The sequence below is a fragment of the Malus domestica genome, chromosome 17 (assembly GCF_042453785.1).
Source record: "Malus domestica chromosome 17, GDT2T_hap1".
Classification (NCBI taxonomy): Eukaryota; Viridiplantae; Streptophyta; class Magnoliopsida; order Rosales; family Rosaceae; genus Malus; species Malus domestica.
In genome coordinates this window covers 31,820,306-31,880,484 of record NC_091677.1, presented here as the reverse complement: position 1 = coordinate 31,880,484, position 60,179 = coordinate 31,820,306, and the positions used below count along the sequence as shown (strand labels likewise).

The 60,179-nt window shown below is 36.7% G+C and overlaps 3 protein-coding genes and 1 long non-coding RNA gene across 5 annotated transcripts; 3 read left to right on the top strand and 1 right to left on the bottom strand.

Moving 5' to 3' along the window:
• Positions 1 to 12,893: 12,893 nt before the first annotated feature.
• LOC114822771 (uncharacterized) lies at positions 12,894 to 14,602 on the bottom strand. Of its 2 annotated transcripts, none has more exons than XR_003770970.2 (2): positions 14,218 to 14,602; positions 12,894 to 13,709 (listed from the first exon to the last, which is right to left on the bottom strand). It is a non-coding gene; the product is annotated as an uncharacterized lncRNA (long non-coding RNA). The 2 variants fall into 2 exon arrangements; XR_003770971.2 differs by having other exon boundaries at positions 12,894 to 13,698.
• Positions 14,603 to 15,881: 1,279 nt separating this feature from the next.
• Positions 15,882 to 17,426, top strand: LOC103410754 (F-box/kelch-repeat protein At3g06240). The gene has a single exon (XM_029097976.2). It carries the CDS (start codon positions 16,038 to 16,040, stop codon positions 17,226 to 17,228), a length of 1,191 nt encoding a protein of 396 aa, XP_028953809.1. The 5' UTR covers positions 15,882 to 16,037; the 3' UTR covers positions 17,229 to 17,426.
• Positions 17,427 to 20,854: 3,428 nt separating this feature from the next.
• LOC139193483 (uncharacterized) lies at positions 20,855 to 28,416 on the top strand. Its single transcript, XM_070816508.1, has 8 exons — positions 20,855 to 20,985; positions 21,323 to 21,613; positions 21,764 to 22,131; positions 23,974 to 24,132; positions 24,277 to 24,638; positions 25,431 to 25,857; positions 25,978 to 27,149; positions 28,081 to 28,416. The coding sequence occupies exons 1-8, from the start codon at positions 20,855 to 20,857 to the stop codon at positions 28,414 to 28,416; spliced, it is 3,246 nt and encodes a 1,081-aa protein (XP_070672609.1).
• Positions 28,417 to 47,850: 19,434 nt separating this feature from the next.
• On the top strand, positions 47,851 to 48,291 carry LOC114822497 (uncharacterized). Its single transcript, XM_029096875.1, has one exon. The coding sequence runs from the start codon at positions 47,851 to 47,853 to the stop codon at positions 48,289 to 48,291; it is 441 nt and encodes a 146-aa protein (XP_028952708.1).
• The last annotated feature ends 11,888 nt before the right edge of the window (positions 48,292 to 60,179 follow it).

The window sequence follows — 60,179 nt, the reverse complement described above, 5'->3', positions numbered from 1 at the left end:
GATTATCACATGATTTTATTATTGTGGCAGTTTTATATCATGACTTGGCATATTTCTGGTTATAATGATGCTGTATTATTGTTTACATACTTACGTAGTATGTTTCATGGAAACTATACTTATTTTACGGTGAGGGGTTGGTATATTCGAAAATAAAGGTTTTTACAAAACGTTGTTTTGCTGACTCACTCAACTTTGTTTTTCGCCCCTCCAGGTTTAGTAGATGTGCTTACGTATAAACGAAGATTCTGAAAAATCTCAGGAGATGGTTATCATTAGTGGTATAACCCTCATCTTATTCATTATACTGTCTTATGCTCTAACATCACGTGTGAAAATGGCTCAATCCCGCTCACTCGCGCACTCCTTTGTTTAGGCACTTTTAGGTTTAAATTTATTCACATTCTTTTTCCACTACACTATACTTTATGGCTTCATCACCCTCCAGATGTCGGCCAGCACAACTTGATTCGGAGTCCAAGTGAGACTTTCTGGGTCGGGGTGTGTCAAAAAATGCTTGTAACGGTTTCTTATCTTCTAACTTATTTGGAAATTCTACGACCTTTTTAGCTATATGATCTTGTAATTGTATTGTACTTGACTTGATATACATTCCTAAAAATTCTATATCTTGCTTTTCTAATGCTATTTTATTTTTGCTAATCACAATTCCATTATTGATAAATTCTAGTAGAACTATATCTAAGTGCTTTATATGTTCATTTCTATTTTTACTATGTACTAAAATATCATCTACATAAACATTACAAAATTTATCATATTTCTTGAAAATTTGATCCATCTTTCTTTGAAAGATCGACGGAGCATTTTTAAGTCCAAATGACATAACAAGCCACTCAAAATGTCCTTCTGGACAAGTAAAAGTCGTCCACTCAATTGATTCCTCTGCTAATCGTATTTGCCAAAATCCTGATTTACAATTAAATTTACTAAAATATTTACTCTCTTGAATTTTATTTATAAGCTCATCCTTATTTGGTAATTTATAACTATCTTCATATGTGTTATCATTTAATCTTTTGTAATTATAAACTATTCTAGCCTTACCTCTCTTTAGTTTTGAATGTTTTCTTACTATAAATGTTGTTGATCTATGTCTAGACTTAGAGGGTCTAATTACTTTTAAATTTAACAACTCTTTTATTTGTTGCTCAAACTCTTGTTTATCTAATAAACTACAAGGCATATTAGCTGTCTTAATGGTTAAATCTGGATTAATTATATCTAATTTTGGTAGTATTTTATTTTTATTCCAATGTAACTGTGGGTCTTCTCCTATAATTCTAATTTGTTCTGCTAATTGTATAATTCTTCTAAACTCTTTGGTTTATTTAATTGTAATATTTCTATACGGGTTCCTTATTCTAAAATCAGATATTCATGTTCAAATATTTCTTCATCAAACTCTTCTATGTTATTATGTTCATAATTTTCTTTTGAGTTTTCTAAATGATAACTATCTTGACCATTGGATTCTTCTATACTTATGCTTTTGTATGCTTCTATAGTATTACTTTGGTTAGTTATTGTAATGTCTTTTTTGAAAAACGTTATGTTAGGATTCATAAATAAAAAATCTTGTAAACTTTTCAAAAAATTTAAACCTAAAATGAATGGGTATAATCCTACTGGTGAAACAAATGTTAATGGTAAATTAAATTGTTGTTTTTCTACTTTAATAGACTCATTATTAATACAATGTGTTAAATAAACTGGTCTCTCATCAAACTGTGTTATTCTTACTGGTTTTGCCAATTTTTGTCTATATTTTTCTCGTACCAACTCTTCTCTTATTACACTCTTTGTGCTTCATGTATCTATCATGGCTGTTGTTTTTATCGCATGTTCTTTTGCTAATTCTATTTCACAATTTATGGTAATTAAAGAACTATTTTTTGGCTTTTCTATACTATAAACAATATTTCCTAATATTTCAGTATTTTCTTGTGATTTTGCTGAATTAATTTCTAATAACTTATTTTTATAACACTTTTTGCACAATATTAGTATGTATTATAATATTTATTTGCAACTAATTTACTACACTTATGACATTTTTCTGGCCAACCTAAATTAATGTATTTATATTCTTCTTTATGTTGCTCTTCTATGAACACACATATACTCTTCTAAATCACTATTTGTGTTACTTGAATCTTCAGAATCTGAATCTATCATGTTAATACTCTCTATACTATAAATACTCTCATTATCATTTGAATCATCTAAACTGTATATTGATTGAATGTCTTCATCTTCTTTTAACTTAAACAACTCCATCAAATGTACCTTTTTTCTCGACTGTTTTCTTAATTTTAGACATTTAGGTCTAATGTGTCCAGTCTTTCTACATGAATAATATTTACAACTACTCTTATCTTTTAGTGCTTTAAATTTTCTAATCCAAGGTCTACCACTTCTTTTCTTAAATTGTTTTGGAATATATTTTCTCTTCCTATATATTCTTGAAGGTCTTATGCTGAAATTCCTATGTTGTTTGTAGGGTTTATATGACCTATATTTCTTTCTGTATATTTTCTTATGCTTATTTTTCTTATGACAACCATACTGTTGTGGTAAATCTATATTTTTACAACTCATATAAAATTGCTTCCTAATTTGTTTCTTAGCTTTTATTTAACTACACTCTTGTCTAAGTATATCATATACATGTTGAATTCTAGGTCCTATTGCAATATCTTTTTTCTTTGGATGCTTTTGCCATTCATTCCAAATCTTTTCACCTATTGATCCTTTTATTTTTGTCATATAAGTATCTAATAAATTAATATCACTAATTCTACCTGTTCTTCCTAAATATTTAAAGAAATTTGTGGTATACTCAGCTATATACTGTAAATAACAAATTTGTAATTGTTCTAAATTTCTAATTGCTCTTATTTGTTCTTGTTCACTTCTGCCATCTAACCTATTATGATCTAAAAATTCTTGTTTAATCAAAGTAACAAAACCGTCAATATTAAAATGTGTTTTAGTTGCCTGATGCTGTTATGGATTTTGAACTTTCCATGATTGGAAATAATAAAAAACTAAACCATCTAAAGTATGTTCAAAATAATCTAACATATTTTGTGAATTACTAAAATCTAACACTAATGTTGCATGTATGCAACCTTTTTCCCATCTTTCAATTGTTCTCTTCCAATCTTGTGGATCTACATTATATAAGTTTAATATATTTCCTGCTATATTAATTTGTTGTAACCCTCTCAAATATGGAATCCTATTTTTTCTAGGTGGTTTTGTCATATTTTCTTCAATGTAGTCTACTCTTGCTTTTTCATTATATTGTTCATTTGTTGGTCTAAAAAATTGTTGGTCAGTTCTACCTGTGTATCCTGGATTTGGATTTTCTACTTTTGATATGCTACTTTCTTCTGTTGGATTACATTATGCTTTCAATTATAATAAATTATTATATTATTTTGATCCTAAAATATGTTCTACTCCTATTTCTAAAATTAAAATTTTCATCTCTTTATCCGAAATTTTGTGTAGTCCTAAATCATATGTCTTATATTTTTCTAAGTATTGTTATTCATGTAAATGATCAATATCTTCTATAAGCTTATTTACAATATGATCAAAGATTTGCTCAACTAAATTAATATCTAAATTATCAAAAGTCATATGAATACTCTCATTTTCGATCTCACTTTCATCCTCTTCTATTTTTTCTAGTTGCTTGTAATTACTAAACCTAATTGTTGCTTGACCTGTACTAGTTTCATATATTTGTACTTTATCTGGTTGTCTTTTTCTTGCTACTTGTAAATTAGATAATGTCCACTGAATTCCTTCTAAAAAGCTATTATCTACGGGTTTTGCTTATATCATATTTACATGTTTACTACCAAATGTTTGAACTAAAATTTGAAATTCTAAATTAAACTTATGATTATATCTACCAGATACTTTGCCAATATACATTAAGCTTGTTTGTACCATACTTAGGGCTTCCGTATTTAGATCTCGTATAAATACTCGGGCGACTTAAATGTAATTATGTAATAAAGGAAGGGGCAAATATGTAATAAGTGAGGAGCCCTTATTCTATAAAAGGACTCCTTACTCTCTTCATTAGGGGAGGCCAATTCTTAGGCCCGACTCTCACCCTTTCAAAGCCTCACTCTCACATTACAGAGACTCTCACCCTCTCATCCTCTCACAAATAGAGAAATACAATATCAGTGTGGACATAAACATTGGGGTGAACCACGATACATCTTGTGTTATTTACTTTCTTGCAGATTCACGGTCGGATTTACGTTGTTCCAAGACCCCTCCGATTTTGTGCATCAACATTTGGCGCTGTCTGTGGGAAACGACACAAAAAATCATGTCGGTTCTTTTTCATTTTTTCATCTCACCACCATGAGTCTGCAGAAACCAAGAAACAAACACCTGCACTGCAAAACAAAAAAAAAACTCGATCTCTCTCTCTCGGTCTTCGCCCATAAAAGAGCCCCAAAGATTCTTTTTTTGTTTTCTTCTGCTTTTTAAAGTCTTCATTCTGCCCAGAAAACCCCAAACAAACGTACTAAAACGACCTCATTCTTAGATGCCCCCAGTCTTCACCATCCTTGGTCCTCACTCTACCTCACAGAGCTTACCTAACCAGATCAAAGATGCCATCGTAGCCGTCCATTTCAGAATTTCCTGGCGAAGAAAGTGGAAGAAGAGCCCAGTAAACAATCTTCTTCTATCTGCAGCGTAATGGCGTTTGATTTGTATTCTGCTTCGAAACGATGGCGTTTTTGGTGGGCTCTTTTCGTCCTCGGATTCACTTACGCCGTTTGTAGGTTCCTCTTGATGCTTATTCCCCCCAATGTGCCTTCTATTGAAGTCGATGCTTCTGATGTGTTGGATGATGGGAATCAGACGCAGGAGAACAATTTCATATACGTACCTACGAGGGGAAGGACACCACAAGCAGAGACCAAGGTTCAGTGCTATGAGCTTGCAACCATGAAATACTTGGGATATTTCCCTGCACTGACACCAGTTGAGGTCAGGGAGCGTGTAGCTCAAGCAAGAAAGGCACAAAAAGTATGGGCAACATAGAAGAGCAATCATTGAAGCTATGCGGTTATCAGAAGATGAAAAGAGTTAAACGAATATTAATGTTGCTATAGATGGGGAAGAGTCCAACGGCGTAACATCTCCACATCATTTTAAGGATGCATCAAAGAAATGGCTGAAGTTTGTGACATAGGTTAGTCTGATCATCTTCATCTGCTATCTTTGTTCCATCTTCTAGCACAACCGCTTCCTCTCTGTCATCGTCCTCGGTTGCAACAAACAGATCAGAAATGGCTTCCTTTAATCGTCCAGCTGCTTTTGAAAACTGTGTAAAGAAAAAGTGGTGCAGTCATGGAGGGGTCATGTGCACACAGGAAAAACAAAAGCAGAAAGGGAAAAGAGACACTCCACATGATTTCCTTGTCTACCATCTGCAAAAGGAAAAAGAAAAAGAAAAAGGGGCCTCGGGAGCACATGAGAAACAAAAGCAGAAAAGAGAAAGTAAAAGTAAAAGAAAGCAGAAAAGGAAAAGCCGAAAAGAAGATGCTTCACTATTCCACTATTCCACTATCCCACGGGATAACATGATTAAAGATAAGAAGATGCCCACCAAGGTTCCCCGTCTCCACTTTCTGTTGGACCAGAAGATGCCCATCAACATGCTGAAAACATGTAATTTATTTTTCTTATCTTTTAGAGACATCTGCATAAACCCTATCAGAGGGTAATAATAATAATAATTAAAAAAAAAACGACAAACCCAAAATAATGGGCTGGAATGTTATGTGGAGGGCGAAGACCCATATGCCCAAAAGAGCCAGGCCCTCTAATATCACCAACCAGGTGATCAAAAGTATGCCCAGTACTCTAAAAAATTATTCGGCAGCATGCCGCTATTATCACCAACCAGGTGATCAAAAGTATGTCCAGTACTCCAAAATTATACATGAGCATCACTCATGTCAATCATACATAAACATTTCATGAGCATCACTTATGTCAATCATACATAAACATTCATGATCATCATTCATGTCAATATTCATGAGCATCACTTATGTCAACATCCATGAGCATCACTCATGTCAACATCCATGAGCATCACTCATGTCAATTAACATAAACATTCATGAGCATCACTAATCAGCTTCAAAAGCTTCATTTACAGAGCTCTAGCTTCAAAAGCTTCACTTACAAAAGCTTTAAGCTTCGAAAGCTTCATTTATAGAGCTCTAGCTTCAAAAGCTTCATTTACAGAGCTCTAGCTTCAAAAGCTTCATTTACAAAAGCTTCATTTTCAAAGCTCTAGCTTCAAAAGCTTCATTTACAAAAGCTTCATTTTCAAAGCTCTAGCTTCAAAAGCTTCATTTACAAAAGCTCCAGCTTCGAAAGCTTCATTCACAAAACTCTAGCTTCAAAGCTTCACTTGCAAAGCTTCACCTACAAAGCTTTAGTGCTGGGTATACAAATACCGCCTCCGAACAACCGCCACTTCGGCCCATACATGGATTCAATTTGACGTTTCTAGCTAACAGACCCTATTGACTGAAGACTTGGGGGACTACATTATATACCATATATTGGGCCTCAACTGGGCCTCATGAAAAATACTTGGGGGACTTAGCCCATTATTTATGTATTGAGGAGCGATCCCTTATTCTATAAAAGAGACTCCCTTACTTTCATTAGAGAACACCCATTATTCATGTACTGAGGAGCGAACCCTTATTTTATAAAAGGGACTCCCTCACCATCATTAGAGAGCATCGCTGCCAGCTGAGCAACCGCCTCGCCACGAGCATAACTCTTAGCCCATCACTTATGTATTGAGGAGCGAGCCCTTATTCTACAAAAGAGACTCCCTCACCTTCAACGCCACAAGCCGAGCCAACCAAGGCAACATAAGCCACAAGCAGAGCAGTCTCGCAACATGTGCTACTTCTAGTTGAGCATCATTTCAGATTGGGCACCGCCTCATATCGAGTATCAGTTCTAGACGACATCTAGTTACTTCGACCCACACATGGACTGAATTTCAAGTCTCCAGCCAAAAGACTCTCTTGACTGAAGACTTGGGGGACTACTATTTGTACCATACTTAGGGCCTCCGTATTTAGACCTCGTATAAATACTCGGGGGACTCAAATGTAATTATGTGATAAATGGAGGGGCACATATGTAAAAAGGGGAGGAGCCCTTATTCTATAAAAGGGCCTCCTCACCCTTACAAGCCTCAAGCCTTCTCACCCTCACAAAGTTCATCTCTCTCAAGCTCTCATGCTCACAAACAGAGAGTCCTTTCAAACTCTCTCTTTCTCTGGAGGACTCCCCCTCACCCTTGTAATCCATACATACAGTCAGAGAAATACAATCAGTGTGGACGTAGCCCAAACATTGAGGTAAAACATGATACATCTTGATTTATTTACTTTCTTGTAGATTCACAGTCGGATTTACGTTGTTCCAAGACCCCTCCAGTTTTGTGCATCAACAAAGCTAATACACAAATTTTTATACTCTCCTTTCATATTATAATTTTTTGCTCTTATGCTTACTTTAATATATTTACTAAATTCATTAATTATCATAACATAATTTGGAATACATCATATGACTGCTAAGTTTGAACTTAAGTCTACTTTAGCTATTGCTATTGCTGCTTGTTGGTGATTATCCCATCTATCATCATATATGTATACTAAAGCTTTTGTGCCTACTTGTGCTTTGGTTAATCCTGCTATTCCAATTAATATTGTTCCTATGTGAATTTGACTGAAATGTGATTTTCTCAAATGAGCAATTGCTTCTTTACTAATTAAATTAAGTGTAACTTCTTCATCAATACAACTAACTTCATGTTGACGCTACTTACAATTTTGCTTCTGTTTTCAAATAAACCTAATTGATACAAATTATATTTATTTTTCTGTGTTCTCTCAAAACGTCTTCTAATAAATTCTTGTGCTTCTTCTTCATTTGGATAAATATCTTCAGCTCTAACTACTTATTTTCCTTTTCTCCTAAGAAGTTCCATTTTTTGTTATCAAAAGGATTTATCTTTGGTCTTCTAATATGATTATTTGTACTTAAAGTTAAATTTTCTAATTTTCTAACAAAGATGGTGGAAGTGATGAAGATGTTTTATGTAAAATTTGGTTTATTTATGCTATTTGTTCTTCAACTTGATCTAATTTTTTAGCCAAATTTAAAACTAATTGAATAATTAAATTATTTTGCCTAATGAGAATATTACCACTGGCTACTTGTGTTGAAAAATCTGTTAAACCTACTGGTTCTTTATCTAGCTTACTAATTTCTTTCAAAGCTTGGATATATTTTCTGCTAGTTCTAGAATTGGTCATTAAACTAATAATTTATTTATTTTATTATGTAGCTTATCTACTTGTTCACTTAACTCCTTTTGCACTAATTGAATTTTTAAACTTCTAATTTTAACTGCTCAACTATTTCTAGTGATCTAAGTTCTACTTGCTAAGGCTTATTATCTATGAGGTCAATAAGCTCTTTTATCTATCTTTTGCTAGGAAACCTTTGAATATTTTTATTATTATCTTCTAACTAAGATGTAATATGATCTAAATTTTGTCTAATTGTTTTTATGAAATTTTTCTGAAAATGCTCTAACAACTGGTTTAATAAATGATTATGCTTATTATTTTCTAATTTTATATTTTCTGCTTGACTAATAATAAGATTTACAATATTATTGGCTTGTGAATTTTCTTCACTATGCAAAATATGATTATGCTTTCTCAATGGAAAATAACAAATTAAACTATTTTGGTCTAAGGTTATTTTTCTTTTTTGAGGTTCACTAATTTCTAAATTAAGATAATCTATCATAAACTACAGTCTACCTTTCTCTAGAGTTACGGATAACTGGTTTCTTAGAAACTCTCTTTCTTCTCTCAAGGTCTCTAAAACTTGATCTGTTGCTCTTTTTGCTTCTAAAACTTTATGTTGCACTTATGTGTTATTATATTTACAAATAAATGAAGGATGTTCAAGATAACCAAGATAAAACTTTTGCTTCTTCATGGTCATGCTAATTCTTTTGGATATATATGCTAATCTTCTCTTTATGCTAATTATAGTTGGGTGTCTGAGACAATAAATACCTGGTGGTTGTGATTGACAAGGTTTACAAGGACAATAATATCTGTTGTTCATACAAAATAAACAAGTGTGATATCATTTGTGTTAATGACTTTCGTCCTCAAGGTACTTTTATACTATTAAAATGCTAAACTTGGCTCTGATACCAGATTCGTGAAGCAGACCTGGTTAAATAGTCGGATGACAATTATAACAACTAGATATAAAACCTTGCATAAGGAACTTGACATGTTTCAGCATGATGGCCACTCACAGTACAAGTATAAGGCCTTAACGGCTGAACTCAGAGGTATGAAGAACTCAGAGGTACCCTGGTTAATGTCCAGTTATTTATATGGCAAGCATTCAACTATAACAGAGTGCTCAAACAAAGTATGATCGTCAGTTTAGCAGGTTAATAATATAACTATAATAATGTTTCCCTATTTTGAACTGGAAGTCTAATTAAACAAACACAATAAAGAAAGAAAAGAGAGCTTACTTAAGACTTGGAGATTGCTTAAATATGTACACTTGGACTTTTATTGATATATAGAATGTTTACAAGAAAGTGTTTACAAGGAAGTGTTCACAAGGATGCTATGGATGAAGATGGTGTGAGTATATGGTGAGAGTGGGTGTTCAGGTGTTGAGATGCTTTGGTGTGTTTGTACAATGAAGGGAACTTCTCTTATATAGACTGAGTGAGAATACTCTGATCGAAAAATTAAAATCTTTACAAATGTATGATATAGACAACTCCTTGGTACTTGTCATCTTCTATTGTTGTTGAAAGTGTCAGCACTGTTTCTGAAATGTGGTCTGACTTGTTTTGTCTTCTTTTTGCTTTGCATGTGAACTTGCTTGTCTTGATAAATGCATGTGAGCTTACTGCATGGCTGTCTCATGGAGCCCAATTTTAGTTTTTGCATGTGATATCCCTGAAATGCTTTTTCCCTTGTCTTCATTCCCATGCCCAATTTGGGTATTATAGAATTGTTTTGTTCTGATGATTAAAAGGAAAGTTTTTTGTGTGTTTTGGTTAGTTTTCCAAAAAATATATGGATATACATAAACTTCATAACCCTTGCTACATTATTTCATTAATTTTAATTTTTCTCCGGATAGTTAAAACCAATTCCCTGTAGCTGGAAATCCTACTACAATTCAAGAGGTGGCTTAATTACTAAGGCCATGCAATAGCATGAAGTGTTTGATAATGAAAATGATGGAATAGTTAAGAGTCTTAGGACTTCCAAGGTTTTAAGACTCCGAGAAGAATGACAACCCCTGGGAACTGGTTTATGTTGCAAGTCTGGATATGTTGAGTGAATTTTTTTTCCTTCCTCGTTACATATTAAAGATATGGACAAATTAACGATAGAATAGCTTATAGGGTTTCGACAGCTTTTGGGGCGCGGACGGCGCATGAACTCTGAACCAGCTCAGTTGCTGCGAGATAATCTTCATATTATGGATTTGGTTAATACTTGCAGAAGTTAATTTCACAGGGGAGTTAACATCGGGAAAGGAAGATAATTTCGAAAAGGATGTTGAGGTCAGGAGGAAACTAATGTTCGTAGGACGGAAATGACAATCGTTAGGTTGGGTTTTTCAATTGCAGAGGGGGCAAAAGCAACAGAAATTGGGGCTGCTGCTCTCCCCTTGTGATGGGTTGTGGGTCGTAGGGTTACAGTTAAGATTGAATGGGGAAAGGAAAGAAATTAACGTTAAGTCTTCAGAGAAAATTAAAACTTTGTTCGATAATATGATTTAATGGTCTCCGACATTAGGTTCGAAGAGGGTTTCATGAACCTACCATTGAGCTTTGGAAAATCGTCAGCAATGAGCCCATTCATGGAAAAGAGGAGGTTGTCAAAATACAACGATTTACATTAACAATTTAATTAACTTCTTGAATAAGGGAAATCTAATATCTTTGAATGCGATGGGAGTACCCTATACTTGGTGCAACTGTCACTCTGATGGTACTAGAATTTATGAAAGACTTGATCAAGGTATTGCCAACTCTTACTGATGAACTGAGTGCTCTGATTACAATCCTCATAACTATCCAATTTATGAATCTGATCATGGCCCCATTATGTTAACCAGCAGCGTGTTTAATGAAATTAAAATAGTTTCCCTTTTAAATTCGAAGCTTTCTGGCTACTTTCAAGGATTTTGTTAAAAATGCATGGAGTTATAATGGGGAGTTTTCTCCAATTGATAAATTTAGGGCGTGTTCTGGCACTTTTAGGTATCTTGTGAAAAAATGGAACAAAACAACTTTTGGTAATTTAAAGAACGCAAGAAAAGATCCTAAGTTATCTTAGTAAGGTACAATAAACGATTATGAAGAATCAAATCATTGATAGAGTTGGAGTTGGAGACGAAGCTTAATAGTGATGAGCTAAATACAATACTAAATTAGGAAGAAACTATTTGGGCACAAAAAGCCAAAGCAAATTGGCTACAGCTTGGGGATAAAAATACAAGATATTTCCAAACTGTGGCCCCAATTCCCAAAAAAAAAAAAAAAAACAAAACAAAAACAAAAAAAATCACAAAGATTAAGGATAGTATTGGTTTTTGGTGGAACTATGGGGATGGGATAGAACAGTTTTTGAGCAGGATTTCAAACTGCGGTTTTCTTGTGATAGATCCCCATCTATAGCAGATATTGCTTCCATGGCTAACGTTATCATCCCTTGTATTTACAATCATCAAAATGATCAATTACTAAAGCCTTTTGAGGAAAATGAAATATGGGAGGCGGTTAAAAGCATTGGTGCTTTGAAAGCTCCTGGTCCGGATAGAATTAGTGCAAGTTTTTACCATGAGTATAGGGATACGATCAAAGATTTGGTTGTCCCAATGGTTAAGGATTTATTTGAGAAGAATTCAAGCTTAAGGCTTATTAATCACACTAACATTGCTCTTATCCAAAAAATTGAAAACCCTGAATTGGTAAATAATTACAAACCTACAAGTCTTTGTAATGTTAGTTATAAAATAAAGGAACTGTTATTGACACTCCAAAAATCTCATTGTACACTCCTCATAAGTGTATTTTTATTTCTAATTATAGAAAGTTTGGAGTACAAAATGAAAATTTTAGAGTGCTAATAACAATGCCCTAAAATAATTACCAAGGTTATTATTAAGAGATTGAAACCTCTTCTTGATCTTTGTATTTTAGGTAATCAAGGGGCTTTTAATCCTGGACGTTCTATTCATGATACTATTCTTATTGCTCATGAGATGTCTTCCAGTTTTAAGGGGAAGAAAGGCAGGGCGAGAGTGATGAGGATTTAATTAGATTTGGAGAAAGCCTATGGTTATCTAAACTGGGAGTTCATTACGTATGTCCTTCTTAGATTTGGTTTTGCGGAAAGGTTGGTGAACCTGATTATGGAATGTAATACATTTACATCTTTCTCGATTGTGATAACTGTGTCTACTCACGGTTACATTTATCCCAAGAAAGGAATTCGACATGGTAACCCCCTCTTGCCTTATATTTTCGTTCTTTGTATAGAACCATTAATTAGACATTTTAATATTTTGGCAAGCAATTCTAAATCACATGTAGGAATACTGTCATCCTCTGGTGGATTTAGAATTTCATATCTAGTGGGAAAATCCGGGGCAACAACTCAGGAATCTCAATCCACACCCTCGAGTTGTTTTTGTCTTTACGTACGACAAGGTTTCGAACAACGTAATTTGCAAAATTGAAATTGATACTATCAAAAAGTTACAACGGAAACAAATGTATAAGTACGTTAAACTTATAAGAAAAAAGAAAAATAAAATTACCTGGAAGACATAGGGAAGCTCCCTCAGGTTATAAGAATCCTTGTAGGTAGTCACCCCTTTTTCTTTTATAAAGGTGTACCGGATCAAAGCAGTGATCCTGATGGTTGGCATCAACAAATGGAATGACGCCGAACCCCAAGGATAGGTCTCCCACTTTTCTTCGTTGTCTACCAAGTCAAGCAGATAGTACTAGAAATTGAGTCCTTCTGTTTCCCCAAAAGAACGAAGTGGACGAAGTACAATAGCCCCAACTTGTACAAATTATCTTGGTTTTGGCAGACATTGAGTTGGTCCTCCAATTGTTTTAGGTAAATCTTCTTCTTTCTCTCGTATACGACATTCCTCTTGCTTCTAGCGGGAATTCTCCAAACTTTAGGTCACTAATCAAACAGAATTCCCGACTCCTGAATGTTGCAACTTCTTCCCCAAAAAGAAAGGATATGGAATCGTTGGTCACTTTATCCTTTATAGCCTTAAATATAGCGTAGTGGTTCAGCTGTCCAAACCAGTCAATGCCGTCCACGTCAATGAGATGACCGAAACAAGGATCCTCAAATTTGTGTAGGTGCTCTCTTGAAAATCGCCCTCTTATGTTAGAAAGAAACCTCGTCGTGTACGACAGACCGAAATGATGGCAAGAAACATCGTCAGGCGGACACACAAGTTCTGTCAGAGGAGAACCATTTCACTTTCGACCTGCAAGATTTCTAATACAGCCTTTCAATCCAACAATGACAACCATAAGGTTTTATACGCACATCAAGTTAATAACATAAACATGCACACAGGAAATGCATAGTATATGCACTCTTTCATATATATCAAATTCAACCAATTCATCAATCAAATTCAAAGAAAGTATGCCCAACATCTGCACCATATGATATGCACAAAATATGTACCAAATTCAAGCAAGTATGCCCAACATCTACACCAATTCATCAACCAAAGTACTACTTAATCAATTAATAATTTCCAGCAATATCATATACACATGCCCATAATATGTACACAATATGCAAAAATGAGAAATTCAATATAGATGGAACAAACAATGACCAAAATTAACTTCAAAATACATGCAATTACACGACCCTCTAGTCCGTTAATGTTCCCCAAATTAATTGCACAAAACAGTCAATCACACCCAAAACCCTAAATTCCCAAATTTAAAAAAATCCTAAGATCAAATAATGAATTCAATTAAAAACGTACTTCTTTTTTTATTTTGCCATTAAATCTGTCTGAATCGTTGGCCGCAAAACTTGCGCAAAATCCGAGTTAAAACGGCGCCGATTGTCGGAAAATTCGAAACTTGTCATCGGTCCGAAAAGTGTAGAAGAATTTGGAAACTTCCCGTGGGTTTGAAAAGTGGACAAGGATTTGGAAACTTAAGGTTTGTCGAGTAGGGGGTTGCGCTGTTCGAGGTTAAGGTTCGTCGAGTTAGGGGGTGGCGCCGGTTGGGGGTTTTGGACAAGGAGCTGGGGGCCACGCCATTCGAGGTTCTCGGAGAGGGAAGAAGAAAATGCTGAATGAGTTTGACGAAATAACTCATGGGGTGTGCTCATTTTTACTTCTCACACACCCCTTGTTAATTTATATTCGTTGATCTTCTTTAATTCATTCAATCCGACGGCCGAAAGTAAAAAAAGTGTGAGATAAGTAAAAAGGAGTGTGTGGATATCACATCCCTAACTCATTTATATAAGAGAGCAATTTGTCATTTTAAGTTTTAGGGAAATCCTATTTTTGTCATATTGTGATGCATGTCATGTGCAAGTTCTTGCATATCACAAAAATCCTATTTTAGTTCAAAGATTAAAGAAATGGCCCATTTCTGTCAATTTCCTAATAATCTTTGCCTAGCAGCTCGGGCAAGACTTGCCTTGGAAGTGAGTTGGATATACTAGGGCCTACTGATTGCCCTTCAATTTTTGGGGTGGTGGAGCAATGTTTATGAGTCTTGGGCAACATTTATTCCCTTGCTTTCCACTGCTGGAAATGCTCTACTATGTTCAGAAACTAGGGGTGCATGGGAGGCTGCGTTAGGGTGCTTGCGGATATGGTGTTGGTGTTTGATGGTATTTTTGGAAGAATGTGGTGAATTTAGAAAAATGTTTAAATTTTAAAATTTAAATGGGGCCTTGACACTGTTCTACGCCTCACTTAGGCACTAGGCGGCTAGTCCTGATTAGTTTTTAGGCTTTTGAAAATTAAGAAAGTGCACCTAGACACGCTACTGTCTAGATCGTGATTTTCACTTAGACAAAAAATCGATAGTTTTCATTTTGTATTTTGTAAGAGGTTTGTTAAATACTTAAATGAACACTCATTGTATATGCTTGGGCCCATATTTTCAATATGTTCTAATACTTTACAATATATATGTTATTTATTTCACAATTTCTGTTTCTCTATTTATTCATATATATTTTTAAGTATAAATAGACACTTATTTATTCAATATATAATAAATTTGGTTAAATCTACCTAGAAGTCTAGGCACGAGGTCCCAGCATGCCGTCCGATTAGCGTCTAGCGTCTATTAGAACCTTGGACGTACATAGAAATTTGGGTAAACTTAAATGAGAAGTGGTGTTTAAATAGAAAAACTCTTAGCTGTAATAAGGATATCACACTCACCTTATCATCAATTTAGTCTAGACTTAAAAACTAAAATTTGAATTGTTATTTTGTATCAATAAAAAAATTGAAACATAGTAAAATTTGAACGTAAGATTCTCCATAAAACTCGAAACTGACTGGCTTATCCCTGTTTTCTTCGAAAAACTCGCCTACTCTGGATCGCCCCTGTTTTCTTTGATAGCTAAATATGTTGTGGTTGTGGACCTCTAAGTTTATTTAGTACTGTTGAATTATGGCATCTTATGGGGTAATATGTTTAATAATTGAACCTCGACCTACCAGGCCCTAGGGACTTGGAGTTTGATTTAGTTTGGCTCTCAAATTGGTGGTGTATTTCCTGTGTATATATACATGTGAATAATTCATGTGCATGGAGCAAAATTGCCGAAATGTCCCAGGTGCGTGAAAGTGAAACTCCTGAAGATAGGATGGTCGAAATCTTGTCCAGGTTGCCACCCAAGTCTCTGATGCGTTTCAAATGCATACGCAAATCTTGGTGCACTCTTATCAATAGTCCATGTTTTGTGGCTAAACACCTCAGCGATTCTGTGGACAACAAACTCTCATCCTCCACTTGTATCCTTCTCAACTGTTCTCAGGCTCACATTTTCCCAGACCAGAGTTGGAAACAAGGAGTTTTATGGTCCGTGATTTATCTTTCCATTGATGGTGATGAGCTTCATTATGATATTGAGGACCTAACTAATGTACCGTTTCTAAAGGATGACCATCATGAAGTAGAGATTCACGGTTATTGCGATGGGATTGTTTGTGTAACAGTAGACGAAAATTTCTTTTTGTGCAATCCTGCAACGGGGGAATTCAGGCAACTTCCTGATTCATGCCTTCTTCTACCCCTTCCCGGGGTAAAAGTAAAATTCGGATTGGAAACGACACTTAAAGGACTGGGATTTGGTTATGATTGCAAAGCTAAAGAATATAAGGTTGTGAGAATTATAGATAATTATGATTGTGAGTATTCAGATGATGGAGAAACATATATCGAGCATATTGCCCTTCCTCATACTGCTGAAGTATACACCATGGCTGCTAACTCTTGGAAAGAGATCACGATTGATATATTAAGTAAAATATTATCATCATATAGCGAACCATATTCTTATTCAGTGTATTTGAAAGGGTTTTGTTATTGGTTGTCATGCGATTTAGAGGAATACATATTTTCATTTGATTTAGCTAATGAAATATCTGATATGATAGAATTGCCTTTTAGGGGAGAATTCGGTTTTAAGCGTGATGGTATTTTTCTGTATAATGAATCCCTCACTTATTATTGCACTAGTTACGAAGAGCCTTCCACATTATTTGAAATATGGGTAATGGACTACGATGACGGATTTAAGAGTTCATGGACAAAACACCTAACTGTTGGACCTTTTAAAGACATGGAGTTTCCATTGACACCTTGGAAACGTGATGAGCTTCTTATGATTGCCTCCGATGGAAGAGCTGCCTCTTATAATTCTTGTACCGGAAACTTCAAGTATCTTCATATTCCTGTTATTATTAATGAGAATAGGGTTGTAGATTACGTGAAAAGTATTGTTCTAGTAAATTGAATTGAGGGAAAAGTTCAATTTTCTCCTATTTAACTTGTATGCATGATATAAGGCTTGAGTTGGCATCTTCTAATTTTGCTTTGTGGCCTTTGTACTATGTTTGTTTGGGCTTTCCACATTTTGTAATGTTATTCAATTTGAAAGTGTATGATAATTTTTTTTTTTTTGAAGTTGATTAATATTAACAATATTCCCTTACGTTTTCCTTTTTCTTTTCTTCAGAATTCCCTTCTTAAAAACGTAATAACTTTTTATCCCTTTGTAGAATTTTCAGGTCGACGAGCCAAGGGTCCATCCTAACAACACCGATATTATTCCTACTTTACCACCTACTCAATCCGTCAGGTGTGGAGTTTTTATCATAAAAGTCATCGGTGTTAGTTAAAGAGGGGTATTTCTATCTAAACTGTTTTCTCTTTGGCCGTCTGGCCGATGTTGGACAATTGGTTCCAACACCCTTTAACATAATCAAATAAAATCTTAGGTAATTTAGTTAAAAGTCAATAAAAACGTTACTATTTAGCCACATATTAATGGCATATTTTTGTTCTAGGCTTAATCTATGGTATATTTTTACTAATTAGGCATAGGTCAATGATGAATGCCACATGAGCTTTAAGTCATTATAAATAGTTATAACTTGACTCTTCTATCATTCTCTGTCTTTCTCTCTCTATGAATGTCATATGAGCTTTAAGCTATTATGAATAGTAAGAACATGAATATCCTCTCACTCTCTCTCTCTCTCGCCATTCGTTTACATGGAGGAGTCTACTCAACTTAAGGAAACGGAACCAGGAAATAGACACTACATTGAATTGTCTAAATTCAAATGTGAGAAACATAATATAAATGTTTGAATATAAGGAAGCACAACGGGGAAGCACAACAACCACAAATGCAATGGAAGAACCAATGAACTGGATTTTGCAGGAAGAATGGTGAGATGGAAAAGACCAGAGTTTGGGACACTTAAGGTGAATTGTGATGCAGCCTGGAATCCACAATCACATAAAGGTGGAGTGGGATGGGTTATAAGCAACTTTGCTGGCCTGTTGCACTCTGCAGTTGGATAGGGAGACCTGTATTTCCATTCTGATGAAATAACTGAATCGACTGCGTTGAGGGCAGCGCTGCAGGAGTGTGCAAAGGAAGGCATCTAGTATATTGAGATTGAAACTGATGCAAAGATAATCGTGCAGATGATTAAAAAGGAAACTGGAACCGATGCATCTTTGGAGAATATCATTGATGACATCTAGAATCTCGCTCAAACATTCCAAAATGCAACGTTCATGTATGCCTATCAGAGGTGCAACCACACTGCTCATGCTGTTACCTCTTATGTCTATAAGTATGGAGGTTTTTATTTATGGGGTTTTATTGGCCCAGATTTTATTTTCAATATCCTGGGGGAAGATGTAAATTAGAATCTAATAAATTCTATCTTTGAGAAAAAAAAAAAAAAAACCAGGAAATGGACATTGCAGTGTAGTGTCTAAATCCAAATGTAAAAAACAGAGGTAGGAAACGACACTACATTACAATGTTTGAACCAAATGTAAAAATCAGAAGTCGCGCGAGGTGAAGCATATATGCTTCACCTCGCGCGACTTCTGATTTTTACATTTGGATTCAAAAGTAAAAAAAAAACAGAACCAGAAAACGGACAATGCAACACAACGTACGAATCCAAAAGTAAAAAAAAGAACCGGGAAATGAACACTCTATTGCAGTGTCTGAATCCAAATGTAAAAGACATGTAGGAGGCATGTGAGTGATGAAAAAAATAAAATCAGGAAATGGACACTGCAATGCAGTGTTTGAATCTAAATGTAGAAAACATAATACAGAAACAGACACTATGTTGCAATGTCTGATTCGTATTGACTTATTCCAAAATATAAAAACTAGGAAAAAATGGTGTCAGTTGAAGTGGGTATCCGCTATAGTGGCATATACAATAAATGATTAACCTATTTATAATTATCATAAACATTGTTGATATATTGTTAATAATGTAACTTTTAATTTTATACAAGGAATGCAAACATTGATAAGTAAAATCTGGGGTGAAAAAAAAAAAAATTTAGGCAACAAAGATTATTTATAGCCTTTTAGCCCTAACCATAGTTAGTAAAATACGGAACGCGTATGTCAACAATATGTAAGTGCATTGCTAAAACTTTACTTTAAAAAATTCGACAACTTTATTTTTTTTTAAATTTAAAAATATTTATTTATTTAAAATAATTATTTTAATTCTTCAAATATATGTTAATATAAATAATTACAAATTTCAAATTTTAATTGAAAAAATATAATAACCTACATAGAAATACATTATTACTTCAATATCAGAGACTGATAAAAAACTGAAAACCAACAAGATTTCAGTCAAAGAACATTATAGTCAAAAGAATAGCATCGTGCATCTACATGTGGATTGAAGTTTGTTATGGCCCTCTCAGCTTCCATGTTAATTGGCTAACAACAAATTGAACTGAATGGAATTATACTAGTGTTAACAAATTTGTTATTGCCCCCCTCCTTCAATGATTGTTACGCCAGATCCGTCACTGACTGTAGAAGGGGGAGTAGGGTTTCGAAATTGGTAACCTATTTCATCATTGGAATTTGAGATACCACTAAACTATTTATTTAGCTATGTCACTTATTACTAGGATCTCTCTCCGTTTATAGGTGACAGATTTTAGGTTTGACTCTCATATACATAGAGTTCAATATCAAATTTTGATGTTTGTCTCATTGTAGCCAATCTCTCCGTCCCTTTCATAATAACATTGTATTAAAGAAAAATATAGTTGCTTCAAATTAGCGTAGTTAAGGAGTAAGAAATTCTTCAAACATAGTGTAAGATCACAAGGCATTTAAAATTTGTGGGGTTGCAATAAGAAGAAGAAAATTCGAGCTTGACAGTTAAGACTTATTGTATGTCTCCAGGAGGAATGCTTCCATTCCATGACCTTAGAATAAAGTCTATGGCTGGCATTGTTCTTCCACCTTGACCACTATCAATAATTGAACCTATTATTGTAACTTTCACAGTTTTATATATGGCGTCTACCTATTATAATAACGGTTTTATTATTCTTTACTATTATTAACCTACAGAATATTTTTGCTCACTACCCCAAGTAACGATGATCTTTACCATCCTATTTATTACCGTTAGATGAGTTTAAATTTCAAGATTTGTGTAGTTGATAGACACAAATATCAAATTTAACTCATTCAATGATAATAAGTAGGATGGTAATCATTACCAACACTTGACCGTGGTAAGCAAAAATGCACACTATTAACTGCCTATGTATGTTCCGCTTGCTCAAAGTTGGTAGCTTTGTAAAGGATTTCCTGATCAAAAGCATTTCATAAGAAATGGATTCCCAAAAAGCAGCACTTAGTCTCTGGTTGCATTTCATCAGCAAAAAGGGAATCGTATGCCCTGGCTATAGATTAAGAAAAGGGATCATTTAGCTATAACGTTTCATTTTCCTTGCCAACATTTACATGAGAGGGTTTGTAATTTTACGTTATTTCGGGGACATATATAAGTGGAGGAGCGAGAGGGACTTGAAATTGTGAGCCTCTTAAGGTTTGAAATGCTCGAAAGGAAACTGCATGTGGATGTTGTAAATGCAAGAGAGAGTCCTTACCTCAACTACTTTGTCGAATTTCCTGTTAGGAGTAATGAAGGTTCACAATCTTATCAAAGATGTGAAGCATCAGATTAGTACTTTAGTCTATATGTTAGTTAAGGTAGTGATGAGTCAGCATAAGGTGTTGATCTCAGTATTTATGCATAAATATTCAATGTACACAGATACGAGATTAATGGAAAATATATTTCACACAATTCTTTCTCTCTTTACATTTCCCTCTCTCTCTCTCTCTTAAATCCTAATTCCTTACATGCTAAGATTCTATTTTCTACATGGTATCCTCGCCGGAGTCCACCGACGTTGATCTCCCGCTTCTGCGTTCTTGATTTTCTTGCATTTTCTCACCTGCCAAACAGATCTTGTCTCAATTTTTTCTTTAATTTTTTGTGTGATTCGCTATGGCTACAGCGGCGAACTCCTCCCACTCTTCTCTCCTGCAAATTCTTTAGCTTCTGCTCTTCACGCTGAGGTTTCCAATCCTCTCCTTGCTCCGATTGCCTCGATCACTGTTCAGAACATCGCCGGTATGGTTCCGACGAAGTTGACTCGTCACAATTACATTACCTGGCGCAATATATTTCTTCGAGTTCTGAAGCAATTTAAGCTTTTAGGGCTTATCGACGGCACCGATGTATGCCCCTCTCAATTTGTTTGTGATTCCGCTGGACTTCGTGTTCTTAATTCAGCGCATGACATTTGGTGTATATGAGATCAAATCTTGATGATTTGGATCAATTCGACTCTCTCGGAAGATCTTTTCCCTCTGACTGTTGGTATGCATGATTCTCGATCTCTCTGGCTTTCTCTAGAAAAACGTTTTGCTGGAGCTTCTCTTACACACATTTATAGTCTTCGTGCTAAGATTCAGACGATTCAAAAAGGTGATTCTTTGATGATTGATTATCTCAATTCGATTAAAGAAATTTCTGATAAATTAGTTGCTGCGGGTGAGCCGATTTTTAAGTCTGATTTGGTAGCCTATATTCTGTCTGGTCTTCCTGATGATTATGAGTCATTTGTTGACTCGATCGAAACTAGAAATGAGTCTATAACCTCTGATGAACTTCATGGTTTACTCTTGAGTAAGGAAATTTCTTTTCAAAAACGTAAGACTCGATTGACTGCATCTAATACATTTACTCCATTTCATGCTCTTACTGCTCAATCCTCTACTACCTCTGGTCATCACTCTGGATTCCGAGGGAATTATCGAGGTCGTAATCAAAATCACAATAGATTCCATCAAAATCGAAATTTTGGGGGCAATCGCTTCACCAATCAAAATGGTGGAATTCTTGGTGCTGGTCCATCTCGATCTAGTGGTTTTCCGTCTAATGATCGGATCATATTTATATATATTTTTACTTCGAATTCACTCGTCTTTTCTTAGTTAGTTCCTTATATTTTTGAGCTATTTACGTTATTTTTGTGTTTATAGGATTTGTTATGCAAAGAAAATAAAAATAGAACAAGTGAAATTTTATGTAATAAATTCGTCAAAACTGTCTGTGTAGATCAGCTTTTAAATTAAATAAAAAAAAAAGAGATAATGATGAGTCATGATGATGTTTGAAACATCATCATGATTCATGTTGTGAAGGGAGAAGAAAATGCACGGCAAGACTAATGGAAAGAAAAGAAAGAATTTGATGGGAAGACATGGACCAGTGGAAGAATAAAAGAAATAAAAGAAATGGCAGAAGGGAATGATGGAGGAATAAAAAAATGAAAAAGAGACGAGAGGTCGGAGGAAAAGGGAAAGGGGGGAGACTGACAGAGGTCAGAAGCAGAAAATAAAGAAAAGAAACAGGAGGAGAAGAGCAGAGGTCAGAGGCACGGAAAAATAAGAAGCAGAGAGAGACACGGGCAGAAACAGACGGCAGGAAGGGAAGAAGAAGCTTCACTTTATTTTTCTTGGTTTTATCTTCTCAAACTCATGTTTTACTTTTGGTTTAATTTGAGAATTATGTGTAACTAAATTTATTTTGGCTAGAGGTTAATTCAAAGCCATGAATATATTTGTAATATGAATTGATTACCTTCAGTTGTGATTTCTGAGTTGTGATTTAATTTGCTTAACTGCTTGATTGATAACTTATTTTTGTATGTCGATTAAGAATGCATACTTAATTTACATGCATGAATTTGACGCTAGAATATAAGGGAGTTTCACCTAATCGTTATGAACTTATATTCACAAGTAGTGAAGGTTGCTAGTCACAATCACGTTAAGTAAATTCTTGGCATAAGTTTCATGCAAATCATAGTAACGAATGCCTCGTCAATGCTCATGTTTTTCATAGAACTTAATGATTCTTGCTTGTATCTCTATTATGCAATTCATGTAGGGAACTTGTAGGGAATGTTTTGGGTTGTCGTATGCAATCATCCAACCCAATAACTTGTGGAAAAACTGAGGGTTAATTAGTGCAATTCACGGTTAATTTGGGGCGTTGAGATTTACAATTTATTGAAAGAACAACTGAAAATCAATTTAGGTTGCATATGTGTCATGTGTGGAGAAGAACCCTCTAGCTAGTCCGTCACCAATCCTTTCACCTTAATTTCATGCTTTTGTCAATTCTGTAATTTATTTAAGTTTAATTTACTTCTCGTAAAAACCAAACCCTCCCCATTATTAAATTATATTATTTAGTTAGTTTTCATTGTTGTTAGTCTTTTAATTCAATTTCCGTCCATTTCAGTTCCTAGTGTCTAATTTGATTGTTTTCATTATTTTGAGTCATTCTAAGTGTGTTTCGAGTTATTAGAGCTTTTAGCCTAGTTTTGTGTCCTTGAGTCTTGTTTAATATTTTTAAATTAATTTAGAATAGATTAGCAATCCCTCCTAATCCCCGGCCTAGAACGATACCCTACTTACATCTATACTACAATTGTCAAAAAGAGGGTTAATTTGTGTGTTTAGTTATTTTACGCATCATCTAATCAATCGAATTTCTCCTCTGGGAAATCAAATCCATGTCAGTTGTGTAATCAACATGGCCATCAGGCTCTTCAGTGTGGCTGACTCTCTCAATTTGCTTCTTCAATGCCTCCAGCCTACTCTCCTATGGCTATGACTGCAGTACATCAGGCTACACCAAATTACTGGATCATAGACAGTGGTGCTTCTCACCATGTTACTCCAAATCCTTCTTCTCTCAATTCTGCCATTCCTTACACTAGCAATGAGCAGCTATTTGTTGGTGATGGTAAAGGTCTGTGCATATCTCATATTGGTCATGCTTTTATACGCACATCTAATGTTGCTTTTGGACTTAACAATGTCCTACTTGTCCCCTAAGCTTCGCATAATTTGTTGTCTGTGTACAAATTTGTTCATGATAACTGGTGCTCTCTAGCATTTGACCCTTTTGGATTCTACATCAAGGATCTAAGAACTGGGAAGATGCTCTTCCAGGGCCCCAGTGAAGGTGGTCTTTATCCATTCTATTGGAATGCTTCTGATGGTTCTTCTAGGATAACTGTCTCTCCTCGTGCGCTGATGGTTGCAAAGGCTGATATTTCTCTTTGGCATAGAAGGCTTGGACATCCTTCTAATGCAGTTTTACATTCTGTTTTACGCACTCATCATTTACCTGTAACTGGTTCCGTCAATAAATTGTCCATTTGTGCAGCTTGTCAAATGGGTAAAGCTTCTAAGCTCCCATTCTTTGTTTTGCCTTGTATCTCAGTCAAGCTTTTTCATTTGGTTCATGCTGATGTATGGGGACCTTCTCCTACTTCCTCTTGTACTGGTTACAGATACTAATTAATACTACTGGATGATTTCACAAAATACAGTTGGTTATATCCTTTATTTCTCAAATCGGATGTTCCTTCAGTCCTCAAAACTTTTATTTTGAAAGTTCAAACACTTTTTGCATCCAAAGTTTAATGTTTGAGATCAGATTTAGGGGGTGAGTTTTTAAGCAACGAACTTCAGGGTTTCTTTAATGCTCAAGGTATTACTCATCAACTGAGTTGTCCTCACACACCTGAACAAAATGGGTGTGCTGAGAGGAAACATCGTCATGTTGTTGAAATGGGCAAGACTTTAGTCTCTCAAAGTGGTTTACCTCCTAAATTTTGGGTTGAAGCTTTTCAAACAGCAGTTTATCTCATCAACAGGTTGCCACCACAAACTTCTCTCTTGAGTCCATAGGAGATATTGTTTCAAGCCTTACCCAAATATCATACATTGAAATCTTTTGGTTGTGCATGTTATCTATTGCTTAAACCTTACTCCAGTCACAAGTTAGAACCTATAAGCGAACTGTGCATTTTTCTGGGATACAATTTAAATCACACTGGCTACAGGTGTTATGATCCTCTCATTGAGAAACTTTACATCTCTCAGCATGTTGTATTTGATGAGAGTTATTTTCCTTACCTTCATCACAATTTCTTAGTTCCTCAGTCCTCTGCAATCTCCAATTCCAATCCTGCATCTTCTCCGATTTCAGTGACCATACCTATACCCATCTCTTCTTTCAGTGCTGTCTCTTAACCTCAGGAATCTGCAAGTCTTGATATCTCCCATGCACCATCCATGTATGCATCATCTCTCTCAGTCACTGATTCCAGTATTGAGGAACATGTTTCACCAACGGCACCTCACAACACTCATCCTATGATTACTCAAGCAAAGGCTGGCATCTGCAAACCCAAAATTTTCACAGCTACTAAGCATCATTTTCCTTCATCAGTGGATCCTCTCACCAAGATTCTATCCACACCAACTACTTATCTCCAGGCTTCTAAACATGCTTCTTGGAGGGCAGCAATGAAAGCTGAGTTTCAGGCCCTTCAATCCATAGGTACATGGGATTTGGTACCTCATCATCCATCTTACAATCTTGTCAGTTGTAAATGGGTTTTCAAAGTGAAACATAAAGCTGATGGGTCTATAGAACGGTATAAAGCACGTTTAGTGGCTAAAGGTTTTCATTAACAAGAAGGTTTAGATTTTTCAGAGACTTTTAGTCCTGTGGCTAAACCACCAACCATCAGGATCTTTCTTTCCATTGCAGTTCACTATGATTGGTTTGTACATCAATTAGATGTTAGCAATGCATTTCTACATGGATATTTGAAAGAGGATGTCTATATGCTGCATCCTCCTGGTTTTGTTGATGTCTCCAAACCTACACATGTTTGCAAGCTTAAGCGATCTTTATATGGTCTTAAACAGGCTCCTCGTGCCTGGTATGAAGCCTTCTATAGTGCCATTCTTTCCTTGGGGTTTTCCTCTTCTACATCTGATACTAGTCTCTTCATCAAGAAAGATACAACTATTACATTCATCTTAGTTTATGTGGATGATATAATCATCACCGGCAGCTCTTCTTCAGTCTGTCAAACCATCATCTCTCAGCTTCAAACTCTGTTTCCTGTTAAAAACCTTGGTGATATTCACTATTTTCTAGGGATTGAAGTGCAAAGGTCTTCCAAAGGCTTATTTCTTCATCAATCAAAGTATGCTTTGGATTTACTTAAGAAAACAGATATGTTGGGTGCTAAACCTTCTAGCATTCCAGTTAGTTCTTCCAAACTGGATCACTTTGGTGCCCTTCTTCCTGATCCTACTTCCTACAGATCCATTGTTGGTGCTTTGCAATACCTTACCTGGACTCGACTGGATCTAGCCTTTGCTGTTAACCAAGTTTGTCAACACATGCAGGCCCCAAGAACTATTCATTTGCAGGCTGTCAAACGTATCTTACGGTATCTCAAAGGTACCATTGACTTAGGTCTATGGTTTACAAAAGGTCATCAACATCTAACAGCTTGGTCTGATGCTGATTGGGTTGGCTGCCCGGTTGACAGACGCTCTACCAGTGGATATTGTGTATTTTTGGGCTCAAATCTGGTGGCTTGGAGTGCTAAGAAACAAAACACAGTGGCTCGGTCCTCCATTGAAGCTGAATACCGATCACTTGCAAATAGTGCTGCAGAGGTCACGTGGATTTGCAAGATTCTTTCTGATATTTCCTTTCCTCTTCTCCGACCACCTGTTATTTTCTATGATAACAAGAGTGCTATAACATTAGCTTTCAATCCGGTTTTTCATGCTCGCACCAAGCATGTTGAAATTGATTACCATTTCATCCGTGAGAAGATTCTTTTGTGTCAGATTGGTGTCCAACATGTTGGCACATTGTCACAGATTGCTGACATTTTCACCAAGTCCCTTCATGCTGCACGGTTTGCTTCCTTGGCTGACAAGCTTTCAGTTCGTTCTTCTACCTTCAACTTTAGGGGGTGTGTTAGGAGTAATGAAGGTTCACAATCTTATCAAAGATGTGAAGCACCAAATTAGTACTTTAGTCTATATGTTAGTTAAGGTAGTGATGAGTTAACATAAGGTGTTGATCTCAATATTTATGTATAAATACTCAATGTACATAGATATGTGATTAATGGAAAGTATATTTCACACAATTCTTTCTCTCTCTACATTTCCCTCTCTCTCTCTTAAATCCTAATTCCTTACCTGCTAAGGTTCTATTTTCTACATTTCCATGCCCAAAAAATATATGGATGTATATAAACTTCATAACCCTTATTCCATTATTTTAATTAATTTAAATATTTCTCCGGATAGTTAAAACCAATTCACTGTAGCTGGAAATCCTACTACAAATTAAGAGATGGCTTACTAATTCCATGCAATAGCATAAAGTGTTAGAGAAAAGAAAATGATAGAGTTGTTAAGAGTCTTGACTTCCAAGATTTAAGACTTTGAGAAGAATGACAACCCTGGTAACTTGTTTATGTTGCAAGTCTGGATAAATTGAGTTTTTTTTCCCTTCCTCATTACATATTAAAGCTATGGACAAAAGATAGAATAGCTTATATTAATGAGTATAGTACGTAAAAAAAGAGATTTTAAAATATCGATCGATTGTGGAGTTTTGTAACTTCATTGATTAGGGTTATTCGGGGAACAAGTTTACATGGTTTACAACTAGGGGTGGTGGAATCAGGATAAGATTGGATTGAGCCCTGTGTACTCAAAATGGGTGGACATGTTTCCACGTTTCACTGTTAAGCATTTGAACAAGACGAAGTCTAATCATGTTCCGGTGTTGCTTAATTGGTCAGGCCGTACTCCACTTCGTGGTAAAAAATAGTTTCGGTATGAGGAGCGTTGGCACATGCAGGAGGGGGTGGCGGATGTGGTACGGGATGGGTGGGAGTATACCGTTGAGGGTTCACCGATGTTCCAAGTTACAGAGAAAATAAAGATGACTCGAATGATGCTAAATAGGTGGGCGAGGAGCAATGTTGGAACCAGACCTGTTGAGATTCGGGAAGTGGAGGATAAGCTCACGAGTCTATTGGGGCACTCGTTTTTGAAGGAGTCTATTGCGCAGAAAAAGGAATTGATTGGCAAATTGAATAGACTTCTTGGGCAAAAGGAGCAGTTTTTGAGGCAACGATCTAAAGAAAATTGGCTCAAGCTAGGTGATCGTAACCATGGTCTAAAATATCCATAATATCCCGATATTTCTATCGAAATTTCCGTGTTTTTGGACTACCGATATTTTTTTGGACTAACGATATTTCCGATATCATCGATATTTTAGACCTTACTAAGTCACTCATGTGTCTTACCATGCAATGTATAAAGTGTAAAATATTGTACTAATTCATTATATATAAATGATTATGGTGTGTTTAAACTTCTTTCATTAATTACTACATATTTTCTACACTCATAATGTTGCCAGCTCACTATATAATCAACTTAAATCAGTTAGTTCTATCATGCAACGCATTTCCTTCCAATTTTTTTTTGTGATAAACTAATAGATAATTGACTAAATAAACATCCTGCAAAGTTTCAATAAAAATTTCCAAGTTTTTCTTACAATTTCCGTGGTTTTTATTCAATTTTTATCAATATCAATAATATCCCGATATTTCCATCGAAATTTCTATGTTTTTGGACTACCGATATTTCCGATATCATCGATATTTTATACCTTGCTTGTAACACAAAATACTTCCATCAGAAAGTGAATAGGAGACAGAAACGTAACTGTTTATTTGGCCTTATGGATGATGAAGGTGTTTGGCATGACGACCGAGCAAGGATGGAGGAGGTTATGGTGTCGTATTTCTCAAAGTTGTTCACTTCCAATGGGGGCCTAAACTGTGAGGAGATTCTTGGTCATATTGCTCATTCGGTTACAGAGGAAATGAATATCGATCTTGAGCGCCCATTCACGGATGAGAAAATTAAAAGTGCCGTCTTCCAAATGCATCCTACAAAAGCCCCTGGCCTTGATGGTATGTCTCCTGATTTCTACCAAAAACATTGGGGAGTGGTGGGTGCGGATATATGTAATGGTGTTCGATCCATGCTCCTTGGGTTAAATATTACGGAAGATAAACTATACCCATGTCACACTAATCCTTAAGGTGAAGGATGCAATGTTGATGATGCAACTACGCCCAAGCAGTCTGTGTAGTGTGCTTTATAAGATCATTGCGAAGGTACTTACAAATAGATTGAAAGTTATTCTCCCATGTATTATTTCCCCAACTCAGAGTGATTTTATTACTGGCCGTTTAATCTCTGATAATTATTTGGTAGCTGCTGAGGTAGCTCATTATATGCATAAGCGCTTATCGGGGTTTAATGGGCCTATGGCCCTGAAATCAGATATTAGAAAAGCATATGATCGGGTGGAATGGGGCTTTTTGGAAGCTGTGATGGGTCGTATGGGATTCTTAGAGCATTGGACCCGTATGATTATGCTTTGTGTCACTACGGTAACTTATTCTTTTAAGGTGAATGGGGACCTGGTGTGCTATGTGCATCCGGCAAGAGGTATTCGACAGAGTGACCCTCTTTCTCCCCACTTGTTTGTTATTTATGCGGAAGACTTATTGGCGCTTTTGAGAAGAGTAGTGGCCGATAGGGATTTGCAGGGGATTAGGGTGTGCCGAGGGGCCCCTAGTATTCACCACTTATTTTTTTGCCGACGATAGCTTTCTATTTGCTCGTGGTACGGTTGGAAAGTGTCTGAAGATCAAACAAATCTTGTGGTTGTATGAGATGGCTTCGGGTCAAGCGGTGAATTTCGAGAAGAGTTGTGTCTCATTCAGTCCGAATCTTACTAGTTTTGATAAGCAGTTGTTAGCTGATTGTCTCGGTATAAGAAGGGTGGAGTTTCATGATAAATATTTGGGATTGCCAATTCTAGTTCGAAAATCGAAAAAGGAAACTTTTGCATATATAAAGGATAGATTGTGGAAGAAGTTACAAAGTTGGAAGGGTGGTTTATTAAGCAGTGTGGGTCGCAAATTATTAGTCAAAACGATGGCACAAGCATTACCTATGTACTCCATGCAATGCTTTTTGCTACCTAAAACTTTTTGTGAGGAGCTGAATAGGATGATAGCTAAATTTTGGTGGAGTGGTGATCCCAGGAAAAGGAAAATACAATGGCTTAACTGGTGGATTTTATATAAGCCTAAACATGAGGGGGGGGGTCTCGGTTTTAGAGATCTCTATGCTTTTAATTTGGCTATTCTAGCAAAACAGGCTTGGTGATTCCTCCAGCAACCTGACGCCCTCGCTTTCCAGGTGTTCAAAGCTCGGTATTTCCCTCTGTCAGAATTTATGGATGCACTGGTAATGCCCAATAACTCTTATGTATGGAGGAGTATTGCAGCCTTGAGGGAGGTGATTCACCGAGGCCATCGGTTGCAAGTGGGTAATGGCAAGAAGATTCAGATATGGAAGGATAGTTGTGTTGGAAATATGCCCTGAAAGTCAATCTTTGGAAGAAACCTTTCAGGACAAATGAATCGATGTATGGATGACTCTTATACATCAAATGGCAAAGACACGAATTAGGACTATCTCAATAAACGATATATGTCCTAAATAGTGTATCCATGGACAATAGATCGATTGAAGAAGTAATCTAATGATGTTAGACTACAGAGACCTTCTTCACATAACCATTATGTCCAAAAAGGTTCCTAGTCATTGGATTGTCGGAGGGAAACTGACAATGCTTAGACCGGTACATACTGTGTCCGCTTCAAATGGAAGGATGGAAAGTCTCATCCCATTCGTGTTGTGACACTAAGACAAGTATGTAGGTGCTCATTAAGGGAATTAGTTCACTGAACACAATCGAACGAGAGTACTTGCATGGAGGTCTACTCACATGTCAAGCAAGTAACTCTAATGGTTGGAATAATGTAAGTAGTCCTTTGACCTGAGGCATCGTCGTTGTCTTGTGGCTAAGTACTTAATCTTTGATTATGTCAAAGTCACCCCATTCGCGGATGTCCACGGCATAATTGGGGTTAAGCCACTTAGTCATGAAGGCAAGTGAATGCGCAACAAGGAATCTCTAATCCTCGATTAGAGGGAAGAATACTCTAAGATATGATTCGGGAATCTTCGGCCGAAGTATCAAGCGTAATAAAGGAAAGCGTTCCTATACGACTCAATAGAATCATATAAGAAGGAATAATCACATTAGGGGTTTGACATAATATATCCATACCCTAGTAATGTGATTGAGAGTATTGTTTTAGAGAAGGATCGAATTACATTGTAATTCCAACTGAATAGGTTCTCCGAACAACTTCTACATTAGCTTGGGTAGCTATGACATATGGTTAGATGTCACTCATAGCTTGTGAGTTCTTCTAGATGATTAAATGTAGTCATCAAAGAAGAAAGGTGAATTAAAATGAAGTTTTAATTTACTAAGTGATTGGATTAAATATAATCAATTGGATTGATGTCAATCACCTCACTGCCTTGCTAATTAGAACCTAAAATGATTGTACACCGATACACTCTTGTAGTGAGTAATTAATGGATGATGGAAATAATTAATTGGATTAATTAAGTGTTGTGATTAATTTAGAAAGTCTAAAGAAATCATAAAAGCGATAAAAGATCGTTTTGGGCTTAAAGAAACGTTCGGGTTTAATTGGGCCCATTGGGCCTAAACCCATTGGGCTTTTATTCAAGCATAGGATGACTTGAAATAATAAAAGCCCAAAGCCCAAACCAAACACTAAAGGGCCGACCACTTAAAGGGTTTGGGAGAGATATTTAGTCAAGTTGTTGACTAGGTTTCTTTTTGTCTATATAAGGAACTTTATAGAGTTTTAATCCTTAGAGTTTTTGTGTGTTTTTGAACAACAAAGAGGCAAAGAAAAATAGCTCTCTAAAACCACAAAGGCCGGCCACCTAGAGGGTGTTTTGGCTAACAATCTTTCACCCTTTTGGTTATTCCTCCATCCATCTCACTACACTAATGGGTGTGGATCTTTAGAGGTCTTCTCCTTTGGAGACTAAAGGAGAACCTTGGAGCACTCTTACTAACAAAGTGGAGGAGGCAAGGAGGGAGGCTAGGCTCAAAGACTTCAAGGAACAAAGGGCTTAGAGGTGGTCCATCCTTGGTCTCAAGTCTAGATCAAGAGGTATAAGACTAAACTTTCACTTTGTTCTTTACTAAAATGTTTTGATGCATTGTATATAAACCTATGAACCTTGAAGGGGATTTGCATGACTATAGCTTTGATATTATTTGATAAATTGCTTCCGTTGCTCATGTATATAAATTTTGAATTGTATATGCATGCTAGTCATTTAGAAATCCCATGTGTTAAACTCATAATTTTCCCTTCAAGTTGGGTTCCCAGAGAGAATTATTTTTAGATTTTAACACCCCCACCGGTGAACTGGGATATGGAGGACACAGTGGAACGACTTTTCTAGAGTGGGATGAAGCAATGGGATATTCTGTTGCTGGTTGATACCTTCTCACCTGAAGAAGTAGAGATAATTCGAAGTATTTCCCTTAGTGTAAGGGATGTTGAAGGCCGGCGCATTTGGCATTATGAATGAAGTGGTAAGCTTACTGTTTGGAGTGCATATCAGGTGGCTAGGGGACTAGTCGACAGTCATGATAGGAGCACATTTATGCGACTTAGTTGGCTTGTTCTTGTGCATTTATGTCGTGTTTCCTTAGTTATTTTAATGTTTAAAGTCATTTTCGTGTGTTTTCAGATTTTATGGACAAAGTATGCAAGAAGATGCATTTTGGAGGCCTTTGGAGCATGTTTCGGGCTTGGAATGGATAGCAAATGCATGGGCCAAGTGGATGGACGATTTTGAGAACTAAAGAGGCCAAGAATATGAAGAATTATGGTCCAAAAGATGAAGAAAACAGCCCAAAAATCTGTCACCCCAACTTGCATTCCTTGCCATGCAAACCACATAGAATTCCCTTTGGATTCCATGCCATGCTTGATCACTCTTGTCCCCTACATAATTTCTAATTTCATGCTTCAATTCATTTAATTATTACACTCAATTGCTTGATACCTCTTGTTCCCTTCACTCATTAGATTTTAGACAATATTTACATCCATTACATGCACCAATTGATGCTCCATCATTCACATTTGGAATCCAATGCCATGTGCAACACATGTTGTTGCACATTTGACCCATTTGTTGACACATTTCACCTCCCTTTCCATCTCTATGCAATGTACACAATCATTCATGCTCCCTAGCTACAACACCACTCCATTTTACCCTTCACACTTTGCATCATTACTTCATTTTCACCCTTGGACCATTGCACACCACACACACAAATTGCCATGCATTTCATCCTTAACCTAACCTGATTTTCTAAGGTTTTTGGGGGCCTATAAATACATGTTTACATCCCTTGGCCAAAGGACAATCCCCCATATTCATCATTTTATCACAAAAATTCGTCCATACACACCCTAGGAAGCAAAACACCCCAAAAACACTATTCTAGTGCCTAGAAAACATAACAGCCACTCCACCTTCTTCCACCCTCTTTGCCTAGTTCTCCACCACCCTCCAACCATCAAACACTCCTCCACACTCACCCTAAACCCTTCCATACCATTCCCCATCCATTCTACATCATAAAACTACACAAAATCTGTCCATAACCCAATCTGCCGCAAGCAAGGGAAAGGAGGAATCTTGGATGCACTTGCTACCAAGTTGGAGCATTTTAGGTGTTTTCTTTCCTTTGATTTTAATGTCTAATTTTATGTATCTTTGCTTTGTGAGTATGAGGAACTAAACCCCTCTTAGTTAGGGGGTGATTCGAAACTATGTTCATACTTGCAATATGATTTGATTACATCCAGTTGTGATTCATAAGTTGTGAATTCAATTTACTTATCCGTTCATATAAAAACTAATTTGTGTATGTTGGTTAAGAGTGCACGCTTAATTTTCATGTATGAATTTGACGCTAGAATATAAGGGAGTTTCACCTAATTGTTATAAACTTATATTCACAAGTAGTGAAGGTTGCTAGTCACAATCACGTTAAGTAAACTCTTGGCATAAGTTTCATGCAAATCATAGTAACGAGTGCCTCGTCCATGCTTATGTTTTTCATAGAACTTAATGATTCTTGCTTGTATCTCTATTATGCAATTCATGTAGGGAACTTGTAGGGAATGTTTTGGGTTGTCGTATGCAATCATCCAACCTAATAACTTGTGGAAAAAACTGAGGGTTAATTAGTGCAATTCACGGTTAATTTGGGGCGTTGAGTATTCATAGCTTATCGAAAAGCAACTGGAAATCGTTTTGTATGCAAGTGTGACATATGTGGAGAAGAACCTCCTAGCTAATCTTCCATCCATAAGTTTCATTCAAATTCACTTACAATCTGTTTTGTTTTCAAATTCATTAAAACCAAAATCCCCCTTTTACTTTATTGTTTCAAAGTGTTTAATTTCTGTTTTGGTTGTGTGTTAGAGTGTTTTGATTCACCCAAATTTGTCTAAGAATTTGTTTACTTTGTTCTTGTCTTAATTTAATTATTTTCGTCGAAAATCAACCCCATCTTATTTCTTTGAGTCATATTAATTAGAATTTGTCTTAGATTATGTTTTTAAGTGTTTTAGTTCATTAGAAAACCAAAATTTGTCCAAGTTTGTGTGAGAGTCCCAAAACTGCCCAGATTGTGTTTTTAAGGTAGTTTTGAGTGTTTAGGGGCTGTTTTAAGTCTTTTGGTTTGTTTTAGTGTTTTAAAGTATAGTTTTGCATTCTTTGAGTCTAGTTAGTGTTTTAAACTTTGTTTTCACGTTTTCAAGTCAGTTTCCAAGTGATTTAGCAATCCCTCCTAATCCCCGGCCTAGAACGATCCCTACTTACAAACTTTACTACAATTGATAAAAAGAGGGTTTAATTTGTGTGCTTATATATTTCGCATCAAATTTTGGCGCCGTTGCCGGGGATTAGCAACTTTGCTAATCTCTTGGATTGTTTTCTTTCGAATTATTGTATTTTGTTTAAGTTTCTGTTTAAGTTGCTGATTTGTTTTTTTTCTTTGTTTTTAGGTACTAGTTTATGACCCGTAGCTCACAACCTGTTCGTGAGCATATCTCCGACTTTGACGGTGATTTTGAGAGGACTTTGAGAAGGAAAAAGAAATTGCAAGAGTCTAATCCTCCTAGTCCCGAGCTTGAATTAGAAGAGCAAGAAGTTGAGGTTGAAGAGAAGCCCACGGCACAAGTGGGTGGAGAAGAGCAAGGTATAGCCATGGACAACCGTACGCTCAAGGAGCTTACCGCCTCGGGTTTGGATAATGCCGCACCATTGTGTATCCAATATCCCATGGCTGCTCAAGGTAAAACTGAAGAGTTTGAGTTAAAGTCAAGTTTGCTCCACCACATTCCAAAGTTCCATGGGCTGTCCATGGAGGATCCGAACAAACATTTGAAAGAATTTGAAGTGGTGTGCTCAAGAATGACTCCGGTTACCGTTGACGGAAGTATTTTAAAGATGAAGGCTTTTCCATTCTCTTTAATGGACAAAGCCAAGGATTGGTTATACGAGTTGGCTCCCGGTACAGTTACATCTTGGGAGAGTATGAAGAGGGCGTTTCTGGAGAAGTTTTTCCTAACCTCTCGCATCATTCTTCTTCGTAAAAAAATAAGTGGAATTCAACAAGATGAAGGTGAGTCTTTTCCTACATATTATGAGCGATTTAAATCACTTGTTGCTTCTTGTCCACAGCATCAGATGAAGGAGGAATTGCTTTTGCAATACTTCTACGAAGGGCTCCTACCACTAGAACGTCAAATGCTCGATGCCTCGACGGGTGGAGCATTGGTAGACAAAACGCCCATGGCTGCAAAAATCTTGATTGCTAATCGAGCATTGAACGCTCAACAATACGAGGGTGTAGGCCAAAGAGGACCCCCACGGCAACAAGTGCATGAGGTAAGTTCCACTTCCAATATTCAATCTCAGTTAGCTAATCTTACTTCTCTTGTTTCACAGATGGCCGAGGGAATGAAGATTCAAGGACCCATGGTGTGTGGCGTATGTTCTATCCAAGGACATGCATCCGAAAAGTGTCCTCAACTCATCGAGAATGGTGGATGGGAGAGCGCTAATGCCATTGGGTTTCAAAGCCAAAATCAGCCAAGACATGATCCATATTCCAACACGTATAATCCGGGGTGGAGAGACCATCCAAACTTCAAATGGAGAGAGCCACAACAAGCCCAACCACAAGGAGGCTTTAGGCAACAACCCCCGGGCTTCTACAACAAACCATACGCACCCCTTCAAGTCCAACCACAATCGGCCCCAAATAATTCAGGTAATGCTTTGGATAATGATACACTTGTTAAGTTACTAACCACTTTGACTAATGGGCAGGAAAATCAAAACAAAAGAGTGGACCAACTAGAGAAACAAATGGGGCAGATTGCCGACGTTGTTGGGCAGATTAGAAACCAAGGAAGGCTTCCTAGTTCTACCATTCCAAATCCGAAGGGAGGCTTTGAAAGTGCAAAGGCCATACTCTTGAGAAGTGGAAAAGAGACTGGGGCAGGTTCTTCATCAAAAACAGGTCACAAAGAGGATGAAAAACTTCAATTTGAGGAGGAGGAAGCATGCCCACCCACAGCAAAGGTGGACACACCTATGCCGCAAGCCCCCATGGCTCCAAATCTGTCCAATTCATCCAATAAAGGTAAGAATGTCTCAAATTCGGTTCCTACTAATGTTGTGCCTTCGAATGCTCCTTTTCCTAGCAGGTTTGTGCAAACAAAGAAGGAAGAAGCTGAAAAGGACATCCTTGAGACACTTAGGAAAGTTCAAGTCAACATACCCTTGTTGGATGCCATTAAGCAAGTCCCGAGATACGCTAAGTTTTTAAAGGAGCTATGCACCACTAGGAAGAGGATTTCAACCAAGGAGGTTGTGAAGGTAGGTGAAAATGTCTCCGCCATCTTGCAACGTAAACTACCCCCCAAATGCAAAGATCCGGGTAGCTTTACAATTCCGTGTGTCATTGGTAACACTCGTTTCAAATCTGCCATGCTAGATTTAGGAGCCTCTATAAATGTTATGCCATACTCCATTTATGTATCTATGAACTTAGGTGAGTTGAAACATGATGGTGTAATCATACAATTGGCCGATAGATCTAACGCTTATCCAAAGGGAGTGTTGGAAGATGTTTTGGTGCAGGTTGATCATTTAGTCTTCCCAGTAGATTTTTATGTGCTCGAAATGGATGAATCAGATCATGCTTCTTCATTGCCTATCCTCCTTGGAAGGCCATTCATGAAGACGGCCCGAACGAAGATTGACGTGTATAGTGGAACGTTATCCATGGAATTTGATGGGGAAGTTGTTAATTTTAATTTCTCTGATTCCATTAAGTACCCTAGTGAGGACCATTCATGTTTCTCTATTGATATAATTGACTCTTTGGCGCAGGGATATCTTGAAGATTTGAATGACAATGCGCTTGAAAAAGTCATTACACGAGGAATGAAACTCACAACCAAGGGGGCAGATTCTAGTGTAACCCACGGCATACATGGACTAGGCCATGTCGTGCCTCCTAGTGATGAAATTTTTGAGTTGGTTGCTGCCCTTGAGTCACTACCTAAGCATGGTGGTAAGTCTCCTAACTTTAATTCCATTCCAATTTCGACTAACAAGTTGCTTCCATCCATCGTTCAGGCACCCATACTTGATCTCAAACCCCTACCAAGCCATTTGAAGTACATCTTTTTGGGGGAAAATGAGACGCTACCTGCCATCATCTCCTCATCCCTCACGGCACAAGAGGAGGAGAAGCTAGTGCGTGTCTTGAAGGAATTCAAATCTGCCCTAGGTTGGACATTGGCCGATATTAAAGGTATAAGCCCTACGACTTGTATGCATCACATATTTCTAGAGGAGGGGGCCAAACCAACTAGAGAGGCTCAACGCCGTCTTAACCCTCCGATGATGGAAGTTGTGAAAAAGGAGATAATCAAACTTCTAGATTGTGGGGTGATTTATCCCATCTCCGATAGCCGTTGGGTTTCACCTATCCAATGTGTGCCCGAGAAATCTGGAGTGACGGTTGTCGAGAATGCGGAGAATGAGCTTGTGCCCACCCGAATTCAAACCGGTTGGCGAGTGTGCATTGATTATAGGAAGCTAAATGCAACCACAAGGAAAGATCACTTCCCATTGCCATTCCTAGATCAAATGCTAGAAAGGTTAGCCGGTCATTCCTTTTATTGCTTTCTTGATGGATACTCCGGTTATAATCAAATTGTTATTGCCCTGGATGATCAAGAAAAGACCACTTTTACTTGTCCCTTTGGAACGTTTGCATATCGACGCATGCCATTCGGTTTGTGCAATGCTCCTGCCACGTTTCAAAGGTGTATGGTTAGCATCTTTTCTGATTATGTTGAGAGGATTATTGAGATATTCATGGATGATTTTAGTGTGTTTGGTAATTCCTTTGATAATTGCTTGGATAATCTCACTTTAATCTTGAAACGTTGTGTTGAAACAAACCTTGTGTTAAATTGGGAGAAATGCCATTTTATGGTTAAACAAGGTATTGTTTTGGGTCATATTATCTCTGAACGTGGAATTGAAGTTGATAAGTCTAAAATAGATCTTGTACGCTACTTACCCTCTCCCACTTCGGTGAGAGAGGTTCGTTCTTTCCTTGGTCATGCAGGATTCTATAGACGATTTATCAAGGATTTTTCCAAGATTGCACAACCCCTATGCCGTCTCCTACAAAAGGAAGTGCCTTTCGAGTTCAACGAGGCGTGTGAGCAAGCATTCAAGCATCTTAAGGACCTCATCACCACGGCACCCATCATAACTCCCCCGGATTGGTCCATTCCCTTTGAATTGATGTGTGATCGAGCCGGAATTCATCGAAAGCTTCAATTGAGTGAACTTGATGAGATAAGGCATGAAGCTTATGAGAATGCTAGAATTTACAAAGAGAAGACCACGACATTCCATGATAAGATGCTTCGAGGCAAGACTTTCGAAATTGGGCAGAAAGTGTTGTTGTTCAACTCCCGCCTTCGTCTATTCCCTGGTAAGTTACGTTCCAAGTGGGTTGGCCCATTTGTTGTTACTAATCTTTTTGTGCATGGTGCAGTCCAAATTAAGAGCTTGAGAACCAGGCAAGAATTCAAGGTGAATGGACATCGCTTGAAGCCATACTACGAGCACTTTGTGGAGCATGTTGTGGAGGAGATCCCACTGCATGCCATGGGTTCCAAGGAGAAGTGAAGGTGTTCATCGTCCGGCTGGAAGATGTTAAAGCAAGCGCTTTAAGGGAGGCAACCCATTTATTCTGCTTGATTGTCAATTTTATTACTTGTTTAATTATTTTTGGTTGTGATTTTCTATTTTGAAACATTAACAAATATGCAAAGGATTTTAACATTAAACTTCGTGGAAATGAACAGCAAACTGGGAAATAAAGAAACATAGCATAATACAAGAGAAAGCCTTCACAAAGGCTGCTTGGGAGAGGTCGCAGTAGTCGGCGGAGTTGCAGTAGTCGGCGGAGTCTCAGCATTCGGTGGGGCCACAGAAGGAGGAGGTATCGGAGGTTGATCAGTTGGAGCTTCGCTACGCGGTGCCGCCCCAGAAGACGAAGGCAGATGCGGTTGGAACAAACCCACAAACCTCCGGTGATCAAGTAAAATCTAACCATCATTTTCCTGCAGCTGGTCAATTTTCCTCTTCATGTTTGTGGCATAATTGTGTGCAAGCTTGTGCAATTGTTTATTTTCATGTTTGAGTCCTCTAATCTCCTCTTTGAGACTCTGTATTTCAGCCACCAACGATTCAACGTGACGGGTTCGAGCAAATAGGCGTTGGGCCATGTTGGACACAGAACCCGCACACTGCACGCTAAGAGCCAGAGACTCCTTAACCGCCAATTCATCAGATTGTCTAGCGAGCAGTCTGTTATCTCTGGGGGTGACAAGGTTCCGGGCCACCACCGCAGCGGTCATGTCATTTTTCATCACCGAATCCCCAACGGTGAGAGGACCAGTAGGGGATATGAGGGACGGGCGCCATATGTTGTCTGGAGAAGGAGGGGCTGCTCCTTCATCAAGGTTCAAGTCAAAATGACGGTCGGAAGGGCCAGACATTTTTCAGAGGTGTTAAAGAAAGAGGAGATCGGACAAGTCAAGATTGTAGAAGTGCAAAATGGGAGTTTTTACAGGCAGAAATTCAAGTGTGCTTTGAACATCTTGCATACCTCTATAAAAATCAGCACGCGATGGGATTTCAGAGATCGAAGAGGTGAGCTCAGAAATCGAAGAAGCCATTCGGAGATCGAAGAGGCGCCAGCTTTCTCAAAAGTTGGGCTTGCTCACAAACCACCAATTCCAGATACCGAAGAGCGTCAACTGTCTCAGCCTCGTCAGCACCCATCACATGCAACTCAGCTTTGCGAAAATCACGGGCAATCTGTCGAAGCACCGATTCCAACCATCTGTCTCTCTCAGCCTCGTCAGCATTTGTCACATGCAATCTCTGCCCTCAACGAAGCTCAGAACTCGAAGCGTAAATTCCGGATATTAAAGAGACCTCTGCTTTATCGAGACGTGTCAGCATCTGTCAATTTGCACATCTGCGTTGCGTAAATCACGCGCAATCTGTCAAATTTTTTTTGAGAAGTGGAATGCACGTGGAAACTACTGTTAAATTATCCCAGGCTTGCTGACACGAGTAATGGAACAATGCCTTCCCAGCCATTAAGAAAATTCTATAAATGTTGAACTTCAAAGTGAAGCAGTCTCACCCAACTTTTAGCCTCACTTAACCCTTCATCCTCTATGAAATGGCTTTCCGACAAACCCTCTCGAGTCACTCTGTATTTTTCATCCCCTGGGATACCCCTGCAAATAACCCATCCAGAGCACAAGTATTTCATATCATAAGGGTTGAGAGCAAGAGTATCTCATATCATGCTTTCTCCCTGTCCTTTCTCCAGCCAACTCTTGCTCTCGAGTACTCATCATCTTATGCTTTCGCTTTGTTTCTCACTTATAAGGGAAGTGAAGATGATACCTCGAAGCATGTGGAGACAACGTGCTGATTCATCCTCAACTAAGGACAAGGAGAAAGAGAGCAAGAGGTGGGCACTTGGAAAGATTGAAGAAAGAAACAGACCAACACCTTTACCTCGTGCCTGCCTGCCGTGGAGAAGAAACAAGCAGAGAAGAATGCAGACTGCACTCTGATATTCCCCGCTCAGAATTCCAAACCAGTTCAAGATCAAAGCTGTGGAAAGTCAACAAGATCAACTATCTCCAAAACCAGATTTGCGTTTTTAAACTCTACTCTATCTGGTTTTTACTTTGCCATATTTGTCATGTTTATTTGTCGTTTGTTATTTGCTTGTTTTTGGTGTGAGTATATGCTTGAAACATTGAGGACAATGTTTGATTTAAGTGTGGGGGGGGGGGGTAACCATTGTTTTGCATGAAATTCGTAGAAATTTATCACCCATTACTTCTAGTGTTGTTCCTTGTTGTTTTAAGTATTTTTAAGCTGTTTTGGAGTGTTTCAGTGTGTTTTGACATAAAAATCCGAAAATTCATAAAAATTTGAAAAATTGTTTTGAAAATCCCAAAAATAGTTGTTTTTGTGTGCTTATTTGTGTCTTAGGGTACCTTCCAACACAATGATGAGGATTCGGTTTGTAATTGCATGACTGTTAAAGAGAGTTATAAACATGGATGAAAGTTTGATTTACTCTTTATTTATGCGTGGTTGTGGTTATAACTTATGAAATCACATGTAATCATAAAAGAAAAAAAATTAGTTTTTGTAACATGCTTGAAGGAAAGAACTCAAACTAACACTACAACCTTGTGAGACTTGAGCTTAAACGTTTATTTGGAGAGTTAAAATCTGTGCATTCTTGTTTTCTAAAGTCATTGCATGATCTCATTATTCTTTGCTTGGTTATTACTTAGAAGGCGTTTCATCATTTAGTTCCAAATGCTAGAACTCATGCCTATTTCATTCAAAGCATGCTATTGATTTGCATAAAACATATTCAAGATGAAGTTGTGTAGTTACCACCACCAAAGCCAAACTGCCATGTATCCCATATCGTTATATGTTTAAGTTAACCCCATTGAGCCTTGATAGCCTACATTCTTTGTTAAACCACATTATCCTTACCTAGCCTAGTTTAGGACCATCCATACCCTTATTCTTGAAGCATAGTAAAGCATGATTCAAATTGTATTTCTTTTGATTAATGTATGGCAGAAAACAAGTGTGGGGGAAGTGTGAGTTATTATGCTTGTTGAAAAGAAAAGAAGAGTTGAAAAAAAAAAGAAAAAAAAAAAAAAAAGGAGTTGAAAAATATGCGAAAAAGAGTTTTAAAGTGCTGCTTGTTGAAGAAAGGGTCCAAAACATAGAATTTGGCCCTAATTATTGCTTGAATTTTCCCTTCGTGTCTAAAAGCTGATTTCTGCAATCTAAGTGAATTCTAAGTTTCAATTTCATTACTTTACTTGCTATTGCTTTAAGAACGATTGTTATCCTTATCCTTCATTTGTTAGCCATCACCCCAAGCCCCGTTACAACCCTTAACTTCATCTTGAGTGTCATGCGTTTCAATATGTGGAGTTTGAATTTGGTATGAGCATATGGTGTCACTGGTTCTCGCATCTAAGTAGTAGCATTCCATTCATGAGATCATATCTAAACATGCTTATTAACTCCAGAAATTGCTTTCTTTGTGATACATATATGTGAGCGTTCGTTTTCATATCTACATCAATCTTCTCACATATAACTAGTATAGGGTGTGTAGTTAGAAAATCTGAGTGAAAATTGAGTGCATATCTTGTAAGGAATTGAGTGATTTCTCTAAGGCATGTTACTACATCAAAAACATTATTTTAATCGATTAATTGTGAACAAGTAAGTGGTGACTATGATTAAGTACGTGCTTAAGTGTGAAGATGACTCAAATCTGTGGGGATAATAATTTTTAACATGTCATGTGCATTGGAAATCCCTGAGGCAAATGTTGGAAGGTTTAGGTTGTGTTTTATTTACTTTGTTTCGTTTTATCTCTTTGTTTTGCTCGAGGACTAGCAAAAGCTAAGTGTGGGGGAATTTGATAGGAGCACATTTATGCGACTTAGTTGGCTTGTTCTTGTGCATTTATGTCATGTTTCCTTAGTTATTTTAATGTTTAAAGTCATTTTCGTGTGTTTTCAGATTTTATGGACAAAGTATGCAAGAAGATGCATTTTGGAGGCCTTTGGAGCATGTTTCGGGCTTGGAATGGATAGCAAATGCATGGGCCAAGTGGATGGACGATTTTGAGAACTAAAGAGGCCAAGAATATGAAGAATTATGGTCCAAAAGATGAAGAAAACAGCCCAAAAATCTGTCACCCCAACTTGCATTCCTTGCCATGCAAACCACATAGAATTCCCTTTGGATTCCATGCCATGCTTGATCACTCTTGTCCCCTACATAATTTCTAATTTCATGCTTCAATTCATTTAATTATTACACTCAATTGCTTGATACCTCTTGTTCCCTTCACTCATTAGATTTTAGACAATATTTACATCCATTACATGCACCAATTGATGCTCCATTATTCACATTTGGAATCCAATGCCATGTGCAACACATGTTGTTGCACATTTGACCCATTTGTTGACACATTTCACCTCCCTTTCCATCTCTATGCAATGTACACAATCATTCATGCTCCCTAGCTACAACACCACTCCATTTTACCCTTCACACTTTGCATCATTACTTCATTTTCACCCTTGGACCATTGCACACCACACACACAAATTGCCATGCATTTCATCCTTAACCTAACCTGATTTTCTAAGGTTTTTGGGGGCCTATAAATACATGTTTACACCCCTTGGCCAAAGGACAATCCCCCATATTCATCATTTTATCACAAAAATTCGTCCATACACACCCTAGGAAGCAAAACACCCCAAAAACACCATTCTAGTGCCTAGAAAACATAACAGCCACTCCACCTTCTTCCACCCTCTTTGCCTAGTTCTCCACCACCCTCCAACCATCAAACACTCCTCCACACTCACCCTAAACCCTTCCATACCATTCCCCATCCATTCTACATCATAAAACTACCCAAAATCTGTCCATAACCCAATCTGCCGCAAGCAAGGGAAAGGAGGAATCTTGGATGCACTTGCTACCAAGTTGGAGCATTTTAGGTGTTTTCTTTCCTTTGATTTTAATGTCTAATTTTATGTATCTTTGCTTTGTGAGTATGAGGAACTAAACCCCTCTTAGTTAGGGGGTGATTCTGGTGTAAACTTGCAAGTGCACAAGATAGTCGTAATATAGCGTGTTGCAAGTCCAAGTATCGTTCCCACGAGGATTCTAATTAAATCTCCAATTTGATAAACTAAACCAAATCTAATAATATTAATGACACACAACCCCAAACAACGAACTAGACTCGATCTTAATTAATAAATCAATCAAGGATGTAAAGAATTTGTTGTGATGATTTTATAAATGAACAAAAACAGAACCTTAAGTAAAAACTGAAATCAAAGAAAAGAAAATGTTGTGTTTTAAGGCAAGTGATGAAAAGTCTAGGGATTCGGAATCAACCACAAGCAATCTAATTTAGGTTTCAATGCATTCAATGGATCTTTCAATTCTTTAGATGATAATTCTCGTATCTAAGTCCTTGTCAGGCACATTAGACCATAGTTTTCCTTAAGTGAATGATTCTCTCCTAGTTTAGGCAGAGGTCGTATATCCTAACATGCAGTCTATCCTGGTTAAGGCATAAATTTAACAAGTAGGACTCTTTACGCTCTAGAAAACAAGGGAACCAAGCAAACCATTATTCTTTGTCAAGCAATAATGTAATTTACCACACTTAACCACAAGAAGCTAATTGAATTATATTGCTAGTTCAGCCTCAAATTCATCTTCCAATCTTACTAGATGCAAAGTCCTAAGGTGATCAATCAAAGAACTCAAACAAATAGTAACAGTTCAAACAGTGATTAAGCATTCATCTAAAAGAAACTAGAAATCCAATGAATAACATTAAAAACCATAGACATTCATGCTAGGGCATCATCCTAACCCTAGAAAAAGAGTTTAGTTACTCATAAAATAAGAAAACATAATTAAAAGTATTAAGAACATGAAAAACTTAGGAAAAATGGAAAGCGGCTTCTGCTCCTCCAAAAACACGCAGAGAATCCCTCACCAGAGAACCCCCTTTTCTTCCTACAATCTCTCCCTTATCATTCGTCAAAATCCTAGCATCCTTAGGTCTTTTTTTTAATCTTTTCCTCATTTGTATTGGATAATTGATGATGTGGCAGGTAAGTTTCCCAAGTAAATTACTCCAGACCCATTTGAAATAGGAGTAAAATCATCTCCAACGTTTTCTATCTTGGGCTTTGGGCTTCGACTGAATTATGACTTGAAAAAACCCAACAGATTTTGCAATTTCCGCGTAGACTTGGCTGACCGACGTCTTGTACAAAAACTTTCATAACATCGTCTAGGAAACTCGAAATCACAGTCCGTAAAATTCCTCTGAAAGCTAACATCCATATCTTTCCCATGGTATAAGGCTCAACAGCTGGTTCATTTTGAGGAAGTACAGTTTATTCCGTCAAGTTGGCTGATCTGCACAAACAGCTTCTGCTTCCAGGGCACATAACTCACTTCAATCGCCAAAATGCTCATTTTTCTTCTTTCTTCATCTTCACTCTTCAAATCTAAGAAAAACATAAAACTAAATGAAACAAACTAAATTCACTCAAAAACATAACAAAAATCTAAACTAAAGGGCATTAAAATGTATGCAATATTGGTCGTATCAGATTCGAAACTATGTTCATACTTGCAATATGATTTGATTACATCCAGTTGTGATTCATAAGTTGTGAATTCAATTTACTTATCCGTTCATATAAAAACTAATTTGTGTATGTTGGTTAAGAGTGCACGCTTAATTTTCATGTATGAATTTGACGCTAGAATATAAGGGAGTTTCACCTAATTGTTATAAACTTATATTCACAAGTAGTGAAGGTTGCTAGTCACAATCACGTTAAGTAAACTCTTGGCATAAGTTTCATGCAAATCATAGTAACGAGTGCCTCGTCAATGCTTATGTTTTTCATAGAACTTAATGATTCTTGCTTGTATCTCTATTATGCAATTCATGTAGGGAACTTGTAGGGAATGTTTTGGGTTGTCGTATGCAATCATCCAACCTAATAACTTGTGGAAAAAACTGAGGGTTAATTAGTGCAATTCACGGTTAATTTGGGGCGTTGAGTATTCATAGCTTATCGAAAAGCAACTGGAAATCGTTTTGTATGCAAGTGTGACATATGTGGAGAAGAACCTCTTAGCTAATCTTCCATCCATAAGTTTCATTCAAATTCACTTACAATCTGTTTTGTTTTCAAATTCATTAAAACCAAAATCCCCCTTTTACTTTATTGTTTCAAAGTGTTTAATTTCTGTTTTGGTTGTGTGTTAGAGTGTTTTGATTCACCCAAATTTGTCTAAGAATTTGTTTACTTTGTTCTTGTCTTAATTTAATTATTTTCGTCGAAAATCAACCCCATCTTATTTCTTTGAGTCATATTAATTAGAACTTGTCTTAGATTATGTTTTTAAGTGTTTTAGTTCATTAGAAAACTAAAATTTGTCCAAGTTTGTGTGAGAGTCCCAAAACTGCCCAGATTGTGTTTTTAAGGTAGTTTTGAGTGTTTAGGGGCTGTTTTGAGTCTTTTGGTTTGTTTTAGTGTTTTAAAGTATAGTTTTGCATTCTTTGAGTCTAGTTAGTGTTTTAAACTTTGTTTTCACGTTTTCAAGTCAGTTTCCAAGTGATTTAGCAATCCCTCCTAATCCCCGGCCTAGAACGATCCCTACTTACAAACTTTACTACAATTGATAAAAAGAGGGTTTAATTTGTGTGCTTATATATTTCGCATCAAGTCACAGCAGTGGTGTAGCGGGTGTCTCATCAGTCTTGAGTGGAGTGGGGTGGGGGAGAAGTTTTGGAAGAAGCTATGGAATGCAAATGTTTTGAGGAAGGTGAAGATTTGTGTTTGACGTGCTTGCTTGGATTCTTTGCCTACACGGTTGAACCTGAGTAAGCGGGGAGTGATGGGTGAAGAGGTGTGTGTGGTTTGTGGGGTGCCAATCGAATCAACGGAACATGTGCTCAGAGATTGTAGCTTGGCAAGTGCAGTGTGGGTCCGAAGTCTGAGGTTGAAAGTGGTTAATGGGAGTGAACGTATGTCTCTTGCCCAGTGATTGGGGAATATTGTGTAGCAGATATCCATGGTGAGTCTTAAGCTCTGTTTGATTTTGCTGTGGGCTTTATGGAAGCATCAAAATGAGGTACTTTGGAATAGGGCTCGACTGGCACCACACGAGATTGTCTTGAAGTCCGAGGGATGGTTACATGAGTATCATAAATGGCATAAGCCTGAGACCTGGAAGGCAACCAAGAAGTGTCAAAAGTGGAAGAAACCTGATGAGGGGTGGATAAAATGTAACTTCGATGAGCCGTGGAATTCTAGTGGTCATCGGGGGAAATGGGGGTTATGGCGTTGTGGTTAGGGAGCACACTGGGAAATTTGTTGTAGCCATTGCGGGACCAATTGAAAGTTCTGTGTCGGCCCTTCACTCGGAGCTGATTGCAGCTCAATGTGCGGTGGGGCTGGTTAAGACTTTTTCTTCGGGTGATGTGAAGGTTCAATTCGAAGGCGATTCTAGTGTGGTGGTGGTGGCTATGAAGGGTAATGGGGAGAATTACTCAATGTGTGGCTCTATGATAAATGATTCGAGGTCTTTTATTACAGAATTGTCGAATGCAGTGTGTAGCCATGTCCGGAGGGAAGGCAATTTGGCAACCCATCGACTTGCTCAAATGGGGATTGGCGGTTCTCAGGAAGTTGTGTGGTTCAAGGATCCTCCAAATTTGCTCCAAGACATTATTTGAGGAAGGATTGTAATTTCTCTTTATATTGTCATTTGAGGATAGGCTTGTTGTTTGTGCGGGACATTCTTTTCCTTCGACCGGGTTGAAATCCCCGACAAGGTTTTTATTGAGGCCCAGTTTGCACCCTATCCTTAGTTTGTATGTATTCCAATTCTCTTTTAATGAATATTGTACTTCTTTCAAAAAAAAAAAAAAAAAAAATTCGATCATTTTTCAAAATTTTAATATTATTTAATTTTGTTTTTTCAATAATATGTCAAAAATACGTATCAGATACGTGAATTGTATGCCTATTATTGAAAAATATGTCTAAATAACATGTAATAAATATGAACAGTACGTATGCACGTGTATTATACACAATGTTTCAAAAAACGTGCCTTCAAGAGCACCTAGGGCGCTATTTGGAGGCATGGCGGTGGTGAAAATGCCCTTGCTCAATAGGAATAGTCTTAAACTCGCTTAGATGTGGTCGAGGCGTGCCTAGGCGGCTGAGTCGCGCCTTAAGGTTTTTTGGGCTTTTTTTTTTCCTCAAACTAACCCTACCCAAACAATGTCATTTTGCCCAGGTTTTTTCATAAAACTTGCAACTCGTCCTCTTTCTTAGACAATTCGAAATTGCTGACCTTCCTTCTTCTCTGAGTTCTACGGAACAATGAAACTTTTGTGACACTACCAACTGACGTCACCATGCCACTAAGAGTAGTTTCACAGGGAACTCTTTAGGCTGGCACCCAACCAATCCACTCCAGCCCAGCAGATAGGCTAGCACACAGCCCAAGCTAGTCTCCAGGCTAGCCCAGAATCGATAGAGCCATGGATCGGCCCATTGTTAGAAATGTTCCCTGATGCGAAATATATAAGCACACAAATTAAACCCTCTTTTTGACAATTGTAGTATAGATGTAAGTAGGGTATCGTTCTAGGCCGGGGATTAGGAGGGATTGCTAATCTATTAAATTAACTTAAAAATATTAAATAAGACTCAAGGACACAAAACTAGGCTAAAAACTCTAATAACTCGAAACACACTTAAAATGACTCAAAATAATGAAAACAATTAAATTAAACACTAGGAACTGAAATGGACGGAAATTAAATTAAAAGACTAACAATAAAGAAAACTAAATAAATAATATAATTTAATAATGGATGGGTGTTTGGTTTTGATGAAAAGTAAATTAAACTTAATTAAATTACAGAATTGACAAAAACATGAAATTAAGGTGAAAGGATAAATGACGGACTAGCTAGAGGGTTCTTCTCCACACATGACACATATGCAACCTAAATTGATTTTCAGTTGTTCTTTCAATAAATTGTGAATCTCAATACTCCAGATTAACCGTGAACAGCACTTTTTTAATCTTCAAGTTTTCCTTAAGTTATTGAATTGGACGGAAAAACGCATACAACAATTCAAAACATTCTTCAAAAGTCCCCTACGTGAAAAGCACAATAGCGATACAATCAAAGATCATTAAACTTTGTGAAAACTATAAGCATCGACGAGGCATTCGTAACTATGAAAAGCATGATACTCTTGCCAAGAATTTACTTAACGTGATTGTGACTAGCAACCTTTACTACTTGTGAAAATAAGTTCATAACGATTAGGTGAAATTCACTTATATTCTAGCATCAAATTCATGCATGTAAATTAAGCGTGCACTCTCAACCAACATACACAAATCAGTTTTTATACGAACGGATAAGTAAATTGAAATCACAACTTATGAAATCACAACCGAAGGTAATCAATTCATATTACAAATATATTCATGGTTTCAAATTAACCTCTAGCCAAAATAAAATTAATTACACATTATTAAAATAAAAATAAAATAGGAGTTTGGAAAGATTAAACCGAAAGAAAGGATCTGCTGCTTGGACTCTGAACTGCATGGACTCTGAACTGCATTTTCATGCTGACCTCCTGTCCTCCTCGCCACTGACTTCCCTTCCTCAAGCTGCTTCACGCTGCCCAAAGGGCAGCCCTCTCCTCTCGGTCCTCTTCCTGCGTCTCTGCGAGCTGCCCTCCTTCTTTCTGTTTTCCTGTGCTGTCTGACCTCGCTGCCAAAGGGCAGCTTCCCCCTTCCCTTCTCTCCGCAGCTTCACGCTGCCCAAAGGGCAGCCCTCTCCCCCCACCAATTCCCCCGTCTCACTTCTATATCCTCCTCCCCTCACTTTGCTTTTCGTGTTTCTTATTCCTCCAGTCTGCCAGTGCCTCTCTGCCCTCACTTTCTGCACGCTGTTTTCTGACTCGCCAGCTGCAAAGGCAGCTCCCTGACTTCCTTCTGCTTTCCGTCTCTCCCTGACCTCACTGCCAAAGGACAGCGTTATTCCCCCCGTGTCTCTATCTCACGCTGCTTTAAAGCAGCCTCTCCCTGCCTTTTATTTTATTCTTTCCCTCTCTGGCAGCCTTGCTGCCCTCAATTCTGTCGGTCTTCACAGCTTTCCACCTGCAAGGGCCCGCATCAATCCCTTCTATCTCTCCTCTTGTTCCAAAATTATTCCCCCAGCTGTCTCCCTATTTTTCTTTTCTGACCTTTTACTTTTCTTCCGCTGGCAGCCTACCTTCTTGGATTCTCCTTTCACAATATAATACAAAATTGATTTGTATCATAAACTCTAAATTAGTAGCAGTTTGGGAATTAAGAACAAATTCAAGTAACAAATCCAAAACCAATATTCTATGAAACAATCAATTCAATGCATATAAAATAAACCAAAATAAAACCCAATCCAAAAATAAAATCAATATTCTTTCTGTTTATTATTTAAAACTCATTTATGCTATTTTTATTTTCTTTGCATAACAAATCCTATAAACACAAAAATAACATAAATAGCTCAAAAATATAAGGAACTAACTAAGAAAAGACGAGTGAATTCGAAGTAAAAATATATATAAATATGATCCGATCATTCCCTAAAACCAATCATATGATGATACTTTACGGACATTTCACATATTAAACTAATGTAGTTTAAATATAAAGGGCAAAGATTATTGTTTGAGCCGTCTCATATAAATGTTATATGCTTAAACGATAAGTCCAAGGAATATGTGATTGGGAGAATGTGATCTAAAGAAGTTAGATTCATGAGACCATTATTTCGTATACACATCCTAAACGTTCCTGATCATAGGATTGCCAATTGGGCATTGACAGTCCGTTAAGATCAGTACGTGCTGTGTCTTCTCTCAAGGAGAGTGACTAGTCTCGAGTCATTGGTGTGTCTGACACCAAGACAAGTACGTAGGTGCTCAATAGAGAATGAGTTCACAGAACACGATCAACGAAGAGTTCTCATACTCATGTCACATGAGAACTCATAGTTGGGATAATGCAAAGTAGTCATTTGACCTGAGGCATCATAGTTGTCTTGTGGTTAGGTCCTTGATCTTTGATTATGTCAAAGTCACCCCATCTGCGGGTGTCCACGGCATCGTTGGGGTTAAGCCACTTAGCCATGGAGGCAAGTGAATCAGTCCAGTTTTAAACACTTTCAACTCCATTTTGAGCAAACAAAGGGAATTTGAAGGTTTTCCTTGGTATTTACGAACTTTAGGTAGTCTAATGATGCGAAATATATAAGCACACAAATTAAACCTTCTTTTTATCAATTGTAGCAAAGTATGTAAGTAGGGATCGTTCTAGGCCGGGGATTAGGAGGGATTGCTAAATCACTTGAAAACTGACTCAAAAACGTAAAACAAAGTTTAAAACACTAAACTAGACTCAAAGAATGCAAAACTAAACTCTAAAACACTAAAGCAAACCAAAAAAACTCAAAACAGCACAAACACTCAAAACTGCCTTAAAAACACAATCTGGGCAGTTTTGAACACCAAACACAAATTTGGACGAAAATAGATTATAACTTGACTCAAGACACTTAAACACACAAACTAAATTGATTTGTAACTAATCTAACACTTCAAAATAAAGGGGGATTTGGTTTTGACGAAATTGAAAACAAAACAAAAACATTGTAAACTAAACAGATTTTAAAACGAATTTGATTAAAGTGAATGGATGGAAAGCTAGCTAAGGGGTTCTTCTCCACATATGTCACACTTGCATACAAAACGATTTCCAATTGTCTTTCAATAAACCATGAATTCTCAACACCCCAAGTTAATTAGATACGCTTAAGTCAATGAATTGGATGGAAAAAGCGCATCACAATCAAATTATTCCTCAAAAATTCCCTACATGAAAGTGCATAATAGAGATACAATCAAAGATCATTACGTTCAATGAAAATCATAAGTATTGACGAGGCACTAGTAACTATGAAAGCACATGAAACATATTCCAAGAATTTACTTAACGCGATTGTGATCAACAACCTTTACTACCAGTGAATATAAGTTCATAACAATTAGGTGAAACTCCCTTATATCCTAGCATTAGATTTATGCATGAAAATTAAGCCTGCACTCTCAAACAACACACACAAACCAGTTTAATTCAAATAGATAAGCAAATTGAATCCACAACTTATGAAACGCAATTGAAAGTAATCAAATCATATAGCAAGTATAAACATGGTTTCGAATCCCCCCTAGCCAAGGGGGGTTTAGTTCCTCATACGCACAAAGCAAAGATAAATAAGTTTAGACATTGAAATCCAAAGAAAGAGAACACCTAGACACTCCAACTTGGACAACAGGTGCATCCACGAACTTCCCCTTCCTCCTTGCTGCGGCACAAAGTTTGGGGGACAGGTTTTGGGGTTATGAATGGTGTAGAATGGATGGGGGATATTATGGTTGTTAGAAATGTGCCCTAAAACCAATCATATGATGATACTTTTCGGACATTTTCACATATTAAACTAATGTAGTTTAAATATAAAGGGCAAAGATTATTGTTTGAGCCATCTCATATAAATGTTATATGCTTAAACGATAAGTCCAAGGAATATGTGATTGGGAGAATGCAATCTAAAGAAGTTAGATTCATGAGACCATTATTTCGTATACACATCCTAAACGTTCCTGATCATAGGATTGCCAATTGGGCATTGACAGTCCGTTAAGATCAGTACGTGTTGTGTCTTCTCTCAGGGAGAGTGACTAGTCTCGAGTCATTGGTGTGTCTGACACCAAGACAAGTACGTAGGTGCTCAATAGAGAATGAGTTCACAGAACACGATCAACGAAGAGTTCTCATATTCATGTCACATGAGAACTCATAGTTGGGATAATGCAAAGTAGTCATTTGACCTGAGGCATCATAGTTGTCTTGTGGTTAGGTCATTGATCTTTAATTATGTCAAAGTCACCCCATCTACGGGTGTCCACGGCATCGTTGGGGTTAAGCCACTTAGCCATGGAGGCAAGTGAATGCGCAACAAGGGATCTCTAACCTTCAAACCGTTTGAGGGTGAATACTCTATGATATGATTAAGAATATTTGGCCAAAGTATGAATGAGATTTAGGAAGGCGTTCCAAATCACATTTAAGGTAATCATATAAGTAAATGAATCACATTGGATAGTAGACATGAATAAACTATCAAACCAAACAATGTGGTCAAAAGTATTGTATTAGAGAAAGACCGTATTGCATTGTAATCCTAAACTGAATAGGTTCTCCACCTCTTCTGATTAGCTTGGGTAACCATGATATGCTGCTAGGTGTCACTCATGGTTTGTGGAAGCCCTAAACGTGTATAAACACTAAAGGGAGAATTGAAAGTAAGTTTCAATTCACAATCGATTTGAAAGAGTTTTAATCGCCCACTGCCTCGCTAAAAGGAACCTAATGGATCGTACACCGAGTAAGGTAGAGATTGAAGAAACATCGGAGATGAGTAAGAATAATTAAATGGTTTAATTATTTATGGCAAGGATTAATTAATATGTTAATTAATCAAACGAATAAGTTCGTTAAAGACCTCGGGATAGTTTTGGACCTTAAGGCCCAATGGGCTTCGAACGTCAAGTCCATTGACTTAAGTTGTATGACAACTTAATGAATAATGATTCACAAAGGCCCAAATAACCCAAAGAATCCTTATGGCCGGCCATTTAGAGATGGAGTGGGTTTTGGACTTATTTACAAGTTTGCCACTCCAATGAATTAAGGTATAAATATGACTTTATAGCCAAAATTCATTTAGGGTTTCTTTTTGGGAAAGGATGAGAAAACAAAGCTCTCATTTCTCTCTAAAGAGGCCGGCCACCCTAGAGGAATTTAGCTAGAAATCTTGCTTCCTCTAGGTCACTCATTTCTACTTAAATCTAACCTTGGTGTGGAGACTTAGAGGTTCTCTACTTTGGGAACTTGGAGAAACCTATTCTTCCATCCAAATCCATGGATCTAAGAAGCAAGGAATGAAGGCCCTCTCTTTGGGTGATTAGCCTTTGCTTATGCAAAGAGGAATCTACAAAGGTATAATTTCTCAACTCACTTTGATTTGAGTTGAGTCTTGGTTCACCAATCTACTAGGCTTTGAATTTCATGGGTAATGTTTTGTTTTTGAGTACATGCAAGCATGATTCCATCTTTAATTGTTAATTGCATGCTATATGATGTTATTCAAATGAACATGTTTTCACAAAATTCTCCTTCAAGTGGTATCAGAGCCTAGGTCTAGTAGTTGGTGAATCCTTTTGGGTTTTGTTCTTCATAGTATTTGATTTAAAAGTTGTAATATGTTACAAGCTTTATTCTTGTTTCTTTGAATGTAAATTTTGTTAGAAAATTTGCCATCTCAAATGTTGTAGATGTAGTTCATATGAGCATGAATATTGGAGCTAAAATTTGGTGCCATGTTTTTGGGAATTTTCGGCCAAATCCAAAGGGTGGATTTTTGGGTTCTTGTTTGACTTGTTAAAAGTGTTTTCAAGTAACTTTGGGAACCCCTATGTACCCTAGTTTGGTTATATGTTATTTCCCTTAAGTTTGAATGGTTTTGGGATGTTTTTGGGTGAAAAATGTTCATGGAAATTTTTTGAGTTTTTCATGAGTGTTCTTCATTGTTCTTGACATTTTTGCCAAGAACAAAAAAGGTTTGGTGTTTTGATTCAAAGTTTTGGTTGATTTCATAAAGTCTTTGTTTTGTGTTGGTTGATGTGAATCTTCTATCAACAAAACATTTATTTTGAAAGGTGATAGAAATGGTGATGGGTGTGTAAGAAGTACTTCTTACACACCACTTGCATGGTTTTATGATTCACACCAACCAAATTCCACTTGCAAGGCTTTATGACATTGTTGAAAAATTTCCAAATTTTTGTGGACTTATCTCTTCTCTTTTTTCTCCCTAAAACCGGCCACCCTATTAAAATAGGGTATTTTTGGGGCTTTTATGCAATTACATAAAGTTTTGATACTTTGGTGTATTTGTATTTTGACCCGAAAGTTTACGTTTTGACGTTAAGGCCTAAAAACGCTAAAGGACAAATTGTTTTGCTCCTTTAATGAAGTTTTTATATTTGTTGAATTTTTGGGTTCTAGTTGTAATTACATGAAGTAGTGGACTTTTGTGTTTTTACAAAGTGACCCCAAAAGTTTGTGTTTTTGCAATATAGCCCAAAAAGTTGTGGTAATTGCATTTTGGCCCAAATTAGGTTGAGAACAAAATTGTTTTGTCTCTTTAAATGAGAATTGGATTTTCATTTCATTTAGCTCCATTTAAATCAATTTTATGGATACAAAAACCAAATGAAAATGTTGCATTCAATTTAATTAGTTAAAGCGTTAATTAATTAAAGGGTTATTATGAACCTAAGCCTAATATAATTGAGCTATGTGAAAGGCCGTTTCAAATTTGTTTGAACCATGGGAATTTGTAGATTAGATTTTGGTTGTAATTTGATTTGATCAAATGTTGTAAAAGAGCTTAAGCTCTTCTTTACTTTAAAGTAATTTGAATCATTCAAATGTTGTAAAGAGCATAAGCTCATCTTTACTTTGAAGTACTTCTTTCTTGCTTTATTTGATATGCATGAAATTGAAGTAGTTGGGTCCCACGCCCCTAAGACAACACGCCTTAATGTGATTAAACGCGTAACTAAAATCAATCACCATCCCTAGACCTAGATTCAACACTAGGCTCGTGTTGAATCTAAACAAAGGTTCATAGTCATCCTAAGGCCCTAAGGCAACTATATAGTTCATCAAATGAATGCAAAGTTTATGTTAGTAGTATCATGTACTCTTGCTTTAAAAACCGTTTTATAAGCATAGTGGGAGTATTATATACAACTAAATTCAATCAAATGGACCAATAGTTGTAATAGGACCAAAATTGTTTTAATAAAGATTAAAATGAATATTTATATGTGATGAGACCTAAAAACCCTCAACCAAACCATTATTAAGTTGATAAGCGTGAGAGTGCTTTGAACACTCTTTTGTGGCCTTCCACCGTGGTAGGCTCCGATCGTTTGTGACTCGTACACCGGCTTCACCCTATCATGGGGGAGTACAAAGTGCGTGCTTACACTCAGGAGGAGTCTATATGCATACTTGATGATGTGAGACGTAGGCAACGAGAATGATCAACATCATATCATTGTGAGGTTGTTCTTGAACCCCTACCCGAACTTACATGGTGGGAATGACTTAACTAAGTGCAATGGAGCCAACATCATATCATTGTGAGGTGACATTCTCTAGAGGCCAAATAAGATGGGTACTTGCAAGAGATGCAAATGAGTAAGCGTACTCTCTCATTATTATTAATGCTAGCCAACATCATATCATTGTGAGGTGGGCTTAGTAGTAGTGAGTCTCCCATACCCTACTAAGAGTTTCCTCTAAAACTCTCGAATTCCAATGAGGGATATGGAATTTGCCAAAAATAGTGGGTGGTGCTATTTGATTTAAAGACCCGGATCAAATGGCTTAAAATCAATCGATTTATATTCGTTATGTATTTATTTACCAATATATTTGCAAACGCTATCTAACACTTGACAAATAAAAGCCGAAAGCTTTAGTTTCCGGACTTGGTACTACAAAACCATAGATTGTCTTTAATGGCTTGTAAATGTACCTAAGTAGTCTCATCCTCACAATCTTCCTATTGATAATGTATCATTAGAAGAATATGTTAGAAAAAGTCTATCATAAAGAGGACAACACTTTTAATGTCATAATTCTTCAATTACAAATTGTTGTATGCAGAAATAAGAGTTGCTTTGAACAACTCTTAGTTAAATGCAAACATTAGTGCTTGTTTTTTTGTTACATGAACAAGGAACTTTAGAAGTAAGCACAAGGGCATGGACACTTTATGTGCCATGATTCTTCACTTACAAATTGTTGTATGAAGAAATGAGAGTTGCCTTGAACAACTCTTGAAAGTTTGTAATTATGTTTAGAACATAATGGTTGTTTGACAAAAATAGTCCATCAACATGGACTTATGATGATTTTGAATCATTGAGTGTTGAAGTGATAAACCACTTAACGAGACGGAAACTAGGCTAAGACTTCACCTTTATGTCCCTATCCTAATGGTTCACTAAGTTTATTGTAAACTATGTAGTGAACAATAAACACATGCTTTCCAAAATGTTTGATGTGTATAACACAATTGAAATAAGTTTCAAGAGAGATAGTGGGAGTTTAGGGACCATGACTATTGTAGTCAAAGGAGAAGTCAAATGAAGAAGATAAAATAAACTCCAAGGCAACAAACTTTTTTTATGAAAGGATGGACATTGGAAGGGGTATTTGCAAGAAATGTCTTGCAAGTGTCAAGAACACACCTTTCGAAGGTGTTGTAAATTGTTCTTGAATAGTTCAAAACAGTTAGTTCTTCTACTTGAATGCTGGATTCCGTATTAGCAACTATGTTTTACAATCGTTGTAAAAGTGTGACTAATAAGAAGTAGAAGATATATGAGAGAAGAAAAGGTGCTTCACATTCGGAACGTGAATAAAATATAGATCTCTGCGAAAGCAGATAGTACTTACTTCCTCATATGAACTACCAAAGAAATTGGAAAAACCAAAGATTGTCTTTACATTCCAATTTTAAGGAACTTAATTCCGTCACTATAGTAAAGATGGATGAATGTTTTGTTTGACAAAACATTGTTCTTTATTAATCAATGATTGGATTATAGTAATCTAATTGATTGTCTCTATAGTAGAGATGATATGGTATTGTTAACTGTTTAGAATATAATGATGCTTAAAACCCAAAAGGTTGCAAGGTAGTGACTAATCCCAACTAAGTTGTGATACCTCTAAAAACATAAGTTACGAGTTGGTGAAAGATGGATGCTTTGGATCGTTAGATCCGGATCCAATACCTTCTTGTTAAAATTGTATAGAGACGAAATGTTCGAATCTTTATTATTTTGGAAAGAAGAAAGAATCACAAAGTTGTTGAGGTTAATTCACTTAGATGTTAGTGGCACTTGTCCACAACATAATACTACTCATGTTATATGACATTCACCGAAGATCACTCTCGGTTGGACTATAGTTTATTTTGAATAAACACAAGTCCGAATACTTTGCAAAAGGTTTCAAAGAATTCAAGAAATGTAAGTTGATGAGTAAGACGTCTAAAATATTTACCTCCTTAGATTTGATCCAAAGGAAAGGTAACACTTTAGATGAGTTTCCTTGAAAGATATCAAGGAAAATAGCATAATAAGATAATGTATTTCTCCATTAGGAGAAGAACGAACTTGAATAAGATTTAGTTCGTTGGATGTTATCTATTACCCATATATAGGATATATACTTCTAAAACAATATGATTGTAAATTAGAAGATCTTTCCAAAATTTTCATGACTCCATAAGATGTAGTTGGAAAGAAAGACAAAATCTCAAGCATGTTAAGATTTGGGGTTGTGAGCTAATAAGCAATATTTGTTTGATAACAATCTTGTGGGATATCCTTAAATTAACTTTTGGATATCGCTTCTATAAACCAACTAACAAATGTTGTTTTGTTGGGTAGTTCATTGTAATCTTACAATATGATTTGCCTAAGTGCAAATGAATGAGAGATAGAACTTTGAGAGACAAGATAATAATCAACAAATATAACAACCTAGTTCCTATACCAAAAGCTCCAAGGTAGTCAAGAAGGATTTATAAACCGTCTCAGTTGAATGGTTTGAACTTTATGACTATGTCATAGAGTTGCACCTCTTAATTCGAAAGAAATAAGAATGAAAATCCTTATGACTACATTGAATGTATATACGATATATACTCAAGGAAATGGTAAAGTACCATTTGACCCGAAATAATGAAACCTTCATAAGCTAATTGGTAGCTTAAGGTGACTACAATCAAAGATAATGGTTGACTTTGAAGAAACCATCTTTGAGATAGTCTTGGTTTCAATTAATTCGAAGATTGCTAGATACAACTAAATGGTGATTCAATGTTTGGACATAATATGGGTTTCTAAAACCATTATTAAGATAGTCTTGATAATATATGTCTAAAACTATAAATCACAAGACATGTAAGTTGTAGAGATCCATCCATCATGAATCTTAGCAAGCTAGTGGGAGCTATAAGCATCTTATGAGAAAAGGATCAAATCGTTTGATTTCTCATAAAGATGTAAATGAATATTTTGTTTACTAGGTTTACAAAAGATTAGTGGGAGTTAATCATGTTCCTAAAATTTAAATATATATGATATATTAATTTTGGAAATGAAAAGAATACTTCTTCGTTAAAGTTATGACTTTAAAACATTATATGAAGATAGAATGTATATGGGAGACATAGTCTATATACATGGGATGAAAATCTATATTGATAGATTTTAGGATATAATTGGATTATATCAATCCCTAATAATAGACAAGAGATGCTAGGAAGTTTCTCATTTGATGATAAACTTCAATCAAATGGACAATTCTAGTAAGACTAAGAAGTTG

What these genes read in the sequence shown, in the direction of transcription:
- LOC114822497 (XM_029096875.1), top strand. Translation starts at nt 47,851, where the DNA reads ATGAGCCGTGGAATTCTAGTGGTCATCGGGGGAAATGGGGGTTATGGC.
- LOC139193483 (XM_070816508.1), top strand. Translation starts at nt 20,855, where the DNA reads ATGCTCGAAAGGAAACTGCATGTGGATGTTGTAAATGCAAGAGAGAGT. An exon ending in ATTTGTTGGTGATGGTAAAG is followed by an intron (nt 24,133 to 24,276) that starts GTCTGTGCATAT and finishes GGTGCTCTCTAG; the next exon opens with CATTTGACCCTTTTGGATTC. An exon ending in TTCATTTGGTTCATGCTGAT is followed by an intron (nt 24,639 to 25,430) that starts GTATGGGGACCT and finishes TCTTAACCTCAG; the next exon opens with GAATCTGCAAGTCTTGATAT.
- LOC103410754 (XM_029097976.2), top strand. Translation starts at nt 16,038, where the DNA reads ATGTCCCAGGTGCGTGAAAGTGAAACTCCTGAAGATAGGATGGTCGAA.